The following is a 60,948-nucleotide window of genomic DNA, read 5'->3' on the forward strand; positions in this document are numbered from 1 at the left end:
TCATTAAATTCATATATTTTTTTAATTAAAGCAACATTATATAACTTTTTTGCTTTAAAATAACAACTTTGTCATGACTCATGCTGAGGAGGTCACAACAAATAGGGAGAAAACACCATGGTTAACATTGAAATAATGAAATTTAATGAGCAAATTAATATTTACAACATGGGATGTGGAAATCGGTCAGTTGTGTATGATGTGCATGGATGAAGAATGTGTGTGCAGATGTTGACAAATGCAAAACAAAGCAAAGGGTAGACTGAGGACAATATCACCAAAAGCAGGACGTGGCGTGCCTGTGGAGAGGACTAGAGCAGAGAGAGGGTGAGAGTCAACGGCAGTTTAAAGCCGCCCCTCCACTTCAATTTCTAGTTTGAGCCACAACTGGGCTGCTTTTGCACATCTGATTGTGCTTGTGCCCCTTTTTCAGTGATTATTAGGGTTGTCACAGCTTCAAATTTCAAATAAAAAATCGATCAAAATGAGCATTTCAAATATCGAAATCAAAAGCGGCATCAGGAATTCACACAACATTTTTTTTCTCTCCGTCCTGCCTATCAAAGTGTGTCTATGTCCAGAGACAGACAAAAACAACACTTGTAGCCTGTCTGTGTACACACTGCAAAAAGTGTGGGTTTTGCAGGTGAGGGGAACTGAGCTGTTATTGTGAAGGACCCTTCTAGTGTCTCTTCTTTTGTTTGAAATAAGTTATTGTTATTACATTTAAAATAATTTATTGGCCTAAGTGTGGTACATTAGGACGTCTACTCATAATTAACCATTGCATATCAGCTCACTGTAGTCTGTGCTCATCCCTGACTGTGATACATTTTCCATCTGCGGAAAGACATCCCAGCTATTGTTTGTGGTATCTCTCTGAAGCCACGAGTGAATCACGCAAGAGGTCAAAAAAGACATCATCACAGCCAGCTGATACAGTAGCATGTGGCCAACCTGGGGAGCAGATTGTCCTCCAGCTTCTGACCATGCATTACAGCAGGGGAACTGATGTGTTCTCCTTATTCAACATTCATACCTGACTTCCGATAATGTCTGTGAGACAATAGAAACACATATCTGTTCCTGTGATTTTTTTTAATCAGATATGTCTTTTTATCACACTTTTTTTTTACCTGTCTGGAACCAGAGTTTTATACTGTATCGAAGGCTATTATCTCCTGCTGGCTCTAAAATAGATCTTGTAGGGAAGTATCTCCTGTTGTATAATGCAGGACTTAAAGGTCACCAGTTTAACATCATAAAACGGATCAACAGAAAGGTGCCCTGACTTTGAGCAGTAAGTAATCTCTCATGAAATTCAACTTTTACATCAGCTATGAAGAATGAGGCTAGTGTGGAGTCCAACATTCATTAAATAAGTGCTTTTTACTCCACAAAAACCTCAATCCACTTGAACCACTACTTTTATTTTACAGACATTGACAGGACAACTTAAAATAATGATTTTTTTCTTCAGGTTTCCTTTTTTGGAAACATCAAAGCAGACAGTCTTGATGAACTTGTTCTTGTTCAGACAACCCTAACCTTTACATTACTTATTTTCTTTACTTGGCACGCTGTGTTTAAGATCGATACAATGAAAATTTAATGGAGAATTAATGGAAAGGGGATTTGTCTTCTGAGAAGAGTAGATTATGGGGTGTGTTCAGTGGTCACTATAATAAGCCACGATACAGGAACAGGAACCTGTGTTCACCCTTTACTGTGTAATAACCCCCTCACTTTAGCTTGTGATATGTATCCTGTGTCCAGACTTGACCCTCCAACCTCTAAAAATCTCCTGAAAACAGTATTTCAAGTCCAAAGTGTTTGGTGACACACTTGATTTCTTTGTGTTGAAGCAATGACACGTTAAATTCAATATAGATTATTTCATTACTGTCTTGTGAATGCCACAAAAGATTGTACAATATAGTGAGTCGGTATTAAAAATGTAATTTTACACCTCATTACTCAGAGCTTCGTTTGTTTGGATGCATTGCAGCGCAGGAGAGATTTTTATGCCTGTTCAGTTTATTAATACTGTTGACAGATGCTGATATTAATAATATACATAAGAAAAAATATTAACAGTGCAAGTGCCACAGTGGGGTGTAATATGAGGTTACACATAAACTTCCAAATTGTGGAAAGCACTAGCTGACATTCATCATGTGTAAACTGTTTGGTGGGGGTATCACAGGTAATCAGATTTGGTCTTAAATGGTCTCACACAGAGTTCACTCATAAAACAATGAGTTGGTAATTGGATTTTAGAGGTATCTTTTTATTTGTAAAATTGTCTGTGCCTGTCGTGGGCTTGTAATGAATCCATCCAATCATTTCATTCAGCCCCAGATTTGACTCCATGTCTGAAAAGGGCTGTAAAAAAATTTGAATAAGAATCATCAGGGTTTCGCCTCAACTGACGCTTGTTTAAAGTAGTGCAAAACAGAAATTCTGAGGAATATTTAGATTTTTTTCATGTTAAATTTATTGCCAAATAGATAAACCCACTAATTTCAAGCAGGAGAGACAAGTCAAACAAGTTTATTACAGCAGATGATATAATTTTTGTGATTGAGGGAAGCAAGAAAAATCACCCCCATGGAGTCCAGACACTGGTAGAGGTGGTGGCTGATAACTCTGCTGAGACTGGTAGGCTGATGAAGCTGATGAAGCTGGTGAATCTGCGAAGACTTGGTGATGGTGAATCATATTTAAAAATACAGCAGCGAGATGATAGGCTGACAGTTAAGGTGTGTTGTTGTGCTTTTGGATAACTGTGGTTGATGTGACTGACAGCCCCAGATAATGACTGCAGGTAATTATAAGTGAGCATGTGTGAGAGGAGTGAATGACAGGATAGTATAAAAAATATATATTAAAGACTTAAAGCAGCATTATGTAGAAATTGGCATTTTGTGCAATTTGGCACCCCCCACAGTGCAAGACCACTGTCATAAATACGAAGGTCCGTAACAATTTGTCAGACGTAATGTAGGTGCAAACTACAAACAAAACTCATGACATCACAACAATGTAATGTGTTGAAAACTTGCATGTTGAGGTAAACATGTATGTAACTCTGTGATCCTACCCTCTCACTGAAGTTACATAGTGCAGAAAGAAGTGATAGGAGAGCGGAGTGGCTGATACAGAGACACCATTCACCATATTACAACACACGGTACCATCAAAATGTTCTAGAGGCTGTCATTTTAACATTTAAGGTTTTAAGGTTATGTTGAGTCAGAAGCATGAAAGCAAAGTTGCTGTCTTTTGACTCCTCTCCATAAAGAATCTTGATTTTCAAATAATGATGCTTTTCCCACGAACAGATGCGGCTCAAACTCTCTCCAGACTTATGTCACGACAACTAAATTCTCTGGTTTTAACTGTCCTCTGAAACTCATAAAGATTGCGAATCCTCCAGACGACAGTGCCTGCGTAGAACAACAGTTTCCCAGCAAATGCATTATTCGGGAGTGATGAACGTGCTGTGGCGGCTGGGAGTATGTAGATGAATTTTCTGAGCCTTGAAATAAACAGAAGCATTTATGTCCTCTGCCACCGGCAGCACCTAATGATTTGATTAAACTGTTTGCATAATGCTGTGGTCAATCTCATCTACTGTGGATAATTTGTTTTTTTTATTTATTCTATCTTCCAAAACAGCCCCACGGTGACAGAATCCTTAGTCAGAGGCTGCTGGATGAGGGAGGAAAACAATTTAATGAAAATGTGTCACAGTTGTTTCATTCATCTAGACATTGAAATCAGATGTTCTTATAGAAAACAATAATACATATTTCTATCTTTGGCAGCCTGAAAAGGAGTCTCTATTCTCCTTATTTTCAGTGCATAATTATCTTCTTGTCAAGGTTTCAAACAGCTGTGTCGGTCAGGAAAACAAAGTTGTAAAAAAAACAACTAAGGCTATCAAGTTTCTCGGTGGCTATCTACAGCAGTTTTCTGCCAAACGTATCTGTATTTAGTCCTCGAAAAATAAGAGCCACTTAAGCAAAAGTTGACACAAAACAACACAGCAGGCCAGCCAAGACTGTAAACTAACACAAGCTGCCTGCGTGCCTGGTGGAAGATATCCTCGACACTGTTGGCTCGCACGATACCTGCACATACGGCACAGAAGGAGCATTTAGCACTTTTCAAACTGTGTCATCTTCCATTCAGAGAAAGAAAAACAACTAAAAACAAATGTTAAGAGCTTTTCTGAATCATCTCTGGCTGTGTTAACGCTGCTTTGCTCCTGGCATTGTCTTGGCGACGGGTGTTGCTCATTTATACTGAGTGAGAGTAGAGAGTGGGCGCAGGTGGCTTTTGGGACTTTATTAGGAGCATTAGGCTTTCAAAGGAAGTCTCCCTCAGGGCCCGGCACATGCATTTTGTGACATGATCAGTTGAGGAAATCAGTGAAGGAAATGGCCTAATTCATTTTTCTGGCAAGTGGAAATGTTAAAAGCCCTAATAAGATCCAGCTTAAAGGCCTCCAGCATGAGTTTCATGCTAAGTCTGAACAGGCAGATTCACTGAACATGATGAACGGCAGGATCTTCTCTCTGGTCAGCAAATTTAGTATCAGGAGGATGCCATGATATGTGTGACAATTCTAATTCTGCAACATCTTTGTGCCTTAAAATGATTGTGAAGTGAGTGAATGTCTGAGGTGAAAGCCAGTGGTTTCTGCTGTCAGGTCTCTGCCATAAACTCAAGGTGAAAAGGATGACAATGCCCCGGCAGAATCAATTTGACCCATTATGTAATCAATTTTTACTGTTATGTAATGTCGACTTACGAGCTCTGCACAGTTTTCTTCCTTCATGAGGGGATGTGGGTGGTAGATGGAGAGTGGGACAGCTGATGTGTACATGCTTGGAGGGTACGTTTGGGTACAGTGAAGAGTCACATTACAGACTGGATCCAAGCTTAGACTGTGATATTATCACTTCTTGTGATGTATCAATAAAGCAATTGACTATTTGGTTTGTTCTTGTTTGTTTGCTTGTATGAACATCGAACAACAGTGTGAGGATAACTAAGCAGAAAGTGCAACTTAATAATTAATATGACTTGCTCTTGCTTCTCTTTGTGTTTGTTAAAGTCACAGTTACAATTGATGGCCAATATTGATTCAAAAATGTATTTTACGAGAAAGTGAAAATGAATAAAAATAGAAGATTGATTGGCAGCTATTTTTACAGAAATTAAGTTTATTACATTATATTATAGTATATTATATTATATTATATTATATTATATTACAACTGAGAATGTTAACTGTAACAATATGATTCAAATGAAACTTTAATTAGAGCTGCAAGATGCAACCAGCAAGGCTGAAGTGTAGCTGCAATGTGTGCCGCAAGCCACTCCTATGTCACTAATTCCCCTAACAATTACATTTTAGCATCAGGTTTGTTCATTGGTATATGAAATGTTGTGCTATTCCCCCAGAAGTAACGGTTTAAAACTTGTGGAGCACACATTAGCCTTTGCAAAACTGCCATTGCTTTACATTCATGTTTACTTGCTGGCAGTCTTCTTCCCTGCCTTTGTTGAAGCATTACTCTATTTCCTTACTACTTAACACCACCTGTGGATCAGGAATATGTGTGGCCTCATTCACATGCTAGAATGCAAGTGCAAGTAAGCAAACAGGACAGGGACCCAATTTTAAAAAATGTTGTTACGAATCAGCAGAAGCCCCTTTTACAGTCTGTTCGAGGCATGCAAGTTGTGCCTTTATTACTCCTCAGCAGAAGGTGTGTCATTGTTGTTCTGCCTCTGAGGAGCTATCAGAGGTAGCAATACTGCCAATGTCCATATGGGACAGGTGTGTGACATTTAGATGTTCAGTTATATTTGCGACGCACAAGCTAGAGATTTCAAAAGCAGCTAGCAACAGTAAGCAGCTAACGCCTTACCCTCCGAGCAGAGGATGAGATCAACTGCCATATAAGAGAGATGGTAAATGATTGCTATTGCCATGTTATGCCAACGTGTAGAAACAGCTGCCGACGCACGCGTCACATTCAATGCCGACGCTGTTGTGTTATATGTCACACCTAATTTTTTCACATACTGGGGTGACATTATGCGGTATTTTGCACAAACTCTGTGTAAAAAGGGCTAAAAACTCCACAGGGTATCTTAAACGGGTGAGCAAAAGTTACCAACATTAGCTTTTTTCCCTTTTCTATTCTTTCACAAGTTCTGTGAAAAGCGTCACAGATCAGCTGAGCGTGACAACACGAGAAATGTCTGCAGTTTACACATGATACAGCTTTACTTTTCAGTACTGAAGGACTTAGATTACCTCTAATCTCGTGATTCCAACATGCCTCATGTAGCTTTACAGTCATCACAACAGGATGTACATTATTATCATCTGCCCAGTAGACATGAACGTTCACTCGCCATACACTGTACATGATTCTTAGTGAATAACATGGTCTGTGTAATGAGCTCTGTATGATATTCTGTCTTCATAAGTACTGGATAAATATTGCTGTGGACAACCATGCTCATCACTGTCCACAGTCAACCCTCCACATTGTGCAGTGACCCTCTTTTCATTGCCATAGTCTTGTGGAAATGTCTTCAGTCGATGTTGTGTTACCGTAGACAGCCCCATCATCATAAAGTAAAGTCTGTTCTGTAAGATGCCCTGGACGGGGGCAAAAAGCACTGAGTTGTCCAAATGTCCTGACACAAGTCATTGTTGATCTCACTGTTGTAGGGGAAAGACTCTAGGGCTGCAGATAAGACTGTTGCCATGGTCCTGAAGGAGATACCAAGTAAGGCGTCATCAGAAGGGAAGCCCCTCCTCACAGTGACTACCAAGGTGGGCAGAACCATTTCAGAACCCCCTCCCCTCAGCTTCCCTCCCCCCCTGCCTCCAAGTGGAACGTCCTCCTGTGTTGGTCATACTGAACAATAGCAAAGCTTTGAGTGTCCTATAACTGACCTCCACTGTCTACTAACTCATCACTAAAGCCTTATGACTGTTGTGTCTAACATAGAAACAACAACAAATCATTTCCAGCTGCTCTATGGGGTATAAAACCCTCCTACTACATCACTACATTTACACAAACAGTGTATAATGATCATACGATCTAAAGAGACAGCCTCAAATTGCTGCAATTACATGTTACTTTTTATCTCTTCAAATTAGCCTCTGAAAGAGTTATTGTGCATACAGTACGTAAGGGGGGGATTAACCACAGGGTCACACAAATTTCCTCCCCCACTCCTAATCAGGTCAGAAAAACCTCCTCATGAACTTTTTACACCTCATAAGCAGCTAATCTTCCGCACAAACAACGTATGACTGCATTTCCAAAATGCTATGCCGCACAGCATGGCATTGAGCTATTGATTGAGCTCTCTGTGTACAAAATACTGCAGCAAATTACTGTTTACCCGCTGCTGAGCTTTTCACTTCTCTTTTGCTTTTTTTTAAAGTGTTATTATAGCTGGATGGAGCTGATGCTCCAGATGCCAATATGAGTTTTCTCGCTCTGTGCTTGATTGCTTTTGTACAGTATGTGTGTGCGTTTGCTGCTGTGTGTGTCCTCTTGTATATCTGTCTGTGTTTTAATAACCTGTAGCATGCTGCTTTATACTTGTTTGACGTTCTAATACAATGTCTGGTCTGATAAGCTGTCACACAACCAAGATAATGCTTCCACTCGAGTGGAAGGGATTTAATTGTGCCTCGGCATATTTGCTGACAGACGGAAACTGCTGACTTCACACTAACAAGATAAGACTTGTATATTTGTAAAAAAAAAATTAAAAATTAAAAAAAAAAAAATATATATACATATATAGTTTATTTTGTTGTAATAAGTAATACTATGAATTACTTTATAAAACTGTCAGAAAAAGTCAGTTAAGACAAACTTCCCTCTAACTTTATTTGTTAATTCCTTGGCGTATGTTCTACTGTATGTCAGTAGAACTGTTTACTGTATTGGACTTACAGCTAATGCCTTTTCCTCCTGTGCATCTGTTGAACAGATTGTTTTCCCTTAAGATGCGGCAGTTTCACCGAACTCAATATTATGGAGACAATAGGTCGATAATTCCCTATTTATAACATTTAACTGCCTGCAAATGTCAATACTTTTATCCTTCAGTGAACTGAGTGAGAGGATCTCTTGAGAAAAACATAATTGCGTACATGTAGTAAACATGTCCGCTTTAGTAAACTGTATCCAATCTTACAGCACTGTAGCAGTTGAACCATTATCAGGGTCACGGAGGTTTTCAGCGAGTGTCGGCAAGGCATTTTCCCATGAAATTACAGTAATGAGTTCCACGTTTCCATTTATCAAGCAAAATAAACACATGAGGACCTGCTCGTGCAGGAATGAACTGCTCAACAAAGTCAAGACTTTCTCTGCCATTTATTAGCCAAGTAACAGACTTAATGAAGCAATAATGCCACTGAACATTCCATTGTTTTATGAGGCGTGTTTTACATTTATATCCTGTAGATATTACCATGACTACGGCTGTCAAATATCACATCTAACAAATTATTAACTAATTGATTATTATGGATGTTTTTCAACCTTCTTCTACTGATTTTGATTTTGACAATAGCTACAACAACCACTGACATCTAACCAGAAAACACAGGCCAACAGTCCAGCCATACTGGAATTAAACTGCCAACATTATCAAAGGAAATATATACACAGATGTATAAATAGATTTGCGATGCCAGGCCCTAACTGTGACATTTGGTATTAAAGTCAGTGTTTTTCCTGTAGATTATGCTTTTTTTTTTTTGGCTATTGCACTAACACAGCACAGCCCATTTAAAGGTCAAGGTTCATTTATTGTCATTTTACAACGCCAGCATTTTAAAATGAAACTGAGTTTAGAACGTTTAGGCTACATAACAGAATGAAAGGAAAAACAAACTATTCTATACAATGGAGTGTTGATGATGAGTTCAGGAGTCTCACAGCCTGGGGAGAGAAGCTGCTCTGTAGTCTGGTGGTACGGTAGCGGGGTGAACAGACTGAGGCTGGAGTGATTGTTGCCTTTTAGTGTTTTTTGGGCTCTGTGCAGAAATCTAACAGACATATCTCCATCATTCAACCTTTTTGAAACGAAAAAAGCATCATCGTTTTAAGGTTGTCATGATACAAGAATTGAACTTCAATACAATACTAGTATAAAAAACGATACTGGATACCTCTTCTGGTATCATGGCTAGGCGCACAAACATACCAACACATTTATAGTAATGCTAATATCAGTGCAGACTGGAGTTGAATAGCGTGGAAATTAGCAGGGATAGTGATATTCTTGGGTATTGAGGAGCTACAGAGTTTATTCATGGGCGAAATGTAACCTGTACTGTACATTTACTGCCCCTAGACAACTTCGCTGATAGACTTTTCCCTCTGCTTCGGTCGATAACACCCGTCTGCTCTGAGAGCAGCCACTGTCTCCCTCTCTCTTCCACGCTTAACGCCACACACACCACGCACTGCCCTCTTTTTAAAGGAGCCACGCTGCTCTTTTAACCAATATCACCAAGATTGGAGGATAACGCTCCCAGATTTTACTATAGTCATACATCATTGTTCTATTTTAGCAACAGCTTAAATTGTGTAACTGAGCGCAATATCTGTCAAAAAATATCATCATCAATATCGTCAAATACCCAAATACACTGGAGTGGGCATTTAAACATACCTGAAAATGTGACAGTTAACAGTTGCTGTCAAGTGACTGCTCAGAACTGCACAAAACAATGCAGGAACAAACTAGGGATGCCTCCAAAACCCAAAATCTTGAAACTGATCACTGCTCAGACCTGCTTGTTGTAGACACTACACTAACTCTCTCATATGGAAGCACAGACACTGGAGTAAGCAGCTGTTGCAAGTCAGCATTGTTCTGCTAAGAGCAGCTATTAAATATTTTATGCCAGACAGAGTAAAGCAAGCATCAGAAAACAAGATAAGGTTGTTTGTTTTTATTTTAATCACACAAGACTTTCAAGTCCACAGGTCACAACTTGCTTGCCAAAACCCCTTTTTTGGGGTGAAATAGACACAACATTGAAACAACTGTAGTGTCAAGTGGATCTTTGTGACAAGACCCAAGTCATGATTGCTGTGCTCTCCAGTGGCTGAGGCTGCAGTTTGAGGGGCATCATGTCCCAGCTTGATGTCACTTAGCAAGTGACAGAGGCTAAGTGACATGTCTTGTCAAGTCATGTTTGTTTGTAAAGCCCAATATCACATGCAATGTCCCAACAGGCTTCACAGACTCAGGGGTCTCGTTTCTCTGAGAAGATGAGAGAAGCTTCAAAGTATATGAAAAAATATCGATATCTCACTATCTGTCCATAGCAACAAGGTGAAAACCCACAATTATTAGTTTAACAGTTGTAATTGCTTAGTGCCACTGAGGAGGAGGAGGGGGACTTCTCATGGAAAGATAAAACAGCACTTGAATATGACCCTTAATTTGCAGCTTCAGTATCCATCAATCCAAAGAATGAATGTGCTACTAATCACTCAGGGTTCATTTGGTCCAGGCCAAGGGGAATAAAAATTAAAGATCGCTGCATTTTAGTACTGGTCCGGTTCCTGTTCATACTGACTTTCAAGAGGAGTAACAATGAAGACAGGTAACTTGTAAATTCAACGGTTTGGGCAATTGTTAAATTAAGCAGTTTATGTAGCATTTTAATGATTTTGTTGTGTATTTATATTCTTTGGTGTCACAAATAGCTTCAGGAGAAATAACTGATTATTAGCATTTTTAGAGTGCAGATAGGCTGCATGTTATGATTAATGACCAATGGGTTCATACCTCAGTCATGATTCAGGGTTTATCCATGTGGGATCACACCGTTTATAATGGACTTTAATGAACTGACAAAGTGCTTGAAGTAGGACACAGCACAGCAGTTTCAACAGCTTTTGACCTATTAATCAGGGAAAATACCTGCGCTGACATGCGCTTATAGGCTACAGATCAATTATAAGATTGCTTCCTGAACAGTTCACAATCAGCAGATAGATTTATTAGCAGTATAGCTTTTGAGATTGTGCTACATTTACATAACTATATTTAAAAATCCTGTGGTTGGTCTGCTTGCCTTTACAACAGAAACAAACCACACCACAGTGCACTCTGAAGGTGACCGAGACCCACCTTTCCAAGCGGTCTTGGTCCGGTTGACTGGTCAGCAGATTGACAGCTTTCATCCGTACAATTTGCATTAACCAGGAAAATGCACTTGGGTCTGTTTCAACTGAACCAAACAGGTTAGGTGTGAGATTGAGACCACACTATATTGGGAACTAAAGGAATGTATTTGGCCTACTGCATGTAAAATTGATTTACTTGAAGGATAAGGCTGGTGATATTCTATATTTATCTTATTGTCATCAAATCCCATGAAAAGGCTTATACTACTTTTTCATTAGAATAAACATGGGCACAGTAGTTTCTTTTGACTCAATACCACATTGTGTTTGTTCCATAAGTACTTACAAAAATGCCACATGTGTATTAATCCACAGCTAAAAGAAAGTACCCAAAACATGAACTATTTACTCTTGTTTGAGTGAGGTTTTCGAAAAACTACTAAATGAGCCTTTCTTTAAAAAAAAAAAGAAAAAGATATTTGTGACCTGTTTTTAAAGACTTGCATCTTCAGAAGGAATTAATGGGCTTCGGGCTGATTGAAGACAGAGATGAGAGAACTATAGCTTAGTCGGTTTTGTCTTTTCATGGTGTTTGAAGAATATTAGATAATAGAGAATAATGCCAGTCTTATCCTTTAAAAATAGATAGAAGAACATCATGTCCTAACTACACTTTAATTTCCAATCTTGCAGCCTAAGGACGAATCATGTAAAACCATTATGATGAGTCAACTAGCTGAACTCCAGTATGGTGGCCCGTGGGAGTACATGGAACAGTTCACTGCCACCCACGATAACAGCTTCCACACAACAGTAATGAGTTAACAACAGGATTTACAAGATATATAACAATCTAAAAAGCACAATTTAGCATTAAAGAATGCAGATACTGAAGGGTTAAATGTGATATAATTACTGATCACAGCTCTACATTGGACCCACACATACTGAAAGATGTTGGCTGTAATTATTTTCTCCATAGCCATCCCTGACATAACCTCTAGGTTGGTCTAATAACTGCTGTAAGTTTTCTGCTTTGATATTTTTAATACACCTTCCCCTTTATGTAGTGTTTTCCAACCTCTCCACCTCCTCCTGTCCTCATCCAAACCTCCCCGCCTTCAAAGCTCTGACGAGTCTAACTGGTACACAGCTCCCTTAACAGCAACATCTAAGAGATCTCTTGGAGTCAAGCCCAAGTGGCACAATTAGCTAAAGATTTCCATTACATAATTTTCTAGATTACTCCTTAAAGCACTTGTAAACAACGTGCCAAAGTGCTTTGCATAGGAGAGGAGCAAATAGGTGTAACACAACGGAAGTAAAGGAGGAAAAAAGGCAGTAAGGGAAAATGGTTACTTCCTCGTAGTGGGAGTAATGGGCATGCAGTTCAGAAAGCTGCTCTCCTGGGTTAAGAGTAAACATATCATTGCCGTTTGCATGCAGCCTGCTACCAAAGTGCCTGACGCATCTCCCTAGATGAATGCGGCAGATCTTCTGTCCCCATTTTCTGGATGATTAGAAGAGGAAAATGCAGAGGTCTCATCATCTCAAACCCATTATTTAAAATTGGCCCCAGTGGCAATCACAGGAAGTGCTTTGAAGAACATCTACAACAATCATGTTGTCTACAGTGCAGTTAGCACAGTTTCCTCCATTATGAGACAGCCAACAACACAGCCATATCCAATATCCCTACACAGTGTTTCATCTACCATTGCCTTGGGGCAGTGTAAAGAAACAACATATTTTATTTCTTTTATTTACTTAATTTATGTGCATTTGTTTAATTTCAGCTCAGTGTGAGAGTCGACTGCGTTTTGCTGTCATTTATGATCATGGAAGTTTCTCATCTCTCCTCTGTTCTGTGTGAAGTATCGAGGGTGGGGCTGAGCCACTCTACACACAGAGAGCAGAGCAGATGATACAAGATAACTGACAAGCTTTCCAAGAAGAGCAAAAACCAAAAATGGTTAGGGCTGATTAACCTGATTAGGGCTACACAACTGATCAAAAATAATATTGAAATTGCAACATGGCCTAATGCAGTATTGAAATTTCAGGTTGCTGAAGTTCTTATTGAGGTTAAAGGTTAAATGTGTAACAAACACCTTTATGAGTACTGTAGTGCTGCAGAGATGTCCTGGACTACAAATTGTGTTCTCCAGATTTAAGGTAACTTGTTTGTTTGGTACAGACCCCAACAAATGTCACATCAAAAGGACTATAAATATTTTTTTTTACTGACAATGAAAATTGTAATTCAAAAATAATCATTCCTACAAAAAACAGACCATATTGCAATCATAATATTTTACTGCATGTTTTTTGTTTTGTTTTTTTTGACCAAATCGTGCAGCCCTAACCTGATCAAGCTAGTATAATTGGCACTCAATTAAATTCTTAATTACAGTACATATCTTCTCTCTCACTTTTAGGTCATTTTGGAAATCAACTGTTTTGTTTGGATTTGTTTGATCAGTGTGCAATAGACCGTATTCACACAGCAGCCATTTTCACTCAGGTTGGGAGGCGATGAATGCTAATGCGAGTTGTTGTCTAACAGAAGCTAACATTAGTGGGTTGTCTAATATGTTGTTTTACCTTGAAATAAGGCCCAATGGTCCTCCAGATTTTCACAGTCCATGGTCTTTTTAGTCGCTATTAATCAGGAGGCAGTGAATAATTACAATTGCAACTTGGAACACAACAGTATGACATTTGAGCTTCCTACCCTGAGTATGATGTCAAAGAAAAATGGCCGCGGTGTGAATATGGTCAATGGCAGTTGGTCTTGAAAGACTTTCTAAAAAGATGTTCTCAGACAACTGCCAACATTTGAATGTTTGCTGTTGTTTGAGAATGTTTTACTGGTGTGCCATGCGCTTAAACCAAATTTCATGGTATCCCATCCAACAACTATGGATACATTTCAATAAAAAACACAAATGTCAACCTGGCATTAGAGGAAAAGTCGGAGGATGGCCAACATTTCACTCCAAATTATCCAATAGTTGTTGACCTATTTCGTTCAGAACCAAAGTACTGGGCTGACAATCCGACCAGAATGCATCACTCAGTAAAGCAGTATTTTATAATCCTCCTTACTGAGTCAATTAAGGGCCAAGCTGGTTGCAGTTTATCACAAATAATGTTCTTGTTTAACAACTTAACTCCATGTCATATTTTCTGAGCTACACTGCTGACTTTCAGTAGACAACATGACTCAGCAGAGCTCTCTGTCAACATCTCTCATTATTCTCTAAAAACCCTCAAGACACTTTAATGAATTGAATGTATCACTTGAAGATTATGGTAAAATATCCAGCCTGCTGCTCCTTTGACAGCGCTGACCTTCAGTCAATCAGTCACAACATCAAAAACAGTGACTCTGCAGGGAAGACTTCAGCCTGCGTCCAGAGAACATTTTTATTGGTCGATAAAACACAGAGTGGAGAAATCCAAGGTCATCTATCGTTAGGGGAGTTTTCACACAGACTACAGAGGATTTATCAGTGCACCTCTATTTAAAGCAGACAGTAACTCCTGCTTGTCTACAATAGATGCTCTGCAGACATCACAAAAATTGTTATTCACTGACAGATGTTTTTCTGGTTATCATTCACCGAGCCACTGCAAGCATGTGCATTTATGAATGTCATTTACATTGTTAAGAGATTCTCCCCCTCCAGGCCTCTGGTTCCAGGCCTCCACTGGGTGTTTAAAGACTACACTATATTTATACAGCACAGCTTGCATTTATGTTGCATGGACCGGTCAGCTGAGAGGCTGTTTGGATGTAGCTACAACAGTTTCAGTGGTGACTTTCATACGGAAGGAACTCTTATATTTTTATTATGATCTATAATGTACAATATCAATACTGCACTGAAGCAAGAGCTGATTTAATGTGAGAGAAGCTTAACATCAATTGTGTGATCTTAAAAAAATATCAAACTGGGATTGAAATTAATATAAAAACTGATAAATCATTTAATTACCAGCAATTACTGATTTATAATTCATGTTTGAAAAGAAACCTAAATGACACAAGTGGATGGTACATATAAAGATATATGATATCGGAGGAGTTTTGCTATACTTTTTAATGCAACCCAATCGCCAGAGTAGATAGTTAAGTAAGTTTCTGCAAAACCACAGATAAGTTCAAAATCAGCATTTCTTTATGTTGCAACTTTACATTTGTTTAGGTTTAATTTCCTATTTCTGTCTTGTCATAATGCTGTGCTCATGGTCTTCTTAGGTTTAGGCACAAAAACCACTTGGTTAGTGTTAGGAGAACATCATGGGTCGGCATAAAATACCTGTTTTGGCCACAATCACAGATGGAAAATAAATGTTTTTATTGCCACAGAAATAGCTGTAGATGTCCCCAGGTGTCCTTAAAAATATCCAGTGGTGTGACTTGAACTGTAGTTGGCCGTTTGTCAGCCTTGTTGGCTGTAATATCGCCACCACCATCCCGTCCACCTCCTGATGTAACTGTCAGCTAACAGTCAGATAGTGTGAACATGGTATGCCACGTTTGGTACAAATGTCAACCTTGGATGTATCTGTGGTTTGCAGAAACCTTAACTGCTAACATTACATCCTGGTGACTTTGATCAAAAATCAGGTTAAAAACAATCAGCCCATCATAATGACCCAGAGCCTGAGTGACATCCTTAAACTACTTGTTTTGTCTGGCCTACAGAAGATATTCATTTTACAATGATACAAAACAGAGGACAGCAAACTGTCATATTGAAGAAGCTCAAAACAGATAATATTTCAAACTTTTGCTTTATAATTGACTTAAACAATTAAAGGTAGGGAAGGCAGTTCTGGAGAAAGATAGTTGATTATTGAAAGCCGATGATTTGGGTTAGAATTTGGGGTCAAATGCCAGCACACAGCATCAGTTGTTAAAATGTTTGCATGTGTGAGTGAACCAGTTCTACATTGTGAGAGATGATGGTTAAAATATTCTAAAAGGTTATTTTGTAAAAAAAAGAAAAAAAAAAAAAAACGAGCCAATTTTCTCAAAAAGATACAAAGTGCCCACACAGTGAGCTAGACCACCATATTCCCTCTCACCAACAACAAACAGGCTAAAAAGGGAAAAAGTGTTTTGATGTGGTAAATAATAAAAGCATGCTGGTGTTTTTGTTTTCTCTGAGAGACGAACAAAGCTTCTCTCCCTGCCAGGCTTGAGTCAGTCAGTTTTATAATTCCCAGCTATGTTAAGGTGGCATTTTAATCAGGTAAGGCTTCAGCTGAATATGGTTAAAAATCATCTAATTAAAGCAGCAAGAGACACTTGAGATGATTAATTTCTTCCATTAAAGGCCAACAGTTGAGTGGTTATTATTCAAGTTTTGTGACGTTTTGAAGATGAAATGAGGCATCTACGTCTTTCACAACACTAACAGCTGTAACTGAATCAACTGTGGCTCAGTCTTCATTCAGACTCGGTTAGACTTTTCCTAAACATAATGTAAATCACTGAATAAATTCGACCTTTAAAACAAGTCTCCCCCTGTGTATTCTCATCCTATGATTTGTTGCTGTAGTCCAAAATTGGGGGGAAATGCATGGGCTGGCAGCAGCAGAGGTTGAAATCAGGTTACTTCACACTGTGAGACTTCCCTTGTACCGAAGCTTTATTCTGACACCAGAACTGAACAAACTCTAATTACCTGTGCTGGGTCAGCATTCTTGCAGCACAGCGCAAACTCTCACTGCACAGTAATGACCCCTTCCTTCCTTCGGATATTATTTATGTACTTTTTTCAAAGGTTTTCGTTTCTGCTGCAAGAGTTTGCGTTCCTTTCTTTTGAGAAGAAAATAGTAAAGCTTATTCTGAACTGGTTGTTATCATCTTCCACAATTCTTTCATTTGACGCATCACTTTATTTGACGTCAGACATTTCTATATGCATGAAGCAAAATTCATAATATCCACCTCATTGTGCATTATATTCATTTTTTGTCCTTTAATGTGTTTTATTTTCTAATTTTCTTTTTTTTTTCTTTTTCTTGTTTTTGCAGCCAATGCTTACCAGAAAAACAGCTGTTTTAGTCATTCGTCCAGGCAGCATTTTACGACCTATATTTACCATTATCGTTAGGCGACTCCCTCTAGTGGATGTAGAGAGCCGGGAGCAAAGGAGGAAGTCAGGTGATGTAGTATAAAGAGCGACAAAGTCTACATATGCAGGAGGCTGTCGGTGGTTGGCTGGTTCAAACACCCAGACTTTTACCCGGGAAAATGTAAATTGTTCCTGTTCTGTGTGAAACCAAAACCATAAATAATTTTAAAATATGTAAAAAAAAAAAAAATAATAAGATACATATTTACTTACCTTAAGTACATAACATAAATTATTTATTCAAAACCAAACCCTGATCTCTTCCTGAACATAACCACGTAGTTTTCGGCCCATACGTACATAAAAACTAAGCTTTTTCTTTCATACACACTTAAACAGTGTTTTAATTTGCTGAAAACTGACCTTTTGGAAAACTGACATCATCAGTGTTTACGTCTGAATGGGCAGAAAATTGAAATTTTTGGAAACAATGACACAGACACCCACGGACAAGTGTTTGTAGCATCATTGGCACATAGAACTCGGAGTATGTGTTATGATATTCGAGTATTCGAGTTTGTAAGGTGGTGATATGGATGCTATGTTGTTAACACTATATTTAGAAAGACACAAGCAGACATTGATAATATAATGATGGAAAAGAGAGAGGAAAACGGCTTCTTACAATGTGTTGCTGACAAAATAGCATTATCCAGGAAGCTTGTGTGAGGAGCTGTCACGTCTCCATGCCTTAGTCATAGAAATTTCTGTAGCTGATTCCACATTAAAATGAAAGGGTCAGTATCAGACTTCAGCAGAGCTTGATGATGAGCCAATCATTGGAATCAGGTGTGCTGGGGCAGGGAAACATCTAAAACAAGCAGGGCGGGGGTCCCCAAAAACAGGATTTAAAAACACTGATTTAGCACGGACACAGACCTCTCTGGTGTCTAACCTCAAACATACAGTAAGTAACTTGTCTTGACAGTTGACAGTAAGTAACCATGTCTCATAGCATGTTCTACATGTCTTCTTCTTGACTAAAGTAACATATATATCCAGTGGCCATTTTATTAGGTACACCTTTCTAAAGTAATTGCAGTCTATTACCACAGTCCTGCAATGAAACATGAAAAATAAAGCTGTTTGAGAGAGGTGTTTATTGAACTTTATGGTTATTTTAGCTGCTGTGTTTTGTTGTGCTTTTGAAAGGTTGTTTCTATTATTTTGTCCAGCCCAGTTCTATCAATGAGGGTATGCTAAATAACAGAAACACCTCAGCTGAGCTTATTTTCATGCATAGTCCAGATAGCATTTAAAACGTGAAATATTCCTTTACTTGTTTTATGGTCATTTCTGCATCAAATCTGCATCCCAGTTTGTGGCAAAGAGAGGGTTTCTACTTTTATACTCCCTCATCTCATTGTTAAATAGCTACTATAATGCCACTGTAATAATAGAAGATGGGTGTACTATACATGTATAATTGTAAGGGCACATACAGTACATGCTATTTATCTATTCAGCATCTTTCATATCAAGCATATGGAGGGTTGTATGCAGTCCATTCTTGCCTGGCAATTAAACTTTCAGCACCTTCATTAAAATTCTGCTTGCAAGCACGGCCTGTAGAGCAACAATAGCAAATGTCATGTTCCCCTGTTGCCAGCATTATAGACACGCTGCACAGGCTGACAACAGTGGTGGTGGTGGCTTGCAAAACTGGCTTTCACCTCCAAATCATGAAGCATTGGTTGGCAAATTGCTGCCAGCTGCACCTGGAGTATCGAGGCTTCAGGGTAGCAATTTGGATGTAACCTATTCTGCAGCTGCACTGGCAGACCCACAAATTGGTGCATCACAGGCAAGGTGATTAGCATTTTCATGGTTTGGAAGGTGAGATAGGCAATAATGGTTGAGCAATTATGTTCTGGGACACATCCATCGGGTTTCTCTCAGCCCAGCTAGTCGGAATGGTGACTACAGTAGTTGTTTTCCTGTAAATTTCATTTCTGATCAGACCTCTGCTGAAGGTGCGGTCACACCAGATTTCACTTCCCAGTATCCACTTACAGTCACGAATTAAACCCTGTCAAACACAATCAGATTAAAATTGCTCTCCAATGTCCGGCCAGCTTGAAAGATACGGTGGTACTGAAGTCTCATTCAGGAAACATTGATTGTTTATATTCTAGTTTATACTGAAGGAGCAATTTGTAAGATATGGCTCGAATTTCAGCTTAACTTAAAAAAAAAAAAAAGATGAGCTAACGTTATCAACAGACACACTCTATTGCCGCTGGCTCCTAACTGAGCCATGAGCTAATTAACTAGCTACAGCCAAGGATAGCTAACAAAGAGCAGCAGTTGTCGGTTACTCTATGTTTTTGGAGCTACCTTCAAATTCTGGCCATACTCTACAAATTACACATTTAATGAGGGATGCTGCTTGGCTGTAGTAAGCCCAAGGTTAATGACAATAAAGTGTTTGCTGTTTCCTGTCCTTGTTGCTTTTTGCCAAATCACATGAAAAACTTTGCCGTGAGGAATTCTGGTTTGGCCGCCTCTTACGGTGGCAGAGTCGCACTCGTCATTCTCTTGGTTTATCTATTTCGGTGACCTCAATTTCAGCAGAGCTACGCCCAACCTCAAGCTAAGAAAAGCTCCAATGAGCCAGAAAGTAAAAACACAATGTGGGTGAGCAGGGTCTTAACACCCAATGTGATTGAAGCTTCGACTGAAATTGATTTCCGATGGCTCAACAATAAAATTCAATCACATAAACACACAGAGGAAAATCTGTATTCTCTCTCACTACAGAGCCTGTCCTTTCAGTGTGCCGTCAGTTCAAATACTTGAAGATATGGGTGTCGGTTTGGGAGACATCTCATTACAAATTAGCTCTGTGCAAAGACAGGTTTTACTGTAATGAGGTAATCACAGTGTGTGTAAAAACAATCATCAATTTGCCACCTTAGACTGATTTTTGTGTGTGCATACAAAAACAGCAGTGTGATTGTGTGATTAAGATGATTCTCCAGCAACCAGTGACCAAACATCAGCTGTGTTTTGCCGTCAGAAAAGCTGCATCTGACTCACTTCAGTGTATCTGTGTCAAGATGCTGTGAATAAATGATGAATCTTAGCCAAACTTCACTCTCTTTTGACCCTTTAATAACTTTGTTCCTGGTGAACTTGCACATCCTCATACTCCCACTCCATCTCATTGCATTTTTAACAATCTATCTATGAGGTACAGGCAAGTTGAAACCCTTTTGTGATGCAAGGATGTTTTAGCATATGCACTCTGGGTTCATAGGGCTCATCTTCTCTTAGTATTAACATGCCAGGGAGTCTTACAGACATTGTGCTGCTCAGTGAGAGCCTGAACTGTCTTGTCTGTTTGCCCTTACAGCTGGTGAGTGAGCAACAAGAGAGCCGCCCGCTTCTGAGCCCTTCCATCGACGACTTCCTCTGCGAGACCAAGTGTGATGGGCTTTCCCGCCCAGTGACTTCCAACACAGCTGGTACAGTACAGTTATTGACACGCAAATGTACGCAGGATCATACAAGTACAGTAACATTTCAAGTCTTTTTTAACTTGCTGTTTAAGATGCCCTTTATTATTAAGACCATGTCAGCAGAATAACTGCTGTATGTAGAGGAAAGCTCTCTGACACCACCTGTGATTCTGAACACTTGAGGCACTTGTGTGACACAACAGATGTTTTTATCAACCACAGCAACACGGCTGTGCCCACGTGTCTAATAAATCACAGTGGAACCTTGCACACTTTTACTATCACACAAAGAGCATGTTATGTGAGGTTTTACATGCAGACCAAAGCTCTTGAGTAGCAACTTCAGTTTGAAATGAAAAAATGCTCTCCCTCTCTCTATTTATTATTATTAAATGTTTTTGACACTAAACAAATTTAAAAATTCTTTGATAGTGGTGCAAACAATTTTTCAGAACTTTTAAAATGTATTTTTTTTTTTTTTACAAATAACGCTTTAATAAAGTGATGGACACAAAATTGTACATTTCAAAAAGTGGTGGGGACATATCCCCAGCATCCCCAGTGAAAATTATACCCATGCATTATAAGGAGGAATGTCGTGTTGATTTTCAAGTAAGGAGCCATTAAACCATTGTGCAATGGGTGACATTAGTACTAAACTTTCAACAGTGGGAATTAATATAGAAAACTTAATGGATAATTCTATACATTTTATGACGTTACAGTCTTCTCCACTCAGATCTGCCGATACACAAGTTTGTATTTTGTGGAATTTAGATTTGGAATATCTGGCATTTCTAATCTGCATTTTTACGGTGCAGGTTGTAGAAAATCCGGGGATGGGTGAAGTTTTCATATAACGGACAGTAATTATGTCAGATCCCAGTGACTGCACTAAAACCTGCAGCTTTCCAGGTCAAATGTGAAATTGGAGTCAGGGGTCATCACAGCTCAATAATAGTCAAAGCATCGGCGAAAACTCTCAAATCACTTTTTACATGGAGAATAGTTCAATCGATCTGAACAGGAAGAGAAACCCAACATCTTGACATCAGTAGAGCGCATGTGGATTTTATGTTCAAGTGTCTCCCTTTATACATTTGTGTCTTAAACAGTATATATTTGTTATAATTCTTTTATTCTGCAAATAAATAAACTGAAAATCAACTGGTCAAAGTAGGTGTCGAGAAGTTAAATGTTCTGACTTTAACAGATGCCGAGGGCCATCTTGGTTTCCACATGGATGGGACCTTAATCACTGAGCTGCACCATCTTTTAAATGATGATTTTCAGAACCAGATTGCACAGCTGACACGTGTGATCTCCAAACTGGCCAGTGACAGTTGTGATTCAGCTGGGCAAAGTATGGGGGACTGTTGTGGGAAACTCTCCTTCTGTCTCCCCAGTGCCTCCTGCTGCTCCCACTGACAGTGACGTAGGCCCAATACGATTCCCAAAATGGTCAGATTGTGTCTAGAATTTAGTCAATGTGCAATTTTATAAAGGTGCCATTAAAAGGGTTTGGATTGTACACATGAAATCATCAGTGCCAACTGGTGTTGAGGAAAGTGTTTTTTTCATGTTCTCCACATGTTCACTTGGGTTTCCTCCAGCTGCTCTCATTTCCTCCCACAGTGTAAAGACATGCAGGTGAAATGGATATTAGGTGTGATTGTCTGTCAATCTGTTTTCACACTGTGATGGACTGGCAAACATTCCAGCACTGAATAAACCTGAGCAGGAATTAGCAGGCAAAGGAAATCAATGATTAATGATAATTACCAGCTCAAATATGCTAATCCACATGAGACCTACATCATGTTGTGCTCTCTCTTGCATGCAGCTTCCACTTCTGGGCTGATTTTGAGGTTGATGACTATTTTTTGCCCGTTGATGTAATTTTAAAAACTCTTCTCATAAATTATAAAATGCTTACATGGGTACTGGGGTTTGGAAACACACCAGTCAAACAACTGTCTGTTTAAATTTTGAATTTAAGTAAGAAGATGAGAAAAAGTCTGCAGCTGTAAAATAACCTTATCAGCTGGTTGCCCCTGTTCAGCACAGTGTCCTTCACACTACACCACGATCCATCACCACTAATTTCCAGATGGAGGCTGAAACTCATTTATTCAAGAGGAGCCTCTCATCACCACCTCCTTGCTGGATAAAATCCCCTCTCTACAATACTCGCACAAACCATCTTTTTTTTCTTTAGTCAGCACTTGCTCTAACATGCTAGATCAGTAGTCCCAGGAAATCTCTAAAGACACAAGAGTGCACCTCTGAACTCTTTTTGAACTCTTCTCAAATGATTGCTTGAGATTTCAATCATTTAAGATCAATCTCTTCTCTCCTCACACTTTCACATTTGCTAAATGTTAAACTGTAAATCTAAATGTTGTTTAACAGTGTGTTTGTCTGCTCTATCACAAACAGCAAATGTTAGCATTTCCTCATTTTGTTGGAGTAAGGGTTACATTAAAAATGGCAAAACAACTCCATCATCCAACATCCATTTGTCAAAACAACTTATGTCACCATTCCCAAAATAACCATTGCAGCGTTACAGCGACACACTTACCAGACCTTTGTCATACAGGTTGTATTAGTAGTCTAGGTCACTCCTCTCTCACACTAGTTTGGCTCGGTGGTTAGCACTGTGTTGCCTCACAGCAAGTAGGGGTTCGATTCCCGGCTGGGGCAGGGCCTTTTGAGTTTGCCTGTGTTCCCATACCAGTATTGCAAGATCATTTAAGAATTTAGTGAAATCAAATCATAAAAAAATTCAATTGCTTGCTGTGAAAGTAAGAGCATTTCTACCTGCACAATGCAAAGAGAACTCAAGGGATTGGGACTAAACAGCTGTGTAGCTGTAAGAAAACCACTTATCAGTGAGGCTAATCAAAAAAAAAAAAGGCTTTAGTTTGCTAGGGAGCATAAAGATTGGACTCAGGAGCGATGGAAAAAGGTCATGTGGTCTGATGAGTCCAGATTTACCTTGTTCCAGAGTGATGGGCGCATCAGAGCAAGAGGAGAGGCGGATGAAGTGATGCACCCATCGGGCCTAGTGCCTACCGTACAAGCCTGTGGGGGCAGTTTTATGATCAGGTCAGGTCTAGGTTTCCATGATGGCACGGACATATTCCAAGATAACAATGTCAAGATTCATCGGACGGAACTAAATGTTGTGACATTGCATAAGCTTATCAGAACGATGCCATGGCGAATGCCTGCCGAAATGAAAGCTAAATGCATCCAACAGTGTATGTTACGTTATTTCTCCTGTCAGTGCCCTTGACTGGAGTTGGTCCCTGGGCGCAGCTGCTTCTAATACTTAGTATAGAGTTAAATGCAGAGAACAAATTTCCCTGCAAGGATCATTAAGGATGACTTAACCTATTATGCTGTCAAGCTGAAAAGCTGAAGACTCCGGTAAAATTCTCAAAGGCTACATTGATTTGCGCACCACCAGTCCACTGGCCACCACAGAGCAAATCATGACCCATTAGATAACTACAAAGTCTACAAGCATCCAGTTAAAATATCCAGTTGATGAGGAAACTTACTTGTCTGTGCAATTGTCTTCCCGTCTCATCATTTCAAGTAGACTCGAGGGTGCCAAAACATTTTTGACATCATTGCCTTTTCATGAACAGCTTGCGTTTATTTTTGATGCTGAAAACTCTTCAGGCAACCTTCCCCACGAGTGTGTCTCCCTTGATTTGTAATTGTACTTGTCATCTAAAGAGCACAAGGCATGGAAGACAAGCACACTCTCTAATTACGCAGAGATTTCAGTCAAAAAATGCTCTCAGTTGGTTGTCATGAAACAGCAGCACGCCAATTATGCAGTCATGTGTCTGTAGTTTTGAGTTTGCATTTTCGCAAAAGACAGCGAGGCTCCTTGGAAATGAATGAGAAAACTTTGGAGGTACCTCAAATAACCAGTGCTTCTTTTTTTTTTACTGGAGCTAAGGATCTCTAATCTTACCATGTGTCTGGTCCAAGTTTTTTTCAAACATATGTTTATAAAAATCTTGCAGCAATGAAAAAGATCATTATGAAGTTACAAATTATTGGGTGATAACATGGATAACAACTCAACTCCAAAGCCAGATGTGCTTCCTATATAATATGTGCATACTGACAATGTAATGTGACCCTACAAGGATTTAGGAGATATGATAATGTTCACCTTGGAAGCAAGAAATGCATGACAACCAGTAGCGAAAATGGCAATTACTATTATCTAAAGAGGAAAAACGTCAGCCAGAATTAGGATCCTTTGAATGCATTTCAGTGCAGTGAGTATGATTTTGCTTTATTTATTCATTTTCATCAGCAACACAACTGGCAACAACAGCCAGCAGCAAGACATAATGTTGATTTGATTCAAACCACAACAAATCAAATTACTGACACAGAAAAAATTCAATAAACAAGACGAGAGACTAAAGTGGCTGTAAATAGAGAAAATATATCAGCAGTGGGAAGAAACTATTTGGGTCAAGTGTGGGTTTGATTTACAATGAAAGACATTCAGTAGATACAAAAGGCTTCGAAAATAATTCACAATACTCAAACCAAAACATCCTCTTCTGAGCAGCCATCAGCACAGAATTTTAACACTGTCAGAGAGTCTGTAGTCATGAAGCTAGACGTCAGCACAGACAAAAGTTGAGACCCTTGACAGAAGGCTCTGTCCTTCTTTGCCGCTCTACCAACCTGAGATTGAATTACTTAATTGACCAAACTGGAGCTCCTCAAGGGGCTGCATGCCTTATCCTTATCAAACTGTGCAGTGGCCTGTCGTATATTTAGATCCTCTGAAAAGAGCAGCAGCAAATTTTTTAGATGTCCACCCAGGAGGCAACACTGTGACAGCTTAAGTACCTTTGACAGCTCTACTCGCCATGTCGGAAAATGTGTAGATCAAAATCAAAGCTTGGTGCCGAACAATAACTGAAACCTTTCATTCTGTCTTATCACAAAAAGAGAAAGGAAGGTTTTCAAAATTATACCACTTAATAGCATGAACAACCTTGACATAACTGCAATGAGAAAGCTGAACTATTGAGAGTGAAGTATGAATAAATCACTCAAATGACCATTGTTCGCAAGTTGAGCTGATATTAAATCAAACTACATTTCAAAGAGCTGTAAGGCAACAAAAGAACAGCAAAGAAGAGATTGAAATAGTGTTTTCTTCTAGCATAAAATGATCAATGTATACCTGAACACAATGATCTGGATTGCTGTCCTTAATGACACTTTTGCAGCTTCTAAGTTTTTGTGAGAATTACCCACATACATTCAAAGGATTCAATGCATTCATATACTGATTTGGACATTGATAACCATGGCAACGGTAGAAGATTTAAAGCATTTGGCTGCAGCATTGTGTAGGAAAATAACATGTTTAAACAGTAAAATTGGATGGCCAATTTATTACTTTTCATCTGATATAACCTGTTTTCATCATTATTGTTGAAAAGGAGTGAGATCTGCGCCCCAAAAAGCTCTTATTTAAAGAAATATAAAACTTTTAGACGAAGAGCTTCACGGTGAGGTCTGCGGAAAAACCTTCTCCTTTGAGAGAGAGCCTTTTGGTTTATGGATCTCTCTCCTTTTCAACTCTGCAGGTATTTTTGTGATCCAGCATCCATCCCATTGGGTGATGAAACTTCAAGAAAGTATCTATACTGTATATTTGCACAAATTCATGTGTACTTTTCCTGCTTCAGGACGTGTCTAACCCAACACTTCCTCACATTTATAAAATCCCAGATGAGGTTGAAGCATTTTTGTGAACCAGCAATACAGACAGAAGTCATATTACTGGTTCAAGATGCAGTACATTTGGCGTTGATGTCCCTCATTCATGTCTAAGATGTGAGCCTGTCGACTGCACATGTATGCAATGACTCTGTGTAAAAACTTAAAGGCTAAACTTGTGTCACGTCCCTCGCAGTTCTGTCTTCAACACTGGACCTGCTGGATCTCAGTGAACCTGGCGACAGGAGGAACAGCAAAGACAGGAAGAGTCCCCTGTCGTCCCGAGGCAACAGCCAGAAGAACAACCATCACAGGAAGAAGACGGATGAGACAGAGCTGATCCAGGTGGAAGTTGAACACACAGGACCAAGCATGAGAACCCCAGAGAGGATGTCACTCGACTCAGGTAGGGACCGATTGTAAACTTTGGATGTTTCATAAGAGCCACAAGTACAGACGCAGCATTCCTAACATGCAATTTATGGGGAAACGGTTGTTCTTTGTAGGGACAATGATGCAGACCAACCATCAGTTATTTGGTAGGCACTGACAGTCCTGCGACAAAGAAATAGCAACACACAGTACACAGTAAAAATACACTTAAAACCCCGTACACTAGAGATGATAGCCTGCTTTCAGGGCTGAGTATGACGTGTCTGTACCACCAACAATAGAGAACTGGTATTGAATATTTGTATAATATATAAAAATGAAATCCTATCATTTCACACAGTACCTCACCCTTCTTTATCTTGCCATCAACCACCTCACTCAGCTGTGAAAAGCTGTGAAACTCCCATCAACCCTCAACCCCCTGCATACACCAAAAGCTCGTACTCCCACCATCCCCAGTGGAGCTGACCTCACACATGTTCAAGATAGGCCAAAGCAGGATCAAGCCAATTTACTTTAATGAAAGGGATCATCTTAAAAGACATTAAAAGGGGAACGGCCAATTACTTTCGTATTTGCCAGTTGAAAAGGTTAAAGACTTCAGTGAGAACTAATTATACAGAGTGAGTCAAACTACAGTGTGGTAAATTATTCATGGTAGTAAGATTGATGATGACTCTATCGTTGTTTTCCAGCAAAACTTTATGTCTTTTTTCTCAGTTAGGACGCTCACATCACTAATTATCAGTCTGTTTTTAGCTCACTGTTTGTCCTGTCAGAGAGACTCCATTAGTGGATGTAATCTGTTCGTTTTTCATCTCATGGAAAACATAACCACTTAGTTTTTAAATTAGTGTTATTGTTAATCAGTGCAAAATTTAAATGTTTTTTGTTTTTTTTAGCGTTGGTCCAAATGAACAGTTAAAAGATTTAGAGTGATTCATTGGATTAAATGTGAGGGTGTTGTTCCTTTGTTAATTGAGTCTGTTTCGTGATGTTATATTTTTATTTATTTTATTGTTGATTATTTTATTATTGTCCCCAGTTACTATTGGTTCACCACTGGATAAATGGGAAGAGCTGAACCCTGAAAGGAATGGCAACAGAAAATGGAAGATGGAGAGACGGCGTTCTTCTAAAAATTCCTCCAATGAGTTTCTGTGGTAGGTATCTTCCTGACCAGGCATTGATGGGATAGCAACGGTTTTAGAGTTTATAGCTACAGCTTTCGGATTTGCTGATTAGATGTGATGTGATATTTGTAACAGTACATTACTGCATTCATGGAAATGTTTAAAGTAACTGAAAGCAGCCTCTCAAATCATAAATCAGAGTGTATGAACAGTGTGAACCCACCTGTGTAGGTGCATCTAATGCGCTCTTCACGTAGGTGGGCGCAAGTTCATTTGCTATTTACGCAACGTGGGCGCTGGGCGTGAAAATGAAAACTGCGTCAGTCTGAAACTAGCAATTACATCTGCGCTGTGCTGTGCGCCGCTTTGCGCCAAGTGTAAAATAGAGCCCAGAGAGGTTTGGGTGTTTGATAAACATGAAGTACATCAGGCTTTAATGCAGGGGACAGTCAGACAAAGTTAGTGACTCGCTGATGAACATGGTGCAGCATTTAGCAGCTTAAGATTCACATATTTCCCTCATGAGTAAGTGGAGTTTAGAGGAGAGTGAATGTTGGACTAACATGGTGCCCAGAAACACAACTCTAAATGATGCTAATGCTGCTCCATATCTGCCAGATGTGTAACTTAAAAACAGTTTTCCAATATGTTATGTTTATTGATTATATAAAGATCCCGTTAACAGGTTGTTATGCTGCCCCCAAGTGGCCAAAAAAATGTTAGTGTTGGTTATCCTTAACCATACTAAATTAGGATGGCACTCAGTTGAGCGCATACCTCCACCCAATAGTCCCCATCAATTCAATCAAGCCTAATCCAAAATCAAACTTGAGAGCCTGTATCACTCAAGATTTTACCACCCAAAACTATAACTATAATTTAAACTCACTAGATACCAGCTACCTAAATACACCAGATTATTTTTCACATGTATCCAGATCCATGTATTATTCCCTGACAAATTAATTAAAATGTATAATAACGCCCTCATGTTGAAGAAAAAAATCCTGGATCCGTCCCTATACCCGGATTCGCCCTAATAGTTCTGGGCCGAGACACATCCTCCATCCAAGTTTTGTAGAGTCGGTTCAGTAGTTTTTGTGTAATCCTGCTGACAATCAACCAACTAATAGATGGACATGGGTAAGGACGTAACCTCCTCGACGGTTAGTTAATGTGCCAAAAAAAACTTTCTTTCCCAACAATTACGACTAAAACAATTGGCTGTATAAAATGGGCGGAGCTTCCAGGTCTGAAAAGTGAAGCCAATGCGGAAGAGCCTTAAACCTGCATTCTTCCTACTAGCCAGCAAGGGGCGATTCAACTGGTTTAAAAAAATAAGTCAGATTGTATGTAAGCTTATAAGAAAATGACCCTACTTCTAACTCAATTTATTACTTTGGTAAACTGTTTCCTAATGAGTTTATGGTTTCAATCGCTAGCTTCAAGTCTTTTTCAACACAGCATGATGTTCATTTTATGAATTATTGGTCCATTTAAGACAATCGGCAATAAAGCAGGGTATGCTTTAGGGCATGTCCTTGGGTTCTCAGGCAGAGCCAATCAGGATCATTATCACGTTGGGTTTACACTTGCCTATACATAGTGGCCAGTTGTATAGGCAATCTGGTTGTTTGTGTTCTCGTGGAGGCCGATGGATTTTGAGTCAGAAATAGCCCCAAAAGTTTAAGTGCCCTTGAAATCTGTTTTGCAGGAGTAGTGGAGAAATCTCATGTGTATATACTCAAGATACTGTACCTCCTGGATTATGAAAAGTAACAGAAATGTTTTGTTCATATCAAGTCAAGTCTGTATTATGTACACCACCTGTCTCTCTTCTACTTTAGGTCCATAGACTGTAAAACCCAATTAGAGCCATCGAATAAGAACTCCTTGGAAGTAAATACCAAAGTCGAGCCAGAGTCTGCCCTAGCATCTCAAGTAAGTGCTCAGCGTGACAGGAGCAGGCAGTAATCATCATTATTGTATGCACTGTCTGTACTTGAAATCAACATTCTTTTGAAGTGAGACTGCTTCACACATCTCTTCGGATGGTTAAATGCCTTCATAAGAATTTCATGAATTTGTGAATGTAACCTGTTTATCTAGCAACTGCATGTAAATGCATGATAATGTCGCCTTAATGTTAAATTTTGTTTCTAATCAGACACCCTGTTTTGTAATTGTTAAACCGTCATTTTGTCCTAACACCTACAATTCTTCCATTTCAGCTCAACAGGCAGTATATTAGTGGAAGACATGTAAGCCTCCCTCTGCATCCTTTCATATAACATTGAAAGACTTCTACATTTGCACCGGGAAATGAAAGCATCACACCATCTCGTAAATTTGACTTAAAAAGACCCAAAAAGAGGAGATTGCATTGAAGCCAAAATGCACCTTTGAGGAAATCCAGATATACTGTTGGCCTTGAGATTATTCCTTTGTGGTGCTACGAGGTCCAAATGTCAAGCGCTTTCCTCCTGAGTTGATGTCTTTGTGTAGGTCTGCATAAGGGGTCTTGTTTCCAGACGCCATTATTAGATTAATAGCCTATGAATAATTCAGCCGCCTTACTCTGAGCCCATTAATGCTGATCTCACCAAGCTGGCTAAACATACATCACCTTTTCAACACTCTGATGAATAATAGATTTGGGATTAAAGATAACTGTTTGAAATGGAGGGAAGTTATTGGCAAACAAACACTATATTTGTTTTTCTCAGGAGTTACATAATAGCTGATAGAGATACTGTACAGAGTGGTTTTACAGTAGTTTCCTTCTTGGCAGGTTCCACTGTACACAAACAGAAAATGCATGCAAAGAGGGGCGTGTTGCATGAAACTTATGTTCACTGGAACACATTAACCCTAACCCTAGGCCCAAATAATTAAGGCTTAAGGAAAAATCCACCCTTAGATGGGACTGACTAAATACTGCATATTAGTTGAGCGAGATTTTTATTCTAGACCTTGAGATCAATATGTACGATGAAATAATCTCAACTAAAGGTCCAGTAGATTTCTGAGGTTTTTCTCCCCTGTTAAAAGGGTTTCTTTCTCAATATGGCAAGTATTTCCTCACTTGAATCGAGGGTCTAAGGACAGAGGATGTGGCTCACTGTACAGAAAAGCCCACTGAGACAATGTGATTGTGATTTTGGGCTGTATAAATAAAAGTCATTTGATTTGATTTAGTCACATTTCATCCATCATCAACAAATGGAAATTAGTGGAAATTGAACGCTACATGGCAATTTTTTTGTGTACCAAATGCTACTGCCCAAACAGTGTTTGTCCCACTCGACCTTAACATTGTAAATAGCTACAGCCGGCCTGTCAAGCTTTGGATTTTCTCTACATGTTAAAGCAATGTTTACTGAGCTGTATATAAGTGTAATGTTTTGGTAGTGTATCTATGTACTAGCGCTGTCATCAGATTTTCACTACATGATTATCATGGCCAAATGAATTCATGGTCAAATTACCCTCAAAATACAAGTGTAGAGAGGTGAAGAGAGAGTCTATAACAGAACATACAGGAAAAATAATTACACTCATAGACTAGTGAAAAGGCAGATTAACTCATAAATAAAAGATGCACAAGACATAACATCTTATTATTATGTTATTATTGTGTGTATTAATGGCACAATATAATTTTTTCATTGTTTTACATCACAGTTATTGTAAATATTGTGGTATTGCGACACCCATATACCTAGCTATTTAGTTTACTGCTACTACGGCAGTACTGTTACAACCAAGTCCAAAAAGCGCATCATTACCAACTACATACATTTTGAAGGTTCTCTACATGATCATCAAGTGGTGAGGATGTTTACTTTTCCTCCGGCTTTTTTCTGCAGCTTTAGCCTCAGGATGATATCATGTATGTAGCATCATATATTTAAAAAAAACAAACACAAAACTTTTACAGGATTCCGGTTTTAAAACAAGTCATCTAGGAAAATGAACATGTCAGCCAGAGACAGTATTTTCAACCAGTTAATTTAGCTAACATTAGTTAGATGTCTATAGTTCTCTGTGTAAAATATGATACGATACGATACACTTTCTTTGTTTCAATGTGCCTCATCTATTGCTGGTACGATTTCCTCCATTTCCCATGATGCTGTTTCACAAATTCAACTGAGTACCCGCCTTCACCTGGTGCTGTGAATCAAAGGTGGAAATATGGACATAAAGTTTAAACACATTTGACAAACTCAAGCCAACGCCCCTGATTCAAGACAAATCAGACTGCCTTGCATTCTGGTCTATTGAGTTTTGTGTTGGCAGTAAAATTGGTGTCACTGCCTCTTCTAGATTCAGACTTTCCTCTTGTACTTAAGTTTAAAAACTATGAGTCTGGAAAGAAGCCCTCTTTGTTTATCAACCGCTGATTGTCTTTCTTATACCATATCTGGACTGGAAATCACTTCAGGGGGGATTTTTAAAAAAGCAGCCAGAACAAAACAAAATGGTTGACACCTGTTTTGTAAATAGTCTTAGAGTGCTTTTGGGTGGATTTTTCCTTTAACAAGCCTACTACGGCAGTTTCTCAACACATAAAGACTTTTGTAAATATGGTGCAATTTTGTTTTAACACTGCATGCATTTAGTTCTTGTAAATAAAAAATATGGTTATCTACGATAAATGGATGAGGCAATTTCAGTTAATACTAAGATTAAATAACCTCAATTAATCCTGCATAATGGCAGTCTGTAGAGATGGGGATTTATACAGGTAATGGCTGGCTTGACTGCTAAACAACCCTTTCTGGGGTGAAGTCACTGACTCCACACACATTTCTCTGTGTCTGTAATGGATTTCTTTTAGCCCTGGGAAACATACAGTCAATGCTATTTACAGTAAATCTTGTGCCATATCAAATCTGTGCATGAAAGGGTATCTCAAAAACATCAACCCCGCGCAGTTAAATGTGTAGGTCTAACGAGGAATCATGTAAACCACGCCACACTGTCATGATGCAAGGCCACATGTAATTGTTCGGGGGGGGTTTTGTACACCAGGACAAGGCTTTGTACAGTATGCAAGTTTGTAACTGAGAGGCTCTCAGCATATTTCAGATAGGGATTTTGCATGTACAGGTGCACAGGAGAGAAAGGAGGTGAAACTGAGAGAGGCTCGATGAGAAGCATGGCATTCAGATGAGGGGTGGGGCGAGATGCTGACAGTAGTGATTCTGCTGGCCTTCCTAAGCATGTGAGAGGCTTTGTCGAGGCAGGGATATTTACTCGTCCCTGAGAAAGCAGAGACGGCTGACCCTGCACACTCTCCCTGCCTGTCTCTCCCTCTGGCTGATTGTGTGTGTGTGTGTGTGTGTGTGTGTGTGTGTGTGTGTGTGTGTGTGTGTGTGTGTGTGTGTGTGTGTGTGTGTGTGTGTGTGTGTGTGTGTGTGTGGTTGTCACGTGGGGTACTATGTGGATGTGTGTGTGCGTTTGCAATGTGTTGTGTAAATGTGAGTGTGCGTATGTTTAATGGATTTCTGTTTGTGCATATATGTATATGTTATAAAATGTCTGTGTGTATGTGTGTGTGTGTGTGACAGGCTCGCCTAAGCAAGGAGCAGCGGTGGGGCAGCGCCCTCCTGTCCAGACATCAGTCCCTTGAGGAGGAGTTTGAGCGAGCCAAGGCTGCTGTTGAGGTAAGCAGAGTGCTGCTTAGTACACCTCACATCTGTCACCTGTCAGCTGAAAGCATCTCCACCGCTGACTTTTAATGAGATTTAACAGGGAAGACCAAGTTTGTTTTTCATTATTAAACAACAGAATTTTGTCTCTTCAGTTCTGGCCTTGTCTACTTTGTCTTGTTTTTTAACTTTTTTTCGCAGAATACTGAATACCCAGTCAGCAAGTGTTCTTCAGCAGCAGGGGTCGCGAACACGGTGATCACGGGCGCTTGGTCGCCCACAGTGATTATATGAGTTGCTCAAAGGGCACCTTAAACCTAGACTGTCTTGAAACACATGTAACATATTAAATGAATAGCAGTGTTTCTAACATATATACTTTACTTGGGTGGGGCCAAGTATGTTTGGCAACCCATTTTAGCACTTTATACTTTAATTTTTTTTATCCGTCTGAGAGAACAATGCCATCCACAGTCGATCAGGGCAGGTAGCCCTCCACGTTACTCTCTCTCCTTGAAGTAGCTCTCCGTCTGAAAAAGGTTGGTGACCCCTGTTCTTTAGATTACTATGGGTACATCCAAAATCTCTTCTTGATCCTCACTTGAATATGAGTCGTTGATCAGCTTCCTCGTCCCTATAGGCTCTTATTGCTGATGCAAGGAATGAGGTGTGAGGTGGGATCTCTGAGGAGCCATGCGCGAGGATACACAAGAGCAGCCTGTCTGAACACCATGACGTATAAATAAGCCAACCTAAATCTTAACATTTTAACAAGATGGTGTTAAACTTCACAAAATGCTTCAGGGGAAAGGATGTGTCGTTACTCTTCAAACATGCATGGTGTCCTTGCATCTCTCCATGGAAAAGAAGCAAGTGAGGGAAACATAAATGCAATAGACCCTTTTCATGGCAGACAATTTGACTTGTCAGAGCAGGAAAAGCACACGTGTGACCAATAATATCAATCATTTTGTTAAGTGTGCCAGTAAGCCATGTCAGTGAGTGAGCATGCACAATACCAGAGCCCTGGAGCTAGCTCACCTAAATGGAATGCAGCCTTCACTAGTGTTAGAAATGTCACCTGTGCTTTTCCTGTCAAAATGTCTGTCATGAAAAGGGTCTATTTAAGAGACATGAGATGTACCCTCTGGCCTAAGCCCTATTTTCTTAAGGAAGCAGCTGTGCACTGCTCCTTAAGTTAACCACACCTACGATTTGTTAACCTAACCCTTGAGTCGTCTTCTATGAAACCTTTTCTCTATTAAACTCAAAACACAAGGTCTGAAAACTCTTTAAATAGAGCATGAATCTCATCATTATCCAGCCTGAGCGTACTATCTCTTTTCTTCTTTCTAGTGCACTGAGCTGAAAAGTGCTCATGACCTTGTCTCAGTTGCTGAGAGCTGCTGTTATTTTCCTCATCGGCCACAAGGGGCAGTAAGGAGCACATTCTGGCTGAACACGTAAACAAATTTGGAAATAAGCCACAGAAAGTTGACATTAATGTCTCTTGCGAGAGGTTTTCTAATAGCGTGTTTCTGATTCACAGAGGAAAAAGCTTCAAGAATGAGAGAACTTACTGGTTAATTTGGCACATTTGGTAATGTCCCTATCACCAATAAAGAGCTGGTTACAGCCGCTTCCCTAAACTCTTCTGTCCAAAATGGGGCTGCCTGGACCTTTAACCACCCTATGTTGATCATAAAACTTTTATAGTAAGAAAGATAAGGCATGTATTTTTTTGTCATTTCATTTTGTAAAGTATTTTTTCTTTTCCTCAAAAGAAACAAAAAAGACCTCTGCCATGAGTCCTTAACTTTATAAGAAATGGTGGACAAATCCCTTGAGTGCTTGTAGAAAAGAAAGAGATGCAATAAAATGAGACTTATTTTAACTTCAAGCCAGGAGACCTTTTTCCACTATTACTTTTCCAACATCATTACCCACGTAGCTTCACAATTGTTCCAGCCATTAGACTATATATACCTGAAGCCCTATGGGGCTGATTGCCATTTGACTCCTGGAGCCCTTTTATCCATATGTCAAATGGTCACTTCCTTGACTCCTGCTATGCATTTGCCCCTGTGGTGCTAGTGGACAGTTTATTAGTCCAAGTTCATACACACAACAGGAAGGTAAATAGGGTTAGTATTACAGTAATTAGATATGACTTGATTCTGTATCGGACTGAAACACTGAATGTGAGAAATATGCTTGATGTTGTCGTGCGATAAGGGAGGTGATAGGGTCTGCTACAAAGACAACATGGAAAATCTATCTTTGAGAAAGAAAAAGCTTTTTTTTCTAAATATGCTCTCACCACTTTTACCTCTTCATGAAAAACTTTAAAAAACAATGTTTAAACCCAGAAAAATCTTTACTTTTAGTCAACTTTATGGAGAGTGAAGAAGGAAGTCAGTGAACTTGATTAAACTTAATGTGAATAAAACTTTATAATACTACATCATCTGTGAACATTTCTGCCGAAGTCACATCTGAGAGATTTTCATCTGCAATTGTGGTTGTTCACAATGAAGACAACAACCTTTTTTTTTAATTGTACAATAGGTTTGGATACTTTTTTAGGTTTTCCTTTAGCTGAAGATATTTTTGCAAAGGTTACATCACATTGGCCCAATAAAAACTACCTGAGTGACTAAAAAAGCTTTTGTACAACCTGCAAAACCATTCTACCACTCAGTTGATGTTACCCTTCCCAGAAAATGGGCATGAACTCTGCAGTGTTATGCTACTCCAGTTTACTGAGGGCTACAGAAGACTGTTGCACACTGAGCTGTGTGTAATGGTCAATAAATAATAGAGCAGTGACGGGAAGACGTTGAGAAAGTGAGAGCAGCAGCTGTGGAGGAGTGGACCGCCCACTTGGGGATCCTTTCCCAAAGTTAGCGATGACGTCACATCTTGTATAAGCCATGAGTTGCATCCTCCTCAAATAATTGCACAGTTTGAGTTTGTGCGTCAGCCAGAGGGCAGGTAAGTGATAAGATTTTCAGATGCTCCTGGAAAAGCGTCTGAGTATGGAGCATCGATTGGTAACAGTATCCTGCAACTTCGATCGAGCAGCCCAAGTGCTGGCCTCCACTCCAGAGGAGCTCTCATGCAAGTGGTCAGCCATTTTGGCTTCAGCTGCCAATGTCAAAGCCCACAATCAGATAATTTCCATTTAAGTAGCTGTGCATATGCATGCTATTTCATACTTATAAAGACACGGAGGCAGGGACGGCTCAGACGGCGGAGAGAACATTAAATCAGCACACTGCCTTTCTGCCAATTCATTCAATTAGGTGAAGCAGCCAAATGTATGAAAATTAGGACCCGCAGAGGGAGTAGACAAGGAATTAGGCTCCCAAATATTATCCATTTCACAAAGCTGGCACTGATGAGAAAGTGTAGGTTTTATTCCTGTTCACATAAAAAAAGGGAGAATTAAATGTCAGCGGGCCAAGATAGGGAACTCAGCTTTGAATTCATTTACAAAGAAGCTGATAAAGAGATGTTTTCTGAGTATGTAAAGCACAGGAGGATACACACTGATGACAATATCTTTATTAAATAGAGAACCACTGGAACAGCTGCAAGGCAAACTGTGACTTCTGGGTGTTTTTGTGGTGAGGCATGAGAAAGCGTTCCCTCAGGGCTGATAAAGACGTGATGAAGGTGACTGTGTGGCAGCTTGTTTGATTAAAACATCAGCAGGACAGGTTCACTTTTATCTTGCAGAATTTTGGTCTGAGGCAGCTTGGGTTTAGTGAGAGATTGCAAAGGCAGTGCAGTTCCCTAGAAGTTAGAGATGCGGGCTTCTGATCAAAAGGTCAGTGGTTTTAATCCCCAGACCTGCTGGGAACAAGCGGCTGGGGAAAGTAAATGAGTAGTGCTTTCACCTCCACTAACAGCTTCCATCAGTGTGCCCTCAAGCAGACCACAAGACTCCAAACTTTTCAAGCTGATAAGTTTCTAGCATGAGGTGCATAAGTATATAGTGCAAGTGTATATTAAAATTTGACTTTATTACCAAAACCAAAAAAACAATTCGGTCAGCAGTGAATACAGCACAGAAATAAAGTAAAACAATAAAGTCAAGTTGAATGACAATGGAAGGTCTTGACGAAGGTCCTGACTTCCCAAATATCAAGAAGGCAGCATACTTCATACTCCTCCAGGTCAGACCTTATTTCATCCTCAGACTATCTGCCAGCAACAAATCTTGCCACGGTAGTTTTGTTACCGGTGTTACGTGATGTTCCAGCTTTTTTTTATCAACAATTGAAAGTGTCTGCTCCGTACCAGCAGCAGCAAAGATGCAGCACAGAGTAGCAGGAGCCACATTTGTCTTATCAGGTGATGAAAGTATAGAGTTGACCTATAAGATGATGGTGGAGGATCAAAGCAAAAAGTGTCTATTTGGCAATTTTTCGGAACTCGGAATTCAAACCCAGTGCCAACGGGGAGCCTGATAACGTTAATGAGGGGAAAGAAGTTGGTTACCTCACTGAGGAGTTGGAGGTGTGCAGTCTGTTTTCAGCTCTTCACTTAACAGCTATACTGCAGCCATTTAGGTCAACCTGTCGAGTATGCCTTGTAGTGGGGTCAGCTCAGGGTTGGCTCACGTTCCCACCACAAACTGCTTCAGAAGTTGTTCGTGACAAGACCGGTAAAAACTGCTGTGTTCAGATCTACCAAAATCAATTCCACAAAGGGGGAAAACGAGCAAGCCCAATTCAACCAGACAAAACAACACAGGTATAAAAAGACTCTGATGTTTGTGTTGTGAGAGCCGAAGAGACTAACCACAGGATGTTAGAACAGTGGATAATAGATTTTAGATTTTGATTTTTGAGATTAAAATCTCTTATGCCAAAGATTTGGTAACCATGGTAACACATTTACCACTGGAGAGCAGGGATTTTCCCTGATCTATCAGAAAGTGAAAAGGAGTTAAAACAGAGTTGTATTGTGCTCAATTGTGTCCCTGTAAGAGACTCATATTCATCCTTTTTGTGCATGAAAAATAAGGTTGAGTTGCAGTCCCAACTAATAATGCTCCTAATCAGTTATTTCTTCTGAAGATTTTTGTTTTTCCAGAAAAAAATAAATGTGCATGTAAGAAGCAGTACTTCTGTGCAGCATTTCTTGGAATTTGATTTCCCGCCTCTGTCACAAAAACTGTCCAAAGAACAAGGTTGTGTCCTTAGTACAACACAAACAAACCAAACTGTAAATATGAGAGTATCCTTAATGCAGCCCACAATTACCAAGCAACAGCACACACCAGAACACTGTTCATGTGTCATGAATTCACAGTTGATTGCAATTTTTGTGGCTCTAAGCCGCACAAGAGCTGCTCTCAAGAGTATTCTTATCACAGACATACACATAGGGGTAATCACATTGTCTGCCAAACTGCATTTGTAGCACTTTGTCCACTGAAATGTATTTTATTTTTGTCTGAGTGACATTATCGGGACTCCAGCCTCCTATTTTTGTCTCGCTGACCAAGGACTTGGCCTGCACTGCAGCGGGTGGCTCATTAACATTAAAAGGCCAGACCAGCCGTGCTCTGCAGATGAGGAGAGATTTTTTTTCAGAGGTTGCTCTGTGTCACTGGTAAATGATGAGACTTTTTGTAATGCAAGCCCCCGGGGCAAAGTGGATAAGTAAATCCTAATCATGCGCTTGGTTTTCTTCAAAGGTTGAGTCTAAAGTTAAGAAAGCTCAAGCTGAAATAAAAGATGAGGTTAGAGTCTATCTCACACACATAGGCAAGCGGAATATTGCTTTCTTTTTTTTTTTTTGATATCGATATTGTGACACTATTGTAGGGATGACTATTGGTACGTACACAAAATATTAACACAATGAGATTTTTGATAAATAATCCAGTATTAGAACAAGTAGAACAGTCTGGTTAGTTCAGAAAATTACAACACTTTACTATAATGCAGCCTTTAAAACCAGGGAAAGACAACACTCATGACTTCACATGCTGTAATAGTCAAAAATCACATTGGTTTTCTTATTCAGCAGCACTGTATTCTGCCTCTGTCCCCCCCCCCCCCCCCCCCCCCCCCAAGAATACCCAGTCTTCTCTGATTGGTCAGCTAACACACGCCTGAGCCAGCAACACTAACAACAACAGAGCAGCTGTGCTAAATCAATTCTGTGAAGTAGTATGATGTCACAAAGTCACAGGATTAAAGGCGAGACTACTGACAAGGTGTTTCAGGAGCAGTGTTTTCTGTGGGAGATAGGAGCCTCTGTTGGTGCGGATTTTGACCATTTTAACTTTCAGGATCTTTTACATGCAGATATCCTTTAAAATCTTGCAAAATCCACAAATTGATGGAAATTTAACTTACCAATTCAACAAAAACCAAGCAGTTTTAATTTATGTTGTTATAAGAATGTTAATTTCAGCTGTACAAACCCTGAGTAAGCGGATCATGAAAAAAATCACTTTACTTGCCTGAAATAGCATATTTGATGGTTGCCAAAAGCTTCAAAGCCTATGGGCCTACATTTCTCTTTATGCTTTTATTCATGTGCAGAATGGTCCAGGGATTTTCAGAGTGTCGTATGACTGATGGAACTGTACAATGAGAGAGGTGGTTGTGATCTGTATTTGTACTCAAGAAAACACAGTATAAAGCTTAATGCTGCTGGTGTGAACTGACACCAAACAGACTGAGTTAATTATAATCATTACTTCTCAATTAATATTGATATATTAGTCTATTCTTAGAACAAAAGTGACAGCAGTGTGATATGATTTGGTTTTCGCAGTCAGAGTACAATTTACTATTCTAAGTCTGAGGCACTTGCTTTGTGCCAATCTCTTTTTCATAAGAGCAAGTTCCTATGTTTTGGCTGACCTGGCATGAATTCTGACGCTACGAATTACCTTCCTGGCTGTGTACATTCATTTTCACCGTATATATTACCTCAGTACAGCTGACTAAGAAGCACTAATTGGATTCTGGAGGCACAATATAAATAAACCTTTCCTGAAAGTGGCTGACACCAACAGTAGAGGGTATGTGTAACCTCTGTAGGTGTTGCCATGATTATCTGTGTTGTCAAGAATGTATTCATGAAGCAACTAATGAATCCTCGACCCACCTCAAACCCCTAATCATTTCCAAACAGTGGTGACACATTTGGCGGCAGGAAGCGCTCTGGATTCAATCCATTTTCTCGTAACACTTCATCAGAGCTGCTGAAATTAGAGTCACCGCTATGGGTTCGCTCCAGTGATACACAGGATATAAATTACCTCTCTGTATCTTCGCCATGTTCCACATAATTAAACTGCCAATGTTAGTGTAAAAAACGCCCTTCACAGCATTACAAAGAAATATCACTACATTTCAGTCTAAATTAAAAACAAGTCCGTATCTCTACTCAGTTTCAAATCTGTGAGCAATTTGTTGTCGCAATTAGAGGGCGGACAAGTTACACGCCAGATGGGGTGACACAGCGTAATCAATTGACTGTCTATGAGACACAAATAACGACATGATGGACCAGGTCACAGTGCAAATACAGGCCCACAACACAATGAGAAATAATGAAAAAGAAATTCAACTAGATTATGTAAATGAGCATAATGACCGAAGGATGAGAACCATTCACATAAACACAAGGCCAAAAGCAACGCTGGGCTGTGCAGCAATTTGCCAGAGGGCTGGAACTGTTGGTCATGTGACTGCTTATTTTGCAAAAGGAACAGTGGTGGAAAGCCACCGTTTACTTGGAAGTTTGCAATTTTTCCCCCCCTTTTCTCATATGAGGTTTTTCTTCTTGAACTTCCATGCATTCACTCAGTAAGATGTCGATTTGAGGGTTTCGTTTTCCACCATTTCACGCAATGTGAGTCATTCACATCCAGAAACTCACTTTTATCTCATACATCATTAAACAAAATATAGAAAAAGTCACAGTATAAAGGGCAGCAGAGAAAACAAACAAAAAACATTCTCATTTTATGTTTTTCAGATGACGCAGAGAGAACATAATTTTCATGAATGCATTACTAAAAATAAGTAATCTACAAAACAATTAGGTTCCTCTTATGGAGTGCTTTTATTTGGATACTTTGGGTACATTACATAATATTTTTACTTTGTCTAGTAACTTTGTTGATGCAAGTCTTTTATTTGCAAAGGAGAATTTTTACATTGCTTACCACTGCAAAAATATCCAGTATCATATACATTGCAAAATTTGAGTTATTGCAAGTTGAACTACAATAGAATGTCTGTAGAGCGCATATCTCCGCCAAGGCCCAACAGTCCCCTTTTGTACTCACTCATAGATACCAGCCACCTAAATACGCCTCATTTTTATTCAACAAGATCCATTAATTATTCCCTAAAAATTAACGAAAATGTCGAAAAAGAGCTTCCTATCTTGCAATGTTAAAGAAAGTGAGAGAAAATTCCTGGATCCGTCCCTTTATCTGGGTCTGCACCAAAAGTTAATGAGGTCTATTCTGAGCCGAGACCCATCCTCCATCCAAGTTTCCAGGAAATTTGCTCAGTAGTTTTTGTGTAATCCTGCTGATAAACCAACCAAGAAATGGACATGGTTGAAAACATAACCTCCTTGGCGAGGGTAATTAGGAGATCCAATGCATAATCAAAAGCCAATTATGTCTTCCTAAGAAATCATTTTCATGACATTCATGTGCGTGGGTATTAGCAAATATTGCCTGCAAGTAAATAAATAAAACTGTACCATCAAAACCAAACAAGCCACATCATGACATCATAATCATGTATCTAAATGAATAAGTACAATGTGAACTTTTAAGGCTTCAGTGACACTTACTCTAAATCTGTGTTCCTAAAACAAGTGTGACTTTTCCAGCCCCACCACCGCCTCCCTCCACGTGTTTCCTTCTCCTCTGGAGCTCTGATAGTCAACTTCCTCTGATGGCTCTGTGAGACTCGCCTTCAGGCAATTTGTCTGAGAGTCAGCAGCATGCAATTACCTGCCATCTCTCACCATCAGGGTCACACTGTGGCCTCCACGTCAATCGCAAGACTCTGCGATGTGGAGATGAGAAGGCCTTTGACACACAAGTTCTTAAAGTAGATCCTACCCTCTATAGTAGCACTATACACACACTTACCGTATACATTGCAGTCATGTACTGATGAGTTTCTGGCTGTAGAGGATCCACTAAGTCACATGAGGCTGTTCTGCTCTGTTTGGCATTATTCTTCCCTGTTTGCTCTGCCTCTGACAGGAAGACAGCCATGAATCATGGGCTCAGTCAGCTGGAGAAAAAAACCTCCACTGTGGATGGATACGAGTTTTACATAAAAAATAAACATGATGTTAACTCGCATCTGTAGCAGCGATGCTGTGTGCTCGGAGCAAAGGCACAGCTCACGAAGAGATGTGCGTACATTTTTACCACAATAGGTAGAAATGAAGAGGACAGAAAAAGAAGCGGCGTCTGTCAACACGTCATGTAGCTGTGTATCTAAGACTTCAAACTCCCATCTAAAGATAACTCAGCAAATTTTAAATATTACTGGATTGTTTGTACAGGTCATTACAACAATAAATACCCTTTCCTTCGAGCAGTTTTCAGGGCTATAAATTATAAGTAATCAGTAAAAACTTTATGAAAAAAAATTGGAACAAAAGCAGCACCATCGAGGTCAGAATTTGCAAGCGGGGGATGCTGTCATTTTTATGACATGATCAGACAATAAAACAGCATCTGCTGTCTGGCGGTTGAAAATCAAGGTGCACTAAAATACATGCAGAGCATTAACAACATTGTTTTTTTAATAGTTTTTGTTCATTATAACGCAACAAGACGGCACCACAGTGATGGGTTCGCAGGCAAGTGAAACCCCCAATTTTGGTGCTTGCCTGGCACACTGAGATTAGTGGTGTGAGGAAATTTAACCATCTGCCATGCAAATTGTTGTCATGGTTTGTCTTAGTGCCTTGTTTTCACTTTCTAGTTCCCGCTCACCTGTGTTGCTAGTGTTCTGTTTCCCTCCTGTGTTCCTGTGCTCCTCCACAGTCTGATTTTCCCCCCACACCTGCACCTCACCCCCTCGTTCGTTTGTATTTAAGCCTGTGTTGTTCCCTCACTCTTTGTTGGTTCGTCTGTTTCCATCCATGTGCTCATTCCTTGATCCTCCTGTGGCCCCTGTGTTCCGATTTTATGGTTTGTCCTCAGTTTTGTCTTTGTCTTTAGTTTTTTCCTTGGACTTTCCTTTGGATTTTAGTCTTTGAACTTTGGATTTCACATTGGACATTAAAGCTTGATTTTGTTTTCAACATGACTCCCTCTGCACGTCTGCATTTGTGTAAGCCGTAACAATTGTGGCTTCTCAGTGTGCACTCCAATTAGAGACTGCAGATGAAAGAGATGTATGCTGCCTTCAGATGGCTGCAAAGAGTCTCAGCAGAGTAAAAGTCCATCAGTATGGGCAACAAAGTGTTGTGGATTACGGAGCTGGTTATTAATTTGTATTCTGCCTCGCTTACATTCATGTCATAATGAAAATGAAGAATGTTTTATGGCAATCCATCTAATAGTTATTGAGACATTTCATTAAAAGCCAAAAATGTCAACCTGCTGCTGGCGGTGGAGAAAAAGTCAGGGGTTCACTAAAGTCAGGAGGATTTATCCTCTGGGGACCATGAATTCATGTACAAAACTTTATGGAAACCCATTAAATAATTGTTGACATATTTCAGTGTGAGCTACACCACTAGCATGACTAAAAGACACATTACCTCACAAGCACTACAATGTTGGTGTCCAGTGCATGAATAATAAAAGTTTTATTAAATTTAATAGGTGACAACTAAAACACTCTCAAACATGGAAAGTTATAAATATTTATGATTATAGGAAAAGAAAATAAGTAAATAATCTCCTGTGGAAAAGTCACCACATGGACCTTTAAATCAGCTCCAAAATAAACAGGAAAGCAGTGAGGAGATGGTAAAACAGGAGAGATATTGTGCGGTCCTGCTAAGTGGTTTTAGTTAAATCCCTTGGTGCAGCTTTTTGAACACGCTGAAGCTGTTTCAACTCCTCTTGGCAAAGGCAGATAAACAGACTGTTGCACTAGTCAAAGTGAGAAGAGATAAAGGCACTTATAATGTTCCCTCTATCACTAAAATTCATGATGCTGTTTCTAATTTTAGCAATACTCCTGAGATGCAGAAAACTATGACTGACAGTGTTTTAACATCTCGTTAAAAACTCCAGCTTGAGTTTCATCAGACCCCTCACTTTTGGAGACAGACTGAATATGTGTTTAATAAGCAGCAGGAACAGGTCTGAATCTGCCTGAAACTAAAACAATAAGGAGTTTTATCTTAACTTAAAAATTGGAATTGATATTTAGATTTATTGTTCAATACTTAAAGACACAATAGCTAAGATTTCTGCACTAAAATGTCTAAAAACAACTAGACCATCATGATATATTTTGTTTAGTTGGGTTCTTACATTACTCTAAATGTTTTACACCCAGAGAAATCCACAAGTTTACACAAGGTAACAGCACATTTCGTTTAATTGCCTGTGGCTATAACTTCCTGGAGAGACTGAGGAAGGAAGTTAATAAAACTTTACAACATTACCTCGTCCATGACCTTTGTGTCTGAGTCACGTCAGATAGATTTGGCAATTGTGGTTGTTTAATGGTTTGTTCACCAACAGCAAAGCAGGTTTGACCGTGGGATCATATGGGATTTTTATCACATTACTCACAGGAGTGTTTATTTTTCTCAAACAGCAAGATTATTTCACTGTACATTAGCCGTAAGATAGCAAGCAACGACACCCTGAAGGTCTACAGCAAACCCTGTCTGCATTCAGGTCACTAACTAAACTCAGCACTCACCAGAGACTCGAATTGTCTCGCTTCTTCTCCACTCCCCTCTCTGTAATGGCCTTCATACATTTCCCAGTTCCAGTGGGCAGTCAACATTACTGTTTATAAACACCCGAGAATGGAGGTCACCTCTGCAAATCTCTACTGCAGTCATGTTGATAAACAGGAGTGAGGATAAATCCACTTTTAAATCCCATAAGCTTGAATGTTAACTCTGAGCGCTCCTCTCTCTCGGTAAACAGCTCCAAATAAGAGCAGGATCTGATTTGATCTTCAGTGTTTATTCCTTATAGGTCTGGCTCTGCAACCAACTCTCTCCTGCAGAGCTAGACCAGACTTTTATTTTGTTTTGAAAGAGACCCCATTGCAGCAGAAATTAAACAGTGTGTGTTTAATATGCAAAGATAAACATTGATACATTCATTAGAATTGAGTGAGAAGTTAAGCGGCGTATCATCTGTAAAACAATGAAAGTATTTTTCATGTTTGATGTTGATTAAAAAAACTAAAACCAGCACCTGCACTGTGATCAGTGGGGTAGAAGATAGAAAAACATAGGATTTACTATCAGTTTAGTAAGGCCCTATTCTGAAATATGTAATGCATCAAATTTGGTTATTTAGAAAAAAATGTCCACACGTATTCATTTTGAAGATAATGTATTTAAAAATATTAAATATTAAAAAAATATTATAAAAATATTAAAAATTAAATATGAAAATGAAAGTTTCAAGGTTTTCTTCAACACTTACCCTGTGCCATCACAATAAACAATCATACTCAAGAGTAAAAATTGTAACTGACTCATGATTAAATTTCCTCTAGCTCCTCTTCACACTGCTTTTCCTTCTGACTGCATTTTTTCCAAACTACTCATCTGGTCTGATCTGCTTTTCAGACCTTCATCTTTTGTTGAGCTAACCTGATTAGTTGAACAAATGACGCACAAAACCCTCACTCAAATCTATTCGAACTGGGTTTGAGGCAAAGTACAAATGAACAATTTCTCCAATGTTCTTGAATTATGAAATGAGGCAAATCAACACCCAAACAACATTACTATGATTATAACAGTGAGTTGCACAGCAGAGGCTTTTCAGAATCTGTCGGCACCGTTGATTCCTGAAGTGTCCAACAATTTTTGTCTGCAGTTTATTGTAGAAGTTAAAAATGTGTACCATTTTCTTTTCTTCTGAATCTTCACTGCCTTGCTGACTTTTTCTCCATGTCGTTGGTCATGCTACAAGCATACTATTTATGAAACACCTTTTTTTCAACAAGTATAAATGTTGTTTCTTTACAAGTGCTTGAAGCTTTTAAGTGGCAGCAGTTAATTTTGGCTATTTGATAATCATTGGGGGGCTGTTGTTACATTTCATTACAGTCAGATTTCATATTTGGATGTTATGTAAATTGCAAGGAAAGAAAACAAAGGTTGTGTACTAAAGGATTTGGATTGAGATACATTCAAACCATGGCAGTTATTGTTGTTTAAAGAAAGTGTAAGACCAATATAAGCTTGTATCTTATACGTTCAGTCTATAGGCTTTAGTTTTTCTGTTGGAAAGCTATTCCAGGAGGTGAATGGGCACATTTAACCGATTTCTGCAGCAAATTGAAATGTCATCATATAACAGTTCAAATGTCAGGGCTAACAGAGAGATTAACAGCCTCAATCACACATTTTTTTGACCACATAAATGTGTCATTTTAAATGCAGGATAAAAAGGTTTTGTCTGACATAAACACATGCTTTATTGTCTGTTCTGTTGACCTTATATTCTTTGGCTTTGTTTGTAGAGCAAAGCAACTGTTGTTTTAAATGTGCTATAGAAATAAATCTGACTTGACTTGACTTCTTTAACAGCATCAGAAAAAAAAACTACTTCAGCTTTAGTTAGTGCTAAGTAATAGCATTTTTGAAAGACCTGTGAGTCAATTTAGAAATGGAAGAAGGTTCACAAGGTTTGATGTGAAGCAGAAAAGATCAATTCCTGCTGCTGGAACTTTGCTTCAACATACAACTGCACAGGACAGTTGCCTTGGTTTCCATTTGAAGTACATGGATAGCTCCTTTAAACTCTGCCTTGACTTGCAAATGTAGTGAGTCATCAGAGGTGTGAAGTCCATACGTTACAGCCAGCCAGTGAGCCGGACAGACGTGACATTTCCAACGGGTGGTTGATGGGAAATTACAAGAGCTGTTGTTCTACTGTGCATTAATCACTCACTCCCTCCTCTCCCCTTTCCCCATCTCTCCACCCCCCTTCCTCCCACTGTGCCCCACTCTCTCTCTCTCTGACGTCTGCAGTCAGATACCGAGTTCTGGGATAAGATGCAGGCGGAGTGGGAAGAGCTCGCTCGACGGAACTGGCTGACGGAAAATGAGCAGGCGCAGATTCCCCAGAGTGTCTCTCCACATGAGAAGGTCAATATCGTTAAAATGTCCCAATCAGCATGTGCAGAAGTTTATTTGGTTGCATTGATGCAGAGATATACAGATATACAGTAAAGAGCGCCCCTGTAGTAAACGATGCATGTCTGTCTAGAGTTAAACTATAAAATGAGTAGCCTGGCTATCTCCAACGTTTAAATATGTGTCTACTAACACCTCTACACTGACCTATTAACATGTTATATCTGATTTGTTTAATCCACACATAAAATCGTAGAATTAAAGATTACCCAGCTGGCAGCAGACATCAGTTTAACATCAGCAAGACGTTGGACTCTAATGTTGGACAGACATTCAATTTTAGTTGGAAATGAAAATTGGGTTGACGTCAAAAGTCAATGTCGGCTTGACATCAACTTCCAACGTTGGGTGGATGTTGAATTCTGGTTACTCAACACCACGACTTAAAACCAACCAAACATCAACATCTAATGATGTTGCAGCTTCACTCAGTGTGGTCATTGATATTATTACTTTTTGCAGATGTTGGGTTTTGGTCACCATACCTCACACTTAATGTCGGTAATCTATGTCAAAATGATGTTAGCGTGAGACGTTGAATTTTGGTTACATTAGATGACCTGACATTGAATTTTGTTCATGCGACATCACAACCTACAGTCAACCTATTGTCACCGTCTAACAATGTTGGTGGTCAGCTGGGTATAGACTCCAGAGGGTCACTATATCTCATACCACTCGCTGATACCATGTCGTTTTTACGTATGTGTAAGGGTTAAACAAGTGATATATAATGTCTTAAAAGTCCACTGTGTGGGATTGATGGGGTTTTATTGGCAGAAATGAAATATAATGTTGATAATTAAGTTTTACTTGGTGTATAATCACCTGAAAATAAAGGTTGTCATTTTCTGCTAAATCATGCACGCTGGTTAATAAAGGAGCTTTAGTGGGTGCTGGTGGTTTTGATGGAGAGAGCGATTGCTAGCTACATTTCCCTCTTGTGTCCAGTCTTTTTGTTAAGCTAAATGAATCATCTCCAGGCTCAAGCTTGATACTAAATTTACAGAGATGATTGACTGAGTGATAGTAATCTTTTAATCTAATTCTCTTCCAGAGAAACAAATAAAAAAAGGAATTCAGAAAAAAGGAATCACCCAAAGTAAACTCAAGCTATTCTTTAAACCCTGTTGTTGGCTGTTGACATTTCTCTATTCACAGGAAGTGAAAATGAGAAACCTAAGAGTAAAATACAAGCTGAAAACTGAGGCTGCGGTGGTATCTTTGATTGATGGGCGCTTGCCATCATTCAGAGCCTAAAATGTGTTGGTAAACAAAATCACTTCCACAAATTGGTTCATTTTCATTTTACATGTGTTGACTGATTTACCTTCTACTATAGTTAATACATACAGAACAGGGTGCAATATGGCCCATATTCTTTCCTTTGTGTAAAGCATCACCATATATGTTATAAAGAGGACAGAACATGTAGCTGAGCGGTATAATTTACTGGCCAGCTGACCTTCTTATATAAGGAAATCAGACTTGTGGGCTTCCTGATTGATCCCAGCGCAGAGTTAGTTCTTTAAAAAAAAGCTGTTTCAAAGTCATGGCGCTCAGAAGCGGTCAACAACACACCAGGGTAATCACACTTTGAAAATGCAAAGTTTAACATTTAAAGAGAACAGACAAAGCCCGGGGAGCTCTGCTCAGGTTTGATGTGAAGCAGAAAAGATCAATTCCTGCTGCTGGAGCTCTGCTTAAATATACAACTGCACAGGACAGTTGCCCTGGTTTGCATTTGAATATGAAAGAGAGAAACTGACATTGCCACTGTCCCTACTTTTTTTCTGTTGTTTTTTTTCGCTGACAGGGTTACTACTTCCACACAGATAATCCCTATAAGGACTTGCCTAACGCATTTGACGAGGGACTAAAGAAGTCTCGAGAGGGAGACTTGCCAAACGCTGTGCTTTTGCTGGAAGCAGCTGTCTTGCAGGACCCTCATGATTCAGAGGTGAATTCATTTTGTCCACACACACATGGTGACAAACACATTGTATTTTTTCGAGGTAACCGTGGAGACACCTGTATTTACAGCTGTGGATGTATTTCCAAAAGGGATGGAGGCACATTTACAGCACAAATGGCCAATAAAACCTGAGTGGTGTAGTTGGCGTTTCAGCACAAACTTGAGGCTAAATCTAGCACCAATAAGTCCAGCTCGTGTTGAGAGAAGTGAGGGAGAAAGAGTGCCTCGCTGACCAAAGGCTTTGTGAAGCAGATTTAGTAGGCAGCACCCACAGGCTAGACGCTGATTGCCTGTCACAAGCAAATAATATTTTTCTTGTCAAAAGAGTTGTTTACTGTAGAAAAAATAACCCAACTTGTTCATACTGTTGATGAGAATTTCCGTTTGACCAGTGAGATGAATAATAGCTCATTCTGCAGGTTTCTCCTCTCTTTTTCTTGTACTCTCCCCGTTTGAAAAGAAGTGACCTCCTTGCAGGCTGAAAGAGCAAAGCCTTCATACAAAGTGCTCTCTGAATCCCCTGGAATATACAGAAATGTGCCAGTTATTCCGAGGAGAGGATTATCCCGCGGTGTATGGAACTAATACGATTCGAAAATTCCTCATAGGGCGCTTAGTGGCTTATTGCCCCACTGTGAAGACCTCCGAATCATTCAGAAATAATTTCGCCCCTCATTTCAAAGAGTGGAACAAAATAGCATCTGCAGAGATCAGCTTGAGAACAGGTTATTAAGTGTGCCCTTACAGACACAAAATACAGATGAGTAATCTCATAATCTCACGTTCTGGATTTGAGGTTAGTGGTATCATTGTCTGCCCTCTTGTGCCGATCAAGGGTATTTTCTACTTGAGTCTGATGTGGACCAACAGGGGCACAAGTTTAAAAAACTTAACACAATTGTACCATCACAACTAACTACTCCACTCTTGAATGTCACTGTTTAAAACTGTGTTGTTGTTGTTGTTGTTGTTGTTGTTGTTGTTGTTGTTGTACTCACAACATCATTGAAAATGAGGGCATGTCCTCAATGATTCTTCGAGATTTGAATACAGGTTGAATGAAGGAATGAGTAATCAACTATTTTGATGATCAGCTGATCATTTGAGTCATGTTTCAAGCTAAAGAGCCAAACTTGTTACAGCTTCTCCACTGTGAGGATTTGCTGATTCTCTCTATTTCATATCACTGGTAATTAAATGTTTGAGGGTATTGCACCGTTGGTAAGACAAAACAAGAAGTCTGATTCGATTGAGGTTTTGAGGTTTTTTTCACATTTTATAGACAAAACAGGTCGTCAAGAGGTTCCCAAGTAGCTCATCTGGTAGAGCACGTGCCCCATGTTCAAAGGCTGAGTCCAAATGAAGGTTTGAACCCAACCTGTCTCTTCCCCATTTGCTATCAGGCTTCACCAGTCCTATCAAATAAAGACCAGAACTATTAGTTATTATGTAGTGCCTTTAAAGATATTGTATGGAATTTTTTCTTCATTTTTCAAATTTTTTCTTCAAAGTCATCAAAGGTGACTAAACATAATGTGAATACAACTTTCAAATATTACCTCGACCTTGAGCATTTCTGTCTGGGTCACATCAAATAGATTTTCATCACTTATGGTGGTTGTTTAACACCTAATGCTTATTTTCAATAAATAAATCTGCTGATTAAGTATTTTGTCTATAACATGTCAGAAGATTGTGAAAAGTGCCCATCACAATATCTTAGAGGCCAAGGTGACGTCAGTCTGTTTTGTCTGACCAACCGTCCAAAACCCAAATATTTTCAGTGTGAGACTGACTCAAACTAAAAATCCATCATCAAAAGAGTCCCTGATTAATTTTCTGTTAACCAAGTAATCAACTAGTCCTTCAGATCTAAATAAATGAGGAGTCCTCACCTGAATTATCTCTCCACTTTTAAAAAGAGATAAAGTCAGGAAGTCATATTAGAGCTTTATTGAATAATAAATGGCCTCCCACTGCTCTGATGATTTAATGGAGTATCTGAGAGTATCTAAGGACAACCCTCCAAGCTAAACACCAATTTTCAATCATAATTGTAAGTGCCCTTTTTTGACCTCATGGAGGTTTTACATCCTTTGGAGTTCTGAATGTTTAAATGCATTCCTGCAGGGATGTGTCTGAAACACTGGCATCTTTCGCTCTGTGCTACCTCCCACTCACAGACGAGGCTGTAACTGTGTTTCAGCCCCTGGAGAATCCAAGCTATGGAGTCCAGGTTTCCACCCTGCTGTTTACTGTTACCTGTATTTTGTTTCCCTGCAGGCTTGGCAGGTGTTGGGGACCACGCAGGCTGAAAATGAGAATGAGCAGGCTGCGATTGTCTCCCTCCAGAGGTAAGGAGAAACGACTGCATCGGATTCCTATTTAAAAATCAGAAATCGCTCTCAGACCCGGTAGAGATGACAGCTGTTACTGCTCGGGGACACCATATGTTTGCACAAGTGGGGCTCTGTGGAAATGTCACGTTAAAAGATGAAGCCCAGCATATGAAATTTGCCTGAGAGGTTTCAATGAACTTTTTGGCAGCAGTCTATTCAGCAAGACAAAAAATTGTGATGTAAAGATTTGTTATATTTATAGTCCCAAAGACAGCTGCATCACCATTTCACTTTTCCAGCCAGCAACTTGAGAAACGTCCTGCGATTTTTATCCTTAAAATAGAGACACCCAACATGTGGTGATTGCATAGAGCCAGGATGTGAACACAGTCCTCAATGGGAGGTGGCCCACTTTCATTCACAACACCGCTGAAGCCAGAAATCGCACCTATCTGGAAGTGTGAACACTGACAAGTCAACTGAGAACACAAAAGACAGCCATTCAGGGAAAAAAAAAAAGTAACCTTTCTTTTTCTAGCCACATAGACGGTCCATTCTGTGAATTAAAATGAAAACATTTAATTTCTGCTTGGTGTAAATGGGATTATAAAGGATGTGAAGAATTAATTTCTCAGCTCCTGCTAGAATCTCACTTAATCCAATAGACTTGTGCGTATTCTGACACACCATTCAGATCTCATGTAGTTTGCGTGCCGTACACTTTAGTTTGTGTATTATGTAATAGCTCCATCTGTGAGGGGTGTGCTTGGGTATGAAGTGAGATTAGATGTTTACCTGGCATTAGTCCTGTTGTTGCTACACTGGCAACACTTCAGTTGGCAAGCACCATGTTGTCCTGCTCTATTCTGGGTTTCTTTAGCAGTTCATTGAAAAATGCCACACAGAATTTGAACAGAAGTACTCATTATGTTCAAAAATAAACATTTTGACTTCACTTTCACTTATTTTTGGCTATTTTATGCTTCACTCTTGAAGCTCAAAACATGTGAGCTTTGAAACATTCTCTGAAGTGCTGCAAGGCATAAACTGAATTGTGCAACTGAATTGTGGGTATTTCTTGTTGTCAATTAATAGGTAACCAGCTCAATTCTGTACTGTTTCACTGTATTCCACAGGATGAAAATTGACTCTTATCATACCATGTACAATTGCTTATCTGAAGTAATTCATTGTATTGCATTCATGTTACTTTTTATTAAAAAAAAAAAAAAAAACTCGAACAAATTGTAACCAGACTAACTGCTAACTGCTGCCAACTGTAGCAGCCATTAGATGAGTTAGCCAGGCAGCTAGCAGTCCAGACTGGGAGTTAGCACTGGAGGTTTGGATCAGGGCGGGCAGGAACTGGGTGATTAGCATGCTAAACATGCTTTGCGACACAATACGTAGACATCATTACGTCAAAACTGTTCTTCGTTTACATTCTGTTGATTATTTCAGTGACGTTTAAGATATTGCACTTTCAAGGTTTTTTGTAACTGATGATAATAACAACATTCATTATAATGGTGTAATACTATGATTTTTAACCTCAATTCTGTGGCCAAACATCTTCGTCAAATCTGGGACTGTCCCTGGAAAATATTGGTTTTCTGGTCACTCTGGACTTTCTTTCATTTTTACACCATGCATATATGAGAGGCTAAACATCTCGTGCAAAGAACACAGTCTTGTAAGTGTGTGGTCCAGAGTTTATATAATCTTCACCTTCAGCACATTGAAGTGGGGACTGAAATAATTTGGTTTGACTGAGATTAGGAGGGTTTTAAGGAAGTTGGCACATTAACTGTAGTAAATCTGGCTTGAAAATTATCTTGATGAAAGCTAAAGCTTGTTTTGGGCTCTCCTCCAGTCTCTGAACTAATCCAAGTTGTCCATCCAACACAATGCTGCTCTTCTCCCCTTTTCAATTACAAAGGTTAGTGTAAATCTTAGTGGCAGCGGTCCCAATGATATAACCAGTGATGTAACGTTAGCACGCAGGACAAACATACTTTCCATCTCTCGCTCTGGAAAAATTCACCAAGGGCATTTTATTTTCCTAAATGCAAATCATCTAACCCTGCTGCTGAGGGCAGCATGCAAACCTGCTCCCCTGCAGCAAAGGCAGAGCAGGAGAGGTGTAGCGCCGCCATCCTGACCCAGAAATCATTAGCCTCCGCCTGATGTTCCCTCGGTTTGGCCTGTCCCAATTAATGCCTGTCAAATCTAGATTTCCCTTTGAAGTGCACACCTTACACCATCTCTTCTCTCCCATGCCCGGGTCCTGTGTCCATCCAGGTGTTTGGAGCTCCACCCAAACAACCTCCCAGCTCTCATGGCTCTGGCAGTGAGCCTGACCAACACTGGTATGCGCAATGAGGCCTGTGAGGCCCTGCTCCGCTGGCTACGACACAATCCAAAGTACAAGCACCTGCTGAAGGGCAAGACGCACCTGATGGGATCCCCAAACTCCCAACGTAGGATGTCTCACGCTCAAAACATGGGCAGACATGAAAGGTGGAGTATTCAGACTGAAAAGACAGAACTGATGAAAAAAAGAGAATGGAGCATTTAGCTGTTTTTAAGTAATTCACTCAGCAAAAACCATGTATTGTCAGAGGCGTAGTTAAGAACCCAAAGACACTCATTTAACAATGTTATAAAAAAGAGAAGCAGATAATCATCACGTTGGAAAAGTAGCGACCAAAGACTGAGGCACTTAATCAATGTCAAAATAGTTGCCAATTATTTTCTGGCAATTGACTAATCAATTAATCAACTAATTGTTTCAACTCAAGTGTTACAAATCAATAAGCAAGACTGAATTGTCAGGTTTTTTAAGGCAGTCCACTGGTCTAGCATTAGACTAATGTAACACTGTTGAACTCATAATGGACAGTTTTTAAAACAAACTTGATACAGCAGAATCAGAGGTATCACCTATATATATATATATATATATACATACATATTGATGTATACTGATATTAGTATTATATAATATCTGAAATAACAGGTGATGTTATAGATGTCAAAAATTGAAAAGAGAAAATAATCTATAGCCATCTGTAAGTTTAAGTTAAAAAGTTAAAAACTGACGTAAAAATGCTGCAACTGAATTTCCACCCTTTATCTAGCAGCTCATTGACTAATTGACAAAGATATAATATATCACGTGCTGCAGGTTGCACACTCGACAACAAGATCTTTGCCAGCCGTTTTCAGGCTCTCATTTGTTTTACTCAAACTGCTATAACTCTGTCAGGGAGAGCAAGAACTTGTTTTAAGGTCACTCAGCCACAGCTGGTATTGGTGTATGTTCACTGGCGAGACGGCATACATGGAGCTACGTGTATCCAGCTTGTCAAACCACTGTTCCTGCTGCAGAAGCCAGCTGTCTAAGTTATCTTAAGCAAGAAAAATTAGGTTGTTAGGTGTATCAGATTAAAAAGGCCTAATTCTGCTCCCCAGGTGAAGCAGCACTTAATCAAATCATTAATCGCCAAGTCAATGTGAAGAAATACAGGTACCTCACAATTACTGCAGCCTCCGCTCTAATCCACACAACATCATCCTTTTCATTTCTGCTGCTTACTCCATCACTCTCACTCTTCTTCTTTCTCTTCTAACTTTCCTTTACCCTCCCTCCCTTTTCTTTCATCCTTGTCTTTAACCAAAAGCTAAGAAACAAATGACCAGTGAAGCAGAATCGCTGTGTAGCTGACATTTATTTAATTTTTCACTTAAGTGCATAGGTTGGAAGATTGTCAAGATTTAAGTTATTAACATTCACTATTATATTTGTATTATTCCACCTCAATATAAAAAAAACTAACCTACTGGTGAAATAGTACAGAAAATGTTTACATCTGGTCAGTAAGACCTGTTTTTATTGATAAATATCACAGCTAATGAAGATTAAGAGTAACACAGCTCAAATATGGCTTAACATGATCAGTAAATAAGGGTGACATCTGAAAGTACAAACAGGAACACCGGAGAAAAACTAAACTCCAAACCACAGAGATTCGGATAGAAGCTACAAAAGTACTTTTAGACTTTTAGAGATCCTTATGTTCAATTTCAGGTTTATGCTTTTATTTGTATTTTACTAGAAAATGTTATTAAAAAACTTCTAGATAAAAGAACACATTGTTTTTCTCATACTGCTGAAACAGTACTCATTGTTTCTTCACCCTCTGTCTGAACGCTCTAGTTTATTGCCTGGTTTCTAATCAGTTCTACTACATGGCTGAGGGCGGTGACTGTATAGTTGTGACATCACCATTTTATGGAAGTACTTAGGGCTCCTTTAAAGGCACAGTTTCTGAATACAGGCAATTTTAAACCGGGAGGTGCCCTAGAAGCCTACAGGTTAAAGCACTGACCGTGTGCAGGACACATGCTGCATGCTGCTCCTCATCTCTCTCTCCTGTTTGCCATCCAGTAAAGACTTAAAATCCCCCCCAAAAATAATTCTGAGAACCACTGCTCTAGCAGTAGTCGTATAAAACACCAAACATTTCATTAAATATTAATTTTACATTTATTTTAAACTGGGAGGTTTACTTATACGTATACTCAAATATACTGTACTTCATCCCTCCTCTACCCTCCTGTCACTCTCCCTCTCTCTCTCGTTTTTTTCCACTATGAATAAAGTTGACGTGCAGTATAGTGCACATCATAGCTCTGCAATCTTAAGAGCGCTCATTCAGCAGCCTTAACTCACACTAATCCGTGTGTGTGTGTGTGTGTGTGTGTGTCCACAGCTCCCTGCAACCGGAGGTCAAGGAGCTCTTCTTGGATGCAGTTCAGAACAACTCTGACAGCATCGACCCGGATTTGCAGACAGGCCTTGGGGTGCTTTACAACCTCAGCGGAGAGTTCAACAAAGCTGTGGAGGCCTTCAATACAGCTCTGTCAGTGCGGCCTGAGGTAGGAACCACACACACGCACATACACATGTGGAAAAATACAGATTAGACAGAGCAGAGCTGTAGTCATACCAACGCTTGTCAGATGAAGAGATGCTCTGCAGGCACAAATAATCTCAACCCTCAGAGGAAGTAGCCACAGACGAAAAAGTGAGAAATACCTAATTTGTAAACGTAATTCATTCACTGGCCAAAGGAGCGACATATAGAGCTGTGGGTCGCAGCTTAGACTTAAAACTTGAATTAGATTCTCTTGGTTGTATGCCTCCTCACACCATTTTTTGCAGAATATTATGATGTCACAGTAATGTTGACCTTTGACCTTTCAGAAGAGGTCATAATTTTTTCCTATGAGACATTTGCAGTGTTTCCTCTACATTAATTCAGGAGTGACTCCGTAGCTTAATACACTGTACACACATATGAATGCTAATATCAAACATACTGTATGTTTCCGTTAAATACAGGACTCTCAATGAGGGCAAAATATGGAAACTCATTGAGTGCATCTGCTAAAAACACACAACACTACAGTGCGAACTTGAAAACCATGATCTGTCGCACACCATGTGTTCTCATGCAAACACATACAGCAGACGTGAAGCCCTCAAGCTTGTACACTTCCTCAGAGACATGGAGCCGCAATTATCGAGGGAGAGCTCGTGCAAACGGATGGGTTGAAGCGCACCAAACTGTCACAGCAATATGTGAAGCAAGGAGCTGCCAAATCTGGCCTCCTGAACTCCTGACTGGCACACATGCGCTCTCACACATGATCCAGCACAAGAATAGAGCAGACTCACATTTACGCAGAGAACTAAAATCAGCCTCTGACGCACATTTCATGCACATTTACACAACAAACAAAATAAACACACACACACACACACACACACACACACACACACACACGATTTCGAGCTCAAACTCTTTCTCCATCTCTGCATCTCCTTCATGCAAATCAGTCGCTGTCCTCCGAGCGCCGTCCCAGGCCGGCGAGAATATTACTCACTGTTAAATCCAACCTCCCACATTTGACTTGGTAATATCTGCTCCCCTGCTGGAAAAATAGCTCTGAACACAAAGGGAGATAATTATATCCTGCTGCCAGGCTTAGCTAAAGATGAAGGACCCCTATACTGTAGCAGACCATGACCTCTGTATGTGCCTGTCTACCTGCAGGTGGGAAACAACGGCAAGGACATCCTGAGTGATGTAACCCTACTCTCCTTAAATTACCCTTGTTAGGTTAGTTCATTGCAGGGAGCTGTGTAAGGCTCCAAACACTTACTTGTTATTTGTGCATCGAAGGGAAAAAACACAGTGAATTCTAGCTCCAACACTGCATTGTCATGCTGTCACTGCAGATAGGAGGCTGCGTGTTGTGCGGAAGCCCAGATTATTCAGCTCTATTTCACTTGCACTTCTCTGTTAAAGACACTGTCAGCTGTGTGATCAGCTGGAAAGCATTTAAGACTTAAAGATAACTGAAGACATGCTTCTGATGAGCTTTTAATTCAAGCTGAAAAGAAACTCTTTTACTAATTAAATACATCCTGAAATATATATGCTAGCCACATTTTCACAACACACATCACAGTGAACTTTAGCAATAACAAATCTTTCACTTTCACCCTCAACCAACAAACCCCACCATTCACTCTTCATCCAGGACTACTTGTTGTGGAACCGCCTGGGGGCCACGCTGGCGAACGGGGACCGGAGTCAGGAGGCGGTAGAGGCTTACACGCGAGCCCTAGAGCTGCAGCCAGGCTTTATCAGGTCCCGCTACAACCTGGGCATCAGCTGTATAAACCTGGGGGCACACAGGTGAGTGACCTGGGTGGGGGGGACAAAGTTCCCACACATATTTGATGCAGAATTAATATTCATTCGAGGTCTCGTTACAGAAAATTTCCAAACTGCTTGGCCTATCATAACTTAAATTTCAAAGCTTTCTGTCTCCAAAATATCTAGAAGCAAAGCCTCTTTTCCTCACTCTTATGTAACTGCAAAGGACTTTTGTTGGAAATAGACTGTGCAGCGCAGCTAAAAAGCCACAATAAGTCATCTGATTTGGACTTCCCATCATTCTGGTACTCTCTTTCCTCACAGACTTACTTAACCACTGTGTGTGAATGCAGGGATTCCATTTAAATTCATTTCATCTCCTTTTAATTTCTTAAAGGTGAAGCCAACGCAAAAACTTAAACCTGCATTCATTTTAATGGCCAGGAGGGGGCAACTTTACTGGTTTCAAAAACAGGTCCGATTGTATGTAAGCTTATGAGAAAATGGCCGTGCTTCTGTCTTGATTTTTTACCTCAGCAATAAATTTATGGTCTTAATCTCTAGTTTTGAGACTTCTTTAATACAGCATGTTCTTCATTTTGTAAATTATGGTCCCATTTACAGTAAAATAGACAATATTTCAGGCCGTGGCCGTGTCAGTCACATCCAATCAGCATCCTCTTCAGCTGCACCCTCTCACCCAAAGACAGTATCGTCATTTATGGCTCCAAAAAACCAAGATGGCGAGGGCCATAAAGCCAAACTTGAGGCTTCAGAATGGTAGCTCAAACCAATGGCTGATGTCACGGTGGGTTTACACTTGTGGGTGTCACCGAGGATGTCTAATCAGTCCAAATAAGTGAAACCAGTTTGGGTGTACCATGGGTGTGTAGGCTTGAGCTGGATCAACTCATGTAAGTTTCCCTAAGCCAAACTGATATCTAATCCCATTATTGTTTTCTTTCCACAGAGAGGCGGCCAGTAACTTCCTGACTGCCCTAAGCCTTCAGAGGAAAAGCCGGAGTCGCCAGCAGTCGCACCAGGTGATGTCTGGAAACATCTGGGCAGCTCTGAGGATAGCTTTATCCATGTTGGACCAGCCCGAACTCTTCCAGGCTGCAAATATTGGTGATCTGGATCTTCTCATGCGGGCCTTCAACCTAGACATTTGAGGATCGGGAGGTAGTGACAGTAGCATCTCCCCCTTCACTTATACTCTTTGATTTCTACCCAACAGCCAAAAGCCCAAAGTGCACACATCAGAATGGATTGGATCTGATGTTTGAGACAACAGTGTGGTTTTTATGCACGTCAAAATTAACTACAGTCGTCAAAGTTGTTATATTTTTTCGCCCAAGTACCTTGGAGCAGTTCTGAGGACAGGTTCTTGCAAGTGCTTGAAGTGACTGCTTTGTGATGGATTTGCACTGCAATTTGTGATTTCCCTGAAGAGCACAAGGACGGGCAAAGATTGTATGAGCAATGCCTTAGAGAACACATCAATTAAAAACTGACTCATCCAGTGGAACAGAGCTAAGCCAAGAGAGACAGGCCGACAGACAGTTTGAGAAACTCACAGAGGAACCCTCACACGCCGTTCTCAGAGAAAAGACGAGGTCTTGAGGAAAAAAAAAAAGGTTTCGTTATCCAATTACTTTCACAGACTTGAGACTGTCTCACCCTCCTCAAGGATGGATTTAGTGAGCAAACGATAAAAACTGCGCCATATGACCTGGAATTTCA

The 60,948-nt window shown here is 39.7% G+C and overlaps 1 protein-coding gene across 1 annotated transcript; it reads left to right on the plus strand.

Annotated features, from left to right (window-relative positions):
- Positions 1-5,658: 5,658 nt before the first annotated feature.
- pex5la (peroxisomal biogenesis factor 5-like a) lies at positions 5,659-60,377 on the plus strand. The gene is made up of 15 exons (XM_073476449.1): positions 5,659-5,670; positions 6,764-6,868; positions 20,721-20,832; positions 26,801-27,010; positions 28,043-28,160; positions 29,978-30,071; positions 30,362-30,391; positions 33,707-33,802; positions 47,996-48,112; positions 49,977-50,120; positions 52,419-52,489; positions 54,776-54,994; positions 57,250-57,415; positions 59,087-59,244; positions 60,176-60,377. Exons 1-15 carry the CDS (start codon positions 5,659-5,661, stop codon positions 60,375-60,377), a joined length of 1,854 nt encoding a protein of 617 aa, XP_073332550.1.
- Positions 60,378-60,948: the final 571 nt, after the last annotated feature.

Source organism: Pagrus major, chromosome 11, assembly GCF_040436345.1.
Source record: "Pagrus major chromosome 11, Pma_NU_1.0".
NCBI classification, from domain to species: Eukaryota; Metazoa; Chordata; class Actinopteri; order Spariformes; family Sparidae; genus Pagrus; species Pagrus major.

Bases quoted from the DNA above. Each gene is read 5' to 3' on its own strand.
- pex5la (XM_073476449.1), top strand. The intron at 6,869-20,720 runs GTGGGCAGAACC...TTGCCCTTACAG, and splicing joins TCCTCACAGTGACTACCAAG to CTGGTGAGTGAGCAACAAGA. The intron at 30,072-30,361 runs GTAAGTGCTCAG...CTTCCATTTCAG, and splicing joins AGTCTGCCCTAGCATCTCAA to CTCAACAGGCAGTATATTAG.